The sequence below is a fragment of the Cornus florida genome, unplaced genomic scaffold, assembly GCF_030987335.1.
Source record: "Cornus florida cultivar Cherokee Brave unplaced genomic scaffold, ASM3098733v1 CherokeeBrave_3.0.0_Hap2_Chr01, whole genome shotgun sequence".
In the NCBI taxonomy this organism is placed as follows: domain Eukaryota; kingdom Viridiplantae; phylum Streptophyta; class Magnoliopsida; order Cornales; family Cornaceae; genus Cornus; species Cornus florida.
Genome location: NW_026775571.1, coordinates 42,867,749 through 42,932,289, shown reverse-complemented (window position 1 = coordinate 42,932,289; position 64,541 = coordinate 42,867,749). Strand labels below are relative to the sequence as shown.

The 64,541-nt window shown below is 32.8% G+C and overlaps 1 protein-coding gene and 2 long non-coding RNA genes across 3 annotated transcripts; all 3 read left to right on the top strand.

The window, feature by feature from the left end:
- The first annotated feature begins 5,338 nt into the window (after nt 1-5,338).
- LOC132271341 (17.8 kDa class I heat shock protein-like) lies at nt 5,339-5,704 on the top strand. The gene has a single exon (XM_059772693.1). It carries the CDS (start codon nt 5,339-5,341, stop codon nt 5,702-5,704), a length of 366 nt encoding a protein of 121 aa, XP_059628676.1.
- Nucleotides 5,705-11,298: 5,594 nt separating this feature from the next.
- On the top strand, nt 11,299-13,922 carry LOC132295489 (uncharacterized). The gene is made up of 3 exons (XR_009478501.1): nt 11,299-11,700; nt 11,858-11,904; nt 13,666-13,922. It is a non-coding gene; the product is annotated as an uncharacterized LOC132295489 (long non-coding RNA).
- A 13,371-nt stretch (nt 13,923-27,293) lies between these two features.
- Nucleotides 27,294-30,629, top strand: LOC132295483 (uncharacterized). Its single transcript, XR_009478497.1, has 2 exons — nt 27,294-27,587; nt 27,727-30,629. It is a non-coding gene; the product is annotated as an uncharacterized LOC132295483 (long non-coding RNA).
- The last annotated feature ends 33,912 nt before the right edge of the window (nt 30,630-64,541 follow it).

The window sequence follows — 64,541 nt, the reverse complement described above, 5'->3', positions numbered from 1 at the left end:
TTGTGTGCTCACGAAGGAAACCTGGTCAGACTATACAGCCTGACACTCTCACCCGAAATCAATCTTCAACTCCGGAGTTGGAAAATGAGCACTCTGTAAGTCCTCAGTTAGGTAGTTTACATAATTCTTCTTTGCCTCAATGTGATACGGATTTAGATATTCCTATAGCTATCCGAAAGGGAGTAAGGTCATGTACCACTAAACATCCCATTGCCAATTTTCTATCCTATCACCGAATTAAACCTTCCATTCAGGTTTTTATTTCTCAAATTTCTATCGAAAGTATTCCTGCGAATATTTTTGAGGCACTAAAGGATCTAAAATGGAGAAAAGCAGTTCTTGAGGAAATGAAAGCTCTACAACAGAATGAAACTTGGGAAATTGTTAATCTGCCTAGAGGGAAGAAACCTGTAGGCTGCAAGTGGGTCTTCACTATGAAGTATAAATCAAATGGGTCAATAGAAAGATACAAGGCAAGACTCGTTGCCAAGGGGTTCACCCAAACCTATGGTTTAGACTACCAAGAGACATTTGCTCTGGTTGCCAAAATGAACCCAGTAAGAATTTTGTTTTCTCTTGTTATTAACTTATATTGGCCTTTACATCAATTTGATGTGAAAAATGCTTTTTTGCATGGCAATCTAGAAGAGGGGGTTTATATGGAGTTACCTCCTGGTTTCGGAGATGAAAGTAGTGAGGAAGTTTACAGGTTAAAAAAATCTTTATATAGGCTGAAGCAGTCTCCTAGAGCTTGGTTCGAAAGATTCTCAAAGTTTCTCATGAAATGTGGCTTCTCACAGAGTCAAGGAGATCATACACTATTCTTCAAACATTCCCCTCATCAGAAGATCACTGTTCTTATTGTCTACATTGATGATATTATTATAACCGGAAACAACGTCGAAGAAATTAGAGATATGAAGGCTCAACTGGAAAAAGAGTTCGAGATTAAGGACTTAGGAAATCTTAGATATTTCCTAGGTATGGAAGTGGCAAGATCAAAGGATAGTATGTTTGTTTCTCAAAGAAAATACATTCTTGACTTGCTTTTTTTTTTTTTTTTTTTTCGATAAGTACATTCTTGACTTACTTAAGGAAATGGGATCTTTAGGAAGTAAACCAGCAACAACTCCAATCGATCCAAATATTAGATTGGGACTTGACAGTGAAGATAATCCAATTGATAAGAGGAGATATCAAAGGCTAGTAGGGAAACTGATTTATTTATCCCACACAAGACCAGACATTGCTTATGCTGTAGGGGTGGTAAGTCAATTTATGCACTCTCCCTTGGAGTGTCATATGGAAGTTGTTCAAAGAATTCTGAGGTATCTAAAAGCTACACCAGGAAGAGGTCTTCTATTTAAAAAATCTGAACATCTCCTAATGGAAGTTTACACAAATGCCGATTGGGCTGGTTCAATCATAGATAGGAGATCTACTACTGATTACTGCACTTTCGTGGGAGGCAATCTGGTTACTTGGAGGAGCAAGAAACAGAATTTAGTTGCCAGGTCCAGTGCAGAAGCAGAATATAGAGCTATAGCTTTGGGAATTTGTGAGATTCTATGGATACATAAGTTGCTAAAGGAACTTAAACTAAAGTCAACATCTCCTATAAAAGTATTTTGTGATAATAAAGCAACAATCAGTATAGCCCACAACCCCGTTCAACATGACCGGACCAGGCATGTCGAAGTGGACAGACACTTCATAGAAAAGAAGATTGAAAGTGGACAGATCACTACACCGTTCATAACAACTCGTCAACAATTTGCTGATATTCTCATAAAAGGAGTTACAACGGTACTCTTTGAAGATCTAAGGAGCAAGCTGGGAATGGTTGACATATACTCACCAGCTTGAGGGGGAGTATTGGGATTACAGCAAATTCGTTTCATTAATTAGGCATTACAACTGTATTTCCGTTTATTAGCTGTTTGTATTTGTATTTGAATTTGAATTATTTTTCATATATAGTTTGTGGTAGGTAAGATCTCTAGGAATTAATTCAAATTTGTATAGTTATTAGTGATTTTGTATTGCTGGCAAATTTATTTTTTCTTAGTATAGAGTCTTGTATAAATAGAGGCTAGGTCCTATCCTCCATATGAATCATATAATTCAAATTATTCATCATCTCTTCTTCTTATTCCGCTAGTAGATAGAATTCCTTAAAATGATTTTTTGGTTCAGCATAGCAAATGTATATTTCTTGTAGTTCTACTAATTCAATTTTTACATGTGTACCACTTTGACTGACTTTCATTTCTTTAAAAGTTGAATCATGGTATCGAGTGCCCTTATGTGAAGCAATTAGGAAGCAGAAACAGAGGTATGAGTCTGCTTCGAGGCTTGCCAGGTTCTTGATAGAAAAAGATACCTCATGGGAGGCCACTGAGTCTGCAATTTATGGGAGTAAGCCTAAGACCCACAAATATGGAGGATTCTCTGCTGTTACCAAAAGCCAAGGAGTAGAGGAAGTACAAAAGGCCCAAACAAGTCAGGCAATGAGCACTATAGAGGTTGCTGAAACTCCATTATTTTTGGCGACTAAGGCAAGACATTATAGAGATTGTTGAAGAGAAACTTAAGAGATATCCGCAAGCAGTCGAGCATATTGATGATGAAGGGCATAATAGTGTAATATCATGTTGAGTGAGAACTTATATTGTATGGTTCTAATTCTTTATAGTGGTTAGTATAAAACATTCTGGTTTTATATTGTAACATTTCAGCTTTACTTTAGATCGACACAACTCGAGCCATCATCTACGAGACTAACTGAAAAACAAGTAAAGAAGGTGTTTCAGGTTCAATTCTTTGACTAAAGATTGTCTTTTAACATGTGAAAACTTTGCAAAAATGATTATTTCCCACAGGTGGGCTCTGTTAACAAAAGTATGTCAGTGTTAAAGAGATTTTAGCCGGTGAAACAATTTGAATATGGTAATTGAAAAGTGTGTGATAGAGGGTAGGTCTTGGTATAACGGTAAAGTTGTTTCATTGTTACTTGATCGTTACGAGTTTGTAATAGATGGCGGATCTTGATCAATGGTAAAGTTGTTTCATTATGACTTGATCGTTACGGGTTTGTGATAGAGGATGAATCTTAGTCCGACGGTAAAATTGTTTCATTGTGATTAGATCGTCACTGTTCATACATACAAAGAAAAGAATTGCTTTACTGTATCTTACTTGAAAATACAAGCTGTCGCTTTTCTTTAATTGGGTATCTGTTGTATTCAATGTAATTAAATTAGTCAAGTCTGAAATGCATGACTGGATGAGACGAACATTGTGTGGGTAGCAGTATATTACTTAGTAGCTTGGATTAAAAAATAATAATAATAACTATAAATCGTATGTAAATTTAACATTGGTAATATCACATTGTTTGTCGGTAATGAACAGAACAATATTGTTTGTTTCTCTCAGAGTTTAGTTTGTTATAGAAGTTTATGTACCGTAAAATATTATTTTCTATTAGAGCCTGGAGAAATTCCATGTAAATTCCGAGTTTAAATCATGTTGTAGTGTAAAGGTGTTTTTGGGACTTTGAGTCAAAGTTGGGTCTTATGAACATGTTTATGGATATTCCAAAATTGCTTAATATAGTGAAAGTGGATATGTTTCGATCACATATTATCACAGTCAATTTATTTTATCTGTATTTTATATTCAGGTTCAACCTGAAATTCGAGATAGAATCAGAATTATTTATATCACAATTTAAAATTTTATAATCTAAATAGAATTTGTTGCGTTTGAGCAGTCAAAATTTTCCAAACATAAAAGAATTTCAAATTGTATTTTCTTTATGACAAATCTGATAATTGAATTTTATTTTGTATAAAATAAAATATAAAATATTATTATAATAGAAAAACATTATTAATTTTTCATAATCATTTTCGACCAACAAATTTAGAGAAAGTCAAAAATATAATAACCTACAGCCCTCACCAAAAGGTTAGCCTAATTTTACCCTTTTTAAACCCTGGATTTTATATTTTTCACTCTTTTGACAACACATGCTTACATCGCACTTTCTTCACAAGAGCAATGCACTAGAAATATCTTTTATCTAGGGTTCAATGCGAATAAAGTTTTTCAGTTGGATATGATGATAGTGTAATAATAGCAATATTAAAGAAAGGGTGAATGGTAAAAAAATCCCCACTAACAAAAAAATTTCCTTTATAAATATTTTTAACAAGAATTCCCCCTTCACTATACTGAGGGATATTTTAACTTAACACCGTATAATAATTTTTTGAACCAAATTTTTAGACCAAATTACCCCTCAACATTGTGAATTAGATCATTGTTCAGTCTTCTATTAAATCCGATGAATACGAAATTTCAAACCCAAATTTTTTGACTTTTTTCATCTACCCAAACAATACTAAAATTTTGTGCTTCTTGATTTCTAAACTATTGTAGCAATACAAATAAAAATAACTTGCTAAAAGTTTCTCCAAAAGTATTTTTCAATGTTGGATTTTTTTTTTTTTTTTTGGAAAACATAATTGGATGGACACTTGTGGGGGAGAGCGCAAATCACCTGCTGTGCAATTCCCATGTTATTTCCTACAATGAGCAGTAAGTGACCTTGGTTTGGCCACGTTTTACTCCACTTAATAGACACTAACACTGTGTTTGGCAATTACACCACTATTTATAAGTAACATTTCACTACCATTTTTAAGTAACGTTACAAAAGTCTAAAAGTAATATCATATAGTCTAAAAAGTAACGTCACCACCATTTATAAATATATTTCACCCTCAAAACGTAGTGATGTTACTTTTTAGACTATGTCATATTATTTTTAGACTTCTGTAATGTTACTTATAAATGGTAGTGATGTTACTTTTTATACTATTTTTACATTTCACCACCATTTATAAGTAATATCACAGAGTATAAAAAGTAACATTACCATTTATAAAAGGAAATATCACCACTTTTAATTTCAAATAATAACATAAATGATATGTTAAATTGAGTTATGTTTACATGTGATATTACTTTTTAGATTATGTGATGTTACTTATAAATGGTGGTGAAATGTTATTTATAAATAGTGATGTAATTGGCCAAACACCGCCTTAGTGTCCGTCAACTGAAGAATAATGTGACTAAATATGGATTACTTAAAAGTTACAACAGAAAACTGTATGAGAGCCTCACTGCAGGTGATTCGCACCCTGCGGGGGAGGGAGAAGGGAAAAGTTTATCCAAAAAATGTTTTGCAAAAATATGAGTGTGATCGGACACGGAGCTCACTCTAAAAGTCTCTCCTCTCTCTCTACCAATTTCTGAAATCTCCAATATGTCGTTCATTCCCAATAGCTTCTTCGGTAACCGATGCAGCAACAGTACCTTTGATCCATTCTCTCTCGACCTATGGGATCTTTTCAGGACTTCCCATTTTTCGGCACCCTCTCTCTCCGTCCCAATGAACAAAACCACTATGTTTGCGAACACTCAGATCGACTGGAAGGAGACTCCGGAGGCACACGTGTTCAAGGCGGACCTTCCTGGGCTGAAGGAGGAGGTGAAGGTGGAGGTCGAAGAAGGCAAGGTCCTCCAGATCAGTGGAGAGAGGAGCAACGACAAGAAGGAGAAGGATGACAAGTGGCATCGTGTTGAGTGCAGCACCGGCAACTTACTGACAAACATTTTTAAAAACTTTTAATTTAAATAACTATATATATATATATATATATATGCGCTCTAGCCATATAAAATTGATTATGTTATGAATACGTACCTAATGTAAGTGACAAGGCATTGTGTTATGCCCGCATAAATAAAAGTTTGAAAAATATGTCGACAAACATTTTTGGAGAAACTTTTGCATAAATATGAGTGTGATCGGACACAAGTGGGGGAGGGAGGAAGAAAAACAAAAACACCAGAAAGGATGAAAAAAAGGAGTTTACAGTGGTGGTTTGGCATGTGCATCTCTGATCATTGCACTTCTCATTACCATCACCATCTTTTGTGTTCTTTCTGATCTCATTCCCAAACACCCCCTAATAATAGTTTAGAAATAAAGTAGCACAAAATTTTAGTCTTGTTAGAGATGAAAATCTTTAGAAAATTTGAGTTTGACTGAATTTCATATTCATCAGATTTAATGAAAGATTGAACAATGACCCAATCCACAGCCGTAATTTGCCCCAAAAAATTGTCTCAAAAAATCATACACGGTGTTAAGTTAAAATACCCCCTCAGTATAGTTGAGGGGATTTCTTGCTAAAAGTATTCATAAAGAGGTTTTTTTACAAGTGAGTGATAGTCAAGGGGAGTTTTTGCAATTCGGCCATAAAGAAAACACTAAGAAAAACAACTAATTTACAAAGAAAATATGAAATTTTATAGAATAATAACATGTTTTGTCATGAATCTCCTCATTACTTCAATAATTTTTTTTCATTATAGTAGAACTAGAAAAAAAAAATACTGTGCAACTTATTAAAATAAAACAAAATTAATGAGACAATTTGTGACAAAGAGTCTGAGAAAAATAGATTGAATTTCTAATTTTTAAATAGCATGCATTTAGGGAGATATATAATAATTTAAATTGTAATCTATTAAATTTTTTATGGGTGAAGTGTTGTGCAAATCACAGATTACTTTAAGTTGATTAAGTGGATAAAAAAATAGATATTTTATTTTTCATTTTTTATTTTTTTTAGTCAATGTTTCATTATTTTATATGTTAATAATGTAATTTTTAATTATTTCATTCAAACAAATAGTCAATGTCAACTTTAATATCAAGTCATAAATGTAATTTTCTGACACTTACAAATTTTTTTTAAAGAAAAAAAAATTCTAATTAGTAGTGAGATGTGCGTTCGAGAGGTGAAGAAATTATTATTATTATTATTATTTTAATACTTACTTTTTATTATTATAATTAATTGTATTGGTAAATAATTTGGAAACTAAAAATAGTGATAATAATTTTATATTAAAATGAAAGTATATAGGTGAGTTTAGAATGTAACCAGAGTCGGGATGTGACAACCCGGCTGATTTATTTCAAATTACATAGTGTATTTGAAATTCCTCAATTCAAATACCATTCTGTAATTTTGAACCATTTTTAATTACATTTTAATTTCATATTTATTTTCATCATTTTAATTTTCAAGAACGGTAAATAGATACCAATACATATAAGTAACATATACCGACACACTTCACACAACAGCTCATCATACTAATATAAAATACTATTAAAGATTAAAATATTATTATCGCCTTCATTCAGCTGATTAAAAAATAATAATAAGGAAAAGGACGTAGTGGCGGGGTCCACTAATGGTTATTTGCCTATATATTGAGTGCCTTGCGACTATGGTAAGTATACAAAGGAAGAAAGAAAAATTGAGGAAAGATACTGAGAGCCGAGATGCACAGAGAGAGTGCCGAGACTTGTGGCTTTGAAGTTTTAGTGAGGATAATTCTTTTTCAGGTAAAATTTTTTATACCTTGAATTGTTTGGATAATTTTATCGCAAATATTTTATAACTGTTATTTTACTCAAATTACATATATGTATTTTTATTTAAAAACATATCTATATTTTGTGAAACTAGTTTTTATAAAACCTTCTTAAAATTCTTATAATTTTTTTTACTAGACTTCCCATCTCACCACTCTCCAGTTTTTAAGTGCTGAGAATAAATGTGAATTACTAATTTCAGACTCAGATAAAAAAGTTGGTGTTACAGATTTATTTTATTTATTTAAAAATTTTGTATATTCATTTGAGAAACTCACTGGATCAAAGTCTCCAAGTCTTTGCCTCCTCTGTCCATCTCGACTCCATCCGTGCTCACTCCCCTGTCTTTCGTTTATCTTTCTCTTCTGTATCCACCAAAGTCACAAAACAGATAAATGTATAAAGGCAATTCCATCAACACAATCTACGTTACTGCTCACCCCTCCATCAAACAATATCATCTAATTTTGAAAAAGAAAAATAATAATAAAATAAATAAAAAATCAATTAGATCCCGCCACCCTTTCTTTGCTCTTCCCTATCTTCCATCATCACCTAACAAATAAATATTTATCCAAGACATACCAACCCACGTGAATGTCAAAGCTAAAAGAATTTTTGAATAGTGGCACCCCCACAATCATCACAATTTATCATTATTTCTTTTCTCTTTTCTTTCTACTTTCGGCCAGCCACTCCTTATTCCTTCTTTCCATCATTTTCACGTGGGTTTGTATTTTTTGAATAAATATTTATTTGTTAAGTGATGATAGAAGATAAGGAAGATAACAAAACCAAATCTTATATCTATATCTAACACACTAAAACCCATTATTGAATTTCGCCGCCTAACACCCAATATCTCTGATAATCAATTTTGACAATAAAAAATAGTAAAAATAAATATAAATTAAAATTTTAAAAATTTAGGTTATCACATCCTTCACTACGTAAAAAAAAATTTCATTCCCAAAATTCAAATTCAATTAAAAAAAAGTAATTCTTTATCTGTTTCCTCACCAAAATCACAAATCAGATACAAATATATAAAGGTAATTCCACCGACACAAACAATATCATCTCATTTTTGAACAAAGTATCCACCGGGTTCCGCCACCCTTTCCTTCTTACTCTTCATTTCCTTATCCTCTTCCATCACAACCAAGTACAATATCTCTCTCAAAACATCAAACCACCCCACGTGAATAAGCCCAAAGTTTTTTGGCCATAAAAATATCTCCCAGTGGGACCGCACCATCTTCACAAATTTTCTTTCTTTCACATTTTCCGTCTTTATCTCCATTCATTTGTCCTATATAAACTAACCAACAAGCATATCGAGCTGTGTAAATTGTTTTCTTTTTTTTTTTTCTTTTTTTTTTTCAATCCGTTAAGATACACTACTAAATTACTAATGTATAAAATTATTATATATTTTATATAATTTTTTTACACAACCACAAGTATATTTCTTTTCTCTTCCTCATTTCTCATTCTATTAACAAATCAACTTTAAGTTTATAAAAATTAACATAATAATGGTTACTTGTTATTAAGGTTAAATTTTTATATAAAAGGTATAAAATAACAGTTAAAGTTAAAAATAAATAATTAAATTTATTATGACACATAATATTTATACAAAAATATATATATACACAACTATTAAAAATTTTCTCCCTGTCCATTTATGTTCATTAGGAAATTTTTTGCCAAATTTTTTTTGACTTTACCTATCATGCACGTTAATTTTAAACTTTTGATTTTAATTATTATGCACGTGGGTGATAACGAAAAATTAAAGTAATGAAAAAATGGGTGGCGAATCCATTGATATTTTGTTCAAAATAAAGATAAGGATAAGGAAAAGTCTCTGGGAACTCTCGGTTCTCTCTGTCCTTCTCGATTTTGTGTGTCCTCTATCTATCTCTCTCTCTCTCGCTCTAAATTCTCACTCAGTGCATAAAACACTTACATATATATATATATGTAAATCAGTGGGAAAAATCATAACAAAAAAATGAGGTTTCATAAAAATTAGCTTCACAATATATATATAGATTTTTACCTCATCACTTTTCTTATGACTTCAGTCATCTGATTCTATACGCATTACCTCTTAAATAAATAATAAAGCTACGTGCATAATAGTCAAACTCAAAAGAGTTTTGGCAAAATATCTCTTAATGGGTTCCGCCCTCAATACCTTTTCTCTTCACTTTCGGCAACCTGCTCTCATTCCTTCTTATATCCATCAAACTATATATATATATATATATATATATATATGATATATATGTATATAGGCAACAAAACCAAATCAAACTCCTTAAATATCTCCTAATGGACCTCACAAAAATCCTCACTAATTCTTCTTCTTTTCCCCCTTTCGGCTCGGCTAGCAGCAAACATCACCATCACAAATACTATATATATATATATATATATATATATGAACTATACACATCCACAAAAATTAAATCACCTTCAGTCCAAATTTTCATATGAACTATACACTTCCACAAAAATCAAACCACCTTCGGTCCAAATTTTCATAAAAATAAAGATTTTCAAATCCAACAAATCAAGACCAACATCACTAATGATTAATCTTGACAATTAAAAATGATAAAAATAAATATAAATTAAAATATTAGCTTATTTTAACAAATATATCAACTCCTTAAACTATATATATATATAGTTTAAACTTTTGATGGAGATAAGAAGGAATATGAGCAGGTTGCCCAAAGTGGAGAGAAAAGGTATTGATTGGGCGGGGCCCATTAAGAGATATTTTGCCAAAACTCTTTTGATTTTGGCTATTATGTATGTGACGGTAACGTGTATAGAATCATACGAATAAAGTGATAAGAGAAAAGATAAGGAAAAGGAGATGGTGCTGGTCCACTAATGGTTTATTGTCTTAAAGTATTTTTTTTTTTTTATCATTTTTTGTTTAAAAGTAATTGAAATGTATTTACAACTATTTGTAATCTGGAATAAAATAAAACAAAATTAATAAGAAAGATGAGACAATTTGTGAGAGTTAGAGAAAAATAGATTGAATTTCTAATTTTTAAATAGCATGCATTTAGGGAGGTATATAATAATTTAAATTGTAATCTATTAAATTTTTTATAGGTGAAGTGTTGTACAAATCACATATTACTTTAAGTTGATCAAGTAGATAGAAAAATAGAGATTTAATATTTAATTTTTTTTATTATTTTTTAGTTGATATTTCATTGTTTTGTATGTCAATAGTGTAATTTTTAATTTTTTTTTCACACTCAGATAAATAGGCAATGTCAGCTTTAGTATCAAGTCATAAATGTAATTTTTTAACACTTACAAATTTTTTTAAAAAAGAAAAAAAATTTCAATTAGTAGTGAGACGTGATTTTGAGAGGTAAAGAGATTTCTATTTTTATTTTATTTTTAGTACTTACTTTTTATTGTTATAATTAATTATATTAATAAATATTAAATTTAAAAAATAGAAATATTAATAGTGATTTTGTATTAAAAATATATATATATATATATATATATATATTAATATTTCTATTTTTTAAATTTAATATTTATTAATATAATTAATTATAACAATAAAAAGTAAGTACTAAAAATAAAATAAAAATAGAAATATTAATAGTGATTTTGTATTAAAATATATATATATATATATATATATATATGTAGGTTTAGAATGTGACCACGGTTGGAATGTAACAATCCGGTTGATTTATTTCAAATTTTATAATTTTGAACCATTTTTAATAATATTTTAATTTTATATTTATTTTTATCACACACTTCACACAACAGCTCACCATACTAATATAAAATATGAGAGGTAAAAATATCAATAGTGTACTCGCCACTGTCTTTTTATCGCCTTCATTCATCATTCATCTAATTCAAAAAACCAATAATAATGAAAAGGAGGTAGGTAGCGGCGGGGTCCACTACCGGTTATTGTCTTGAGTAATTGGATTGATGGTTGTTGGGTGTCGTGGAATTGCCTATATATTGAGTGCTTTGTGACTATGGGAAGTATACGGAGAAAGAAGGAAAAATTGAGGAAAGATACAGAGAGCCTTGATGCACGGAGAGAGAAAGAGAGGGCCGAGACTTGTGGTTTTGATGATTCGATAATTCATTTTTAGGTAAGGTTCTTTATGAATTGCTTGGCGTGATTTTATTTTAAATATTTTATTACAGTTATTTTGTTCAAATTGCATTTCATGAAATTTTCTTAAAATTTTTGTTATGATTTTTCTTATTAAAACTTCTTGTCTCATCATTTTTTAGTTTCAATTTTAGGTACCGAAAATGAACGTGGATTGCTAGTTTCGAGCTTAGGTGGAAGAGTAAGTGTTGTAAATTTATTTTATTTATTTAAAAATTTTGTATATTTATTTGAGAAACTCAGTGATCAAAGTCTCCAAGTCTCGGCCTCCTTTGTCCATCTCGACTCCATCTGTGCTCACTCCCATGTGTCTTTCCTCTATTTTTCTCTTTTGTATCCACCAAAGTCACAAAACAGATTAATATATAAAGGGCATTCCACCGACACAACATATCTTATAGCTCACGCCTCCATCAAACAATATCATTTCATTATGAACCAAAAAAAATCAACTCCTTCCACCACCCTTTCTTTACTCTTCCTTATCTTCCATAATCCATCATTATTACTTAATAAATAAATATCTCTCCATATAAACCCAAATGAATGCCAAAGTTAAAAGAATTTTTGACCAAAAATCTTCTAGTGAGTCCCGCCACAATCATCACAATTTATCATTATTTCTACTTTTAGTCAGCCTACTCTTTATTTTTTCTTTTCACCTCTATCTATCATTCCATTAGCATTATATATATATATATATTTATATACATGATGATGGTGGCGGGTCCCACTAGGAGATTTTTGATCAAAACTTCTTTTAACTATATATATATATAATATGTACTGTAACAAAACCAAATTGTATGTAAACTATACTCCCACTGACATATATATGTCTGTGACATATCTATGTCTAACACACTTAAGCCCATATATATATTGTTGTATATATATGCAACAAAACAAAATCAAACTCCTTAAATATTTCTTAATGGACCTCACAAAAATTCTTACTATTTCTTTTTATTTTCCCCTTTTCAGCTGGCAGCAAGCGTCACCATCACAATACTATATATAATATGAACTATGCACTTCCACAAATTTCATATGAACTATACACTTCCACAAAAATTAAACCACCTTCAGTCCAAATTTTCATAAAAATAAAGATTTACAAATTCAGTAAATCAAGATTCAACATCACTAATAATTAATCTTGATAATTGAAAATGATAAAAATAAATATAAATTAAAATCTTGGCTTATTTTAGCAAATACATTATTACTAGGAGATATTTAAGGAGTTTGATTTGGTTTTGTTGCATATATATACATTGTTGTATATATATGCAACAAAATCAAATCAAACTCCTTAAACTATATATATATATATATATATATATATATATATATATATATATCGTCTGATGGAGATAAGAAGGAATGAGAGCAGGTTGCCGAAAGTGAAGAGAAAAGGTATTTGATTGGGCGGGGCCCACTAAGAGATATTTTGCCAAAACTCTTTTGGCTTTGGCTATTATGCACGTGACGGTAATGTGTATAGAATCAAATGAATGAAGTGATAAGGAAAAAAGATAAGGTAAAGGAGGTAGTGGCGGATCCACTAATGGTTTATTGTCTTAAAATAATTGAATTGATATTTGTTGGATGTTGGTGGAATTGTCTATATATTGAGTGTTTTGTGACTTTCGTAATGACACAAATAAGGAAAGATAAAGGAAACATACACAGAAAACCGAGATGAACATAAAGAGGGCCGAGACTTGTGGCTTTGATGACTCAGTGAGGATAATTTTTTTTTTCAGTGTAGGGTTCTTTATACCTTGAATTGCTTGGGATGATTTTATCTCAAATATTTTATAACTGTTATTTTGCTCAAATTGCATATATGTATTTTTGTTTAAAAGCATATCTATATTTTGTGAAGCTAATTTTCATTAAACCTTCTTGAAATTCTTGTTATGGTTTTTCTTATTAGGACTTCCAGTCTCACCACCCTCTAGTTTCAGGTACTAAGGATGAATGTGGATTGTTAGTTTCGAGTTTAAGTGGAAGAGTTGGTGTTGCGGATTTATTTTATTTATTTAGAGATTTTGTATATTTATTTGAGAAAATTGATTTTTGTATCAATAAAAGGGGTATTCCTTTTTATGATCTTGGGAGAACACTGATGTATTTGAAATTTAATGAGATTGAAGAATTTTATTAAAATTTTTGGGTCGTTACTGAATGGTATCATTGCCTGATCTAGCCAGAAGTGTGAGTGTAGTGATGATGTAGACGAGTGTGAGTGGGCGAATGTTTAGTGCCAGCTAGCTATCACTCGTAGCTAGTTGTGTGTGGACAGATATCGTTCACTGGCAGCTACTGGTATGGTTAGTTATAGTGATTGGGCATGTTGCCCGGTTTATTATTGGTTTTATTTTGTGGGTGGGTGAAGGCATCAGCTAGCTACCACAGCGATTACGGAGTGTGTGGGCAGATGACTAGCACTATCTGCTACCAAAACGTTTTGCATGTCGCGGTATCTTACATCGTTTAGGGTAAAGATTTATGGATTTTGTTTTATGATTGTTGATGTTTTCAGGTATGCGAAAACTATTGGATCTGAATTTTGGGACGAAATTTTTTTTATGTGATGAAGAATGTGATAATTCAAATTTTTAAAATTTTAATTTATATTTATTTTATCATTTCTAATTGTTAAAGATTAATTATTATTGATGTTGGGTCTTAATTTGTTGGATTTGTAAATCCTTATTTTAATGGTGTTTAGTTATTATTTTATAAGAAGACAAGTGGTGGAGGTCATTTGTACATCTGATGGAAAGAAGAAAGTAGCAGTAAGGCTGGCCGAAAAAAAAAAATTAAAAAAAAATAAAAAATTGTAATGGTATTAGTGGGACTCACTGGGAGACTGTTTGTGTGATACCCCTCGGATCCGAGACACGGGTTGATCAGGCTCAGGCCCAAACTCGAGGGAATATTAAACAATTAAAGTATTTTAAATGAACACCGATTACAAAAAAAATGATTTAAGAAATAAAAGAATAAGCGGAAAGATACTTTAAAAGAAATCCTCAATATAAAAATCTTAAAATATTAATAACTCCAAATCCTACAATCCAAAATCTCCAATCTTTTAACAACTCGGGAATCCATCTCTAGTGGACCCCTAATATAAAAATCCCAAACTGAATCAAAGTAAAACTGAAGATAAAATCCAAGTCGAACATCTGGAAAGAGATCCTACATCGTCGGAAGAATGAGTAACCGTCTCTGCTCCACACGAACAAGCTCAAGCCTAGAACTGACGTACACCTGTAAAATAGGAGTGGGTCAGGCCCACGAACAAGTTCTATGCTACTGCAATCCAAGCAGAGACCCGATACGCATGTACATACTAAATAGTTCAACAATAGCTAATAGTCCGTACATAAATATATATCCACACTACTGGACTCTCGCTAGACCATGAAGAGGGTCTCAACCTGAATAGAAGGCATCACACAAATCGCACCTGAGTGGGTATGAGTACCTAAGCCTAAACAGGGTATACCTCAATCCCCACAGTCAGCTACACATCCAACTGCATATACGCATCCTAACCATTGACTCTGAGACTCAAGCTCATGTCACGGTACCATAAAATATATTTAAACTCCAATTCCATCCATCCACAAGAAATCCATTAAGTCGTTCGGCGTAGTCAACCGCACCGACTTACATACATATAAGGAGGATTTATTTAATAACCCGTACCCTCATTCCAAATAGGTAGAACTTAGCAACTTGTACTGTCCAAACCTAGTATGTCACCGTCCCATACCGGTACATACAATCCAATCCATCCAACAGTTGATACCATACATAAACAATGCACATAGCAACTGAATCGTAATAAGCATAAATAAAGATATAGACTAGCATGCCTACTCCAGTAATTGACAAACCAAAACCATAAGACATATCAATTAATACCATGATGAACATAAAATAAATATATAAGTTATCATATTCATCCCATATCCCCATTATAAATTATCATATTACTGAGCATGCAGATAATTTATCCTTCTCGTCCACGAATCCATGACAAGTACAATAACCTTAACTATATTAATTACCATGCTTGTCACTATTAATAGCATCATATTAATCCATTTTCCATCCACAGAGAATATAAATTAAATTCAGTAGAAGTATAATTCCTCTGCACTACAATGAACAACTTTCGTCGATGCTTACTAATGTCTAAGCTATAAACACATACTGGTTTATTAAACTTTAATCCACTCTCACAAGTGTTAATTAGACTTAGAACATCTCAAAACACCCAAGTATAGCTTCCTACAGCTTCTGAAAAATCCAAAATCCGAGTTCCGTAGCCAAACAAGTCACAGAATACGTCACACTAGAAGTTCGGGAAAGAGCCTGCTCTTTCAAATGAAAGAGCCTGCTCTTTCTTTGGTTGGAGCCTGCTCTTTGGTTGCAAAGAGCCTGCTCTTTTTGCTTCTATGAGTCGTCTCTTTGAAAACTTAAGCCGTTTCCTCTCTGTTCTTCTGTTTCCAACTCCGGTGAGTTCCTGTTAAACTGTGTTTCAATCCTAAGAGTCTTAGATGTTTAAATTAGATTCCAACTAATTCCAGAGTCCACTAAATTCATTGCTCAGTTACCAAAATTAATTAAAACATAAACTTTGCACAAGAATTTAATACTAGCAGTTTATGCAATCCCAAACTCCAACTGTTTTAACACATCAACCTTGTAACTAAAATTAATTTCATTGATTTCCAACATGATATAGAGTTAATTAAAAATCATTACTCATCAATTTCATTGAACTAAAATAAAAATTTAACATAATGAAGAAATTATAACATGAAAATACATTCAGGACCAAGCAAAATGGAGTGTAGGAAAACTAGTAAAAATCATGGTGCAACCTTTAATACCTTGGAACTTAATCCCACTCCAGACCCTTGTTAAACCATCCATTACAGTAACCATCCCATTTAGATAACTTAGAAAATCAATCTCCATAAAGCCATCTCACTGAAAACTGGAACAAAACCTCACGGAACGTGGAAAACTGGAGATAACCAAATGGAGCAGGCTCTGGAAAACCTTGGAGCCGCCTCCATGGCCTTGGAGCTGGCTCCCAAGTGTCTTGGAGCCGCCTCCAAGCATGTAGAGCCGGCTCCAAACCCTAAAGGAGCCGGCCCTCCCCCTCATTTGCTCTGTGTTCTCTTCTCCGGCTACGTTTACATCCCTCTACAGATCACCGTTTTGATTACCAGAAATTTCTAATTAATTCCCCGTAAATTCTAATGTTGGTTTAAGCCTTGATTATACTTTCTAATATGGATTTAACCAAGCACAATGCAAGATCAGTTCCAAGCTTTAACAATTTATCAAACCAAACCTAGGACTAACAGTTTGCGTCCTAATAACAGATAGCCTATCTATTTTTGTTTTAAAATCATATAATAAACCTGGAACCAATTTAATATGCAAAGAACACGAGTATAAGGGAGAGAGTAAGGTTAGAACTTGCCTTTGAGATCTTTGTTCAAAATCTCTATGCCGTCTCTAAAGCTTTCCGACGATTCCCACTGCAAAACTACTATGTTGCTTCTCTATCTCTAGAGACGTGAATAGGGTTTTGTTTGTTTTCTAAAACCCTATACAGACATCTCACATATATTTATAGGGTTTTACTAAACCCTAGATTAATTCCAAACCTGCTAAAAATCCTCCCCGACCCAAAGAAACCTAATAAAATCTACGTCGGCAACAACTGACTTTTAAAACAAAACCCTATTTAAAAATACAATTAAATTAAAATAATTACCACTTAAATTAAATTAATCAAACCATTTTATTAAATTAGATTAAATCAATTAAACAGTTAAATTAAATCAAGTAAAGCATTTAATCCTAATTAAAAAAAAAATAACTAAATGCAATCAAAACACAACCATGAAAACAATTAAACTAAAACAAGGTATAAACATAAAACCCAATAAACTCATAATGAAATTTAAATAAATTTTCAATTAAAACAAACCAATTCATAATTAAATAAATAAAAATATAATTTAAACAATAAAATAAATTCCAAACCTATCCTTTTTAAATTAGGGGTATTACAGTTTGGCCAGACTTCTTTGGGCTTTGGTTTTATTCACGTGGTTTTGTTTTATGATGTGGATGGATATTTGTGAATAAGGATAAGGAAAGTAAAGAAAACTAATGATGACTTAGTTTTTTATTTTTGTGGAGGTGAATGTGGCAATTCAGATTTTTATTTTTAATTTATATTTAAAATTAAAATCACTTCACTCATCTAATTTTATACACATCACCTCACTTTAGTCATCTAATTCTATCCAAAAAAATCTATGATATCATCATGCAAAAACTCGAAAATTCTAATAAAAATCATCAATTCTTTCAAATTACAAATACATCGATATACTTTTAGGATCATAAAAAAAATATCCTTTATTGATAGAAGGATACAATTCCTCAATTAAATATATAAAATTTCTAAATAAATAAAAATAAATCCACAACACCAACTCTTCCACCTAAGTTCGAAACTAGTAATCCATGTTCATTTTCGGTACCTAAAAACTAGAGGGTGGTGGGACGGAAAGTCCCAGTAAGAAAAACCATAACAAGAATTTCAAGAAGGTTTCATAAAAATTAGCTTTACAAAATATAGATATACTTTTAAACAAAAATACAAGAATTTCAAAATATAGATATGCTTTTAAACAAAAATACAAGAATTTAAATTTCAAGGAGGTTTCATGAAAATTAGCTTTACAAAATATAGATATTTTTTTAAACAAAAATACATATATACATTCTAAGTAAAATAACAATCACAAAATATGTGAGATAAAATCACCCCCAAACAATTCAAGATATAAAGAAAAGAATTATCCTCGCTGAGTCATCAAAGCCACAAATTTCGGCCCTCTATCTGTGCATCTCGGTTATGTGTATGTGTTTCTTTTTATCTTTCCTTCTCTGTGTCATTACCAAAGTCACAAAGCACTCAATATATAGGCAATTCCACCATATCCAACAAATTTCAATTCAATTATTTTAAGACAATAAACCATTAGTGGACCCCGCCACTACCTCCTTTACCTTATCTTTTCCCTAATCACTTCATTCATCTGATTCTATACACATTACCTCTCAAATAAACAATAAACCTATGTGAATATGCCAAAGTCAAACAGAGTTTTGGCAAAATATCTCTTAGTGAGCCCCGCCCAATCAATACCTTTTCTCTCCATTTTCAGCAACTTGCTTTCATTCCTTCTTATCTCTATCAGACAATATATATATATATATATATATATATATATATATATATATATGTAACAAAATTAAATCAAACTCCTTAAATATGTCTTAGTAGACCCCACAAAAATCCTTACCATTTCTTTTTTTTTTCCCCCTTCGGCTGGCAACAAGCATCACCATCAGCATACTATATATGTGTATATATATATACACACACAATAACAATAATATCCATATATATATATATATATATATATATATATATATATATGTTGTCCAATAATGGACTCTAGAGGGGGGGGGGGGTGAATAGAGTCCTAGCCTAACTATGCTAAAATCAAAATTTTCTTGCAATTTCAATGAATGTCTTAAGCAAATTAGCAATTATCTAATGACTAACTTATGCAAGTGAATCAGTAAATAAACACAGGTATAAACTGAAATGTAAAGAGGAGAGTTAATTAATTTGCAAACATAGATACAGCGATTTTAGCGAGGTTCAGAAACTCCTACTCCTCGGCTCAAGACCCCTCTTGAGACTTCCCAATCCAATATGACTCATCCTTACTGGTAGAGAGCAAACCTTGAAAGAAACAGTTCCTTCCTTCTTATAGCTGAGAGACACCCTCTCTTAGTCTTAGGGCCAAACCAGCCCTTACAATAGCTTGTCTAAGAGAATTCCTTCTCTTAGTCTAACAAAGAAATAATTAAGTGTATTACAAAGATCTCTCTCTCTCTCACAACTTGAGATTACAGTTCACACTCTCTAGAGAATCAAATGATATAAATGAAGCTCACTATCTCTAAATGATGTAAGTGTGTGAGAGATAAAATATCTGAAGCTCAGTTTAGAGAATCAATAAATGAAGGATGGCCAAACTTTTATACTCAGTAAGATGATATGAAAAGCTCGTTGTAAACTTAGGCTCAAGCGCACCAGCAGCAAGGCTTAACACCTCATATATATAAAGCTCTTCTATGATCAATAGCTGTTGTAAACCCTTCACTTTGCCGTTGAGAACCTTTCTCTTGATTAAGACAGAACATAACAACATTTGGCAGAGAAGTTTCTTTTGACAGAGATGCCATATTTGACAGAGGTGTTCAGTGCATAGGGCAGGTATCAGATTTGGAATCATGTGTATGGCTTTTTTATGGATACTAAAGTTGTTAACCTCAAAACAAGAACATTAATACTATTAGAAGACAGTTAATATGCCAGTATACACATGTGAATCAAACTGTAGAGTCATAGCATGAGTCACGGGTTGAAAGATGAAGAATATATGTATCAGATCTATTTGACCAACAAAGAAGTCGACTTAGTTGAGAACTGAGTCGGCTAGGTTCAAAATTGAATCGGCTAAGTTGAGTATCTTCAAGATTCTGAAAGTAAAGAGCCTCGGTCTGACTTAGTCGGCTGGGTTGAGAAAGGAGTTGGCTCAATTGTGACTTAAGTCGGCTGGATTATAAAATGAGCCGCTGAGTTTGTATTTTGATTTTGATGAGCCTCGGCCTAACTGAGTCGGCTGGATTACAGACTGAGTCGGCTGAGTTGTCTCAGTCTATTTTCTTGATGTTCTGTGATGCCTCAGAATGTGTATGCTATGGTTTGAAGTGTGTAAATGATGTATGACCTTAGAGTGAGCTTCAAATGATCTCATAGACTCTTTACATTTTGCTCCTAAGCCATTCACCAACCTGTCTACCCCATAGGTAAGTTCTGCTGATCTTTTAGGTTGCATGGACTTCCTTGTACCGATTGTATTTTGCCTTGATGATATGTTCCAGTGTGATTTCAGTTTCAATGAATTGAACACTTCCTTCCTTTCCTCACAATGTTTCTTTTGATCTGGAATTGAACTTTAATGTAAACATTAGTACATTGAACATCATTAATGGTTTGTTATCATCAAAAGTACCGGATTGCCCTTAGGAGAAATCTGCAGGATCAACAACATATACACACACAATCCATATCAATATATATATATATATATATATATATATATATATATATATATATAACCAATACTCATGGGTCGTAATTCTTACCCATCTAGGCTTCATATCCAAGTAATCTATGTTACACATTTGGTTGGTCTATTATAACTATCCAAATCCATTCCTTTTACAATAAAATAAATATCACTAATCACATAATTACAAACAACTACATAATTAAGTCACATAGATTACATCACACAAATACACATCAACCAATTAAATCATTTAAGTACATAACACATAAACACATAGCCACATAATTAAAATAAAAGGAGCACATAACCACATAATTAAAATAAAATACAAATAAAATAATTTAAATAAATCCTAATTATTTCCTTTTGAAATTTAGGTGTGACAATGGTTTTAACTCTCCCATCCCTTTTTACCGGTTGTCACAGCACTCTACTTTCAGCCAGAGGTTAAAAAAATTCAATATTTCTTGTAATATTTAAGATAAAACTAATCAAAAAAAAAAAAAAAAATAGAAAGGGAAAGAAAATGAGCAATACTTAGGTCCTCACTAGTGAAAATCTACCCCATATTTACTAGTGATATGAGTCCATAATAAATAGACATGCTATCTTAATTACTAAATTTAATATTGTGGGTAAATACACACTTACTAAATCACAACCAAATCATAGAAATTGTGATTTATTATTGATCCACATCGCTGGTGAATGGTGTAAATCCTCACTAGTGAGGACCTAAGTATCGTTCAAAAAAAATTGAAAGAAGTCACCAACAAAAAACAAGAAAAAGAAAGGAATAAAAATATGACAGTTGTAGATTGCAACAAACATGGTCCAGAAATCATATATATATATTGGCAAACCAAAACAAAGATAAATTTGGAAAAAAATAATCAAAACAAAGATAATATAAATATTTTATAATTTTCTTCCCAAGTGTTTCAGCTTTGAAAAAAATAATCAAAACAAAGATAATTCGAATATTTAATAATTTTTTTTAATAGATTGAAAAATAGATTGAATTTTTAATTTTTAAATAGCATGCATTTAGTGAGGTATATAATAATTTAAATTGTAATCTATTAATTTATTTATGGGTGAAGTGTTGTGCAAATCACAGATTACTTTAAGTTGATAAAGTGGATAAAAAAAAAGAGATTTTGCTTTTAATTTTTTATTATTTTTTAGTCGATGTATCATTGTTTTATATGTCAATAGTGTAATTTTTAATTACTTTTTCACACCTAAACAAATAGACAATGTTAACTTTAGTATTAAGTCCAATTTTCTAACACATATAATTTTTTTCTAAAGATTTTTTTTTTTTTTTCAATTAGTAATGAGACATGATTTGGAGAGGTGAAGAGATTTCTATTTTTATTTTTTTTTAGTACTTATCTTTTATTATTATAATTAATTGTTTGAAAATTAAAAATAGTAAGAGTGATTTTGTATTAAAAGAAAAATATATAGGCGAGTTTAGAATATGATCAGAGTCAGGATGTGACAACCCGGCTGATTTATTTCAAATTGCAAATGTATTTGAAATTCCTCAATTTAAATACCATTATGTAATTTTGAACCATTTTTAATTATATTTTAATTTTATATTTATTTTCATTATTTTTAATTGTCAAGAGCACCGCACTGAAACCAATACATATAGGTAATATCTACCCACACACTCCACACAAAATATTAATAATGGACCCGCCACTTTCTTCTTATCCCCGCCCCACCGGCATTCATCTGATGCAAAAATATAATAAGGAAAAGGGTAATGGCGGGGTCCACTAATAGTTATTGTCTTAAGTAATTGAATTGATAATTGTTGGTTGATATTTGTTGGGTGTAGGTGGAGTTGCCTATGTATCGAGTGCGTTGTGACTATAGCATACAAAGAAAAATTGAGGAAAAATATGGAGAGCCGAGATGCACAGAAAGAGGGCCGAGACTTGTCGCTTTGATGTTTCAGCGAGGATAATTTTTTTTCAGGTAGGATTTTTTATACTTAGTCGTTTGGGGTGATTTTATTTTAAATATTTTATTATTTTTATTTTATTTAAATTGTATATATGTATTTTTGTTTAAAAACATATTTATATTTTGTGAAATTAATTTTTATGAAACCTTCTTAAAATTCTTGTTGTTATGATTTTTCTTATTAGACTTCCCGTCTCACCAGATTGCTAGTTTCGGGTTTAGGAATTGGTGTTGCATATTTATTTTATTTATTTAGAAATTTTGTATATTTATTCAAGGAACTCACTTGATCAAAGTCTCCAAGTCTCCGCCTCCTTTGTCCATCTCGAGTCTATCTTTGCTCACTCCTCTGTTTCATTCCTCTATTTTTCTCATCTGTATCCACCAAAGTCACAAAACAGATAAACATATAAAGACAATTCCACCTGCACAATATATCTTACTGCTCATGCCTCCATCAGACAGTAGCATCTCATTTTGAACGAACGAACGAACAAAAAAAAAAAAAAAAAAAAAAATTTAATTAATTGGGTCCCGCCCTTTCTTTAATCTTCCTTATCTTCTATCATCACCTAACAAATGAATATCTCACACAAACATACCTATCATCACCTAACAAATGAATATCTCACACAAACATACAAACATACCAACTCACGTGAATGCCAAAGTCAAAAGAATTTTTGTCCAAAAATCTTTTAATAGACCCACCACAATCCTCACAATTTATTATTATTTCTTTTCTCTTTTCTTTCTACTTTGAGCCAGCACACTCCTTATTCCTTCTTTACATCCATCATTCCATTAGCATAATGAATTGTGTAATCAGGTAATTTTTAATTAATTATTTATATTAAATATAGGATTTTATTTTTTTATTTGTTGTATAATTAGTTAATTAAAAAAAATAAGTCTAATAATGGACTATATAGCGATCATCCTTATTCCTTCTTTCCAGCATTTCATATTATATATATTATAATGAGCATTATATATATTGTGATGACGATGACGGATTTCACTATAAGATTTTTGACTCAAATTTTTTTTTAGCTTTGATATTCACGTGGGTTTTTATATTTTGAATAGATATTTATTTGTTAGGTAATGATGGAAGATAAGAAAGATAACAAAACCAAATCTTATATAAACTATACACCCACTGACATATCTATATCTAACACACTTAAGCCGATTATTGAATTTCGCCACCTAACAGTCCAATATCTCCTATAATCAATTTTGACAATAAAAAATAGTAAAAATAGATATAAATTAAAATTTTAAAAATTTAGGTTATTACATCCTACCCCACATTAAAAAAATTTTGTCCTTAAAATTTAAATCCAATTAAATAATTCTTTATTTGCTTCCTCACCAAAATTACAAATCAGATACAAATATATAAAGGCAATTCCACGTGAATAAGCCTAAGTTTTTTGGCCAAAAATATATCTCCCAGCGGACTCGCACCATCTTCACATATCGAGCGCTAGGTTAAAATATATTTTTTGTGTAAAATATACTTTTTTTTATTTTTTATTTCTATTTGTTAAGATACACTATTAAATTATCAATGTGTAAATTTATTGTATATTTTATACAATTTTTTTACACGACTACTTCAGTATATTTTCTTTTCTCCTCCTTGTTTCTCATTCCATTAATAAATTAACCTTAGGTTTGTAGAAATTAACAAAATAATAATTAGTTGTTATTAGGGTTATATTTTTACACAAAATATAAAACAATAGCTGGAATTTAAAATAAATAATTAAATTTATTATAACACATAATATTTATATTAAAAAAAAATATACATAACGGTTAAAAATAATTCTCTTAATATCATACGACATCATCTCATTTTAGACATAATATCATCTCTTACTGTATGGCATCTCATTTTGTTCAAAATGGATCTCTCTGTCCATTTCGGCTCATTAGGAAATTTTTTGTCAAATTTTTTTTGACTTTGGCTGTGATGCACGTTAGTTTTGAAAGGTATTGTATATGAAATCAGATGAATAAAGATATGGATAATGTAGAATGAAGAATGGATAAGTAGAGTAAAGTAAAGTAAGAATGGATGGCCGACCCATTGATATTGAAAAGTCTCTGGGAACTCTCGGTTCTCTCTGTTCTTCTCGATTTTGCGTGCGTCCTCTATTTATCTCTCTCTGAGTATTCACTCCAGTTCACAAAACACTTAATATATAAATGCAAATCAGTTAGAAAAATCATAACAAAAAAAAGAGGTTTCATAAAAAAGAGATTTTTACCTTATTGTTTTTTTAGTCATCTAATTCTATACACATTATCTCTCAAATAAATAATAAAGTTTCATGCTTAATAGTCAAAGTTAAAAAATTTTAACAAAATATTTCTTAATGGGTCCCGCCCAATTAATACTTTATCTCTCACTCAAAGCAACCAGCTCTCATTCCTTCTTATATCCATCATAATACATATACACACACACACACACACAACAAAACCAAATCAAATTCTTTAAATATTTTTTTAATGAATCTCACAAAAATCCTTACTATTTCTTTCTTCTTTGTTTTTTTTCCTCCTTCCGTTGGCAGCAAGCATCACCATCACAATACTATATATATATATATATATATATATATATAATATGAACTATACACTTTCACAAAAATCAAATCACCTTCTGTCCAAATTTTCATATGAACTATACACTTCCACAAAAAATCAAACCACTTTCGGTCCAAATTTTCATATGAGCTATATACTTCCACAAAAATCAAACCACTTTCGGACCAAATTTTCATAAAAATAAAGATTTACAAATCCAACAAATCAAGACCCAACATCACTAATAAATAATCTTGACAATTAAAAATGATAAAAATAAATATAAATTAAAATCTTAGCTTATTTTAACAAATACATCATTATTAAGAAATATTTAAGGAGTTTGATTTAGTTATATATACAAAAACTAAATCAAACTCCTTAAACTATATAAATCTTCTAATGGAGCTAAGAAGGAATGAGAGCATGTTGTCGAAAGTGTAGGGAAAAGGTATTGATTGGGCGAGCTCTTTATATATATATATATTTATATACAACAAAACTAAATCAAATTTCTTAAACTATATATATCTTCTAATGGAGCTAAGAAGGAATGACAGCAGGCTGTCAAAAGTATAGAGAAAAGGTATTGATTGGGCAGGTCCATTAAGAGATATTTTATCAAAACTCTTTTAACTTTGACTATTGCGCATGTGGTGCTAATGTGTATAGAATCAAATGAATAAAGTGATAAGGGAAAAGATAAGGTAAAGGAGGTAGTGGCAGGTCCACTAATAGTTTATTGTCTTAAAGTAATTAGAATGTATTTATAATTAGTTAGAATTTAAAATAAAATAAAATAAAATAAATAAAAAAGATAGAGACAATTTGTGAGAGTTAGAGGAAAATAGATTGAATTTTTAATTTTTAAATAGCATGAATTTAGGGAGATATACAATAATTTAAATAGTAATTTATTAAATTTTTGATAAGTGAAGTGTTGTGCAAATCACAAATTACTTTAAGTTGATCAAGTGGATAGAAAAATAGAGATTTAATTTTTAATTTTTTATTATTTTTTAGTCGATGTTTCATTGTTTTGTATGCAATAGGGTAATTTTTAATTTCTTTTTCACACTCAAATAAATGAGCAATATTAATTTTAATATCAAGTCATGAATACAATTTTCTAACACTTATAATTTTTTTTTAATTTCTTTTTCACACTCAAACAAATGGGCAATGTCAGCTTTAGTATCAAGTCATGAATGCAATTTTCTAACACTTATAAAAAAAATTTAAAGAAAAAAATTTCCAATTAGTAGTGAGACGTGATTTCGAGAAGTGAAGAGAATTCTATTTTTATTTATTTTTAGCAGTTACCTTTTATTGTTATAATTAATTGTATTGATAAATATTAAATTTAAAAAATAGAAATACTGATAGTGATTTTATAAAAAAAAGTATATATGTGGGTTTAGAATGTGATCAGAGTCGAAATGTGACAACCCGACTGATTTATTTCAAATTAGAGAATGTATTTAAAATTCCTCAATTCAAATACCATTATGTAATTTTGAACCATTTTTAATAACATTTTAATTTTATATTTATTTTCATCATTTTTGAATACCAAGAACGCCAAACAGATACCAATACATATAGATAATATGCACGGGCACACTTCACACAATAGTTCACCATACTAATATAAAATATGAAAGATCAAAATATCAATAGTGGACCCCATACTAATATAAAATATGAAAGATCAAAATATCAATAATGGACCCGGTCATTTTTTTCTTAACGCCTTCAATCATAATTCAAAAAAATAATGAGGAGGAGGAAGGTAGTGGCGGGGTCCGCTTATTGTCTTAAGTAATTGAATTGATAATTGTTGGTTGATTTTTGTGGAATTGCCTATATATTGAGTGCTTTGTAAGTATGGCAAGAATACAAAGAAAGAAAGAAAAATTGAGGAAAGATACAGAGAGTCTTGATGCATAGAGAGAGGATCGAGACTTGTGGCTTTGATGATTAAGCGAGGATAATTCTTTTTCAGGTAGGGTTCTTTATACTAAGTTGCTTGGAGTGATTTTATCTCAAATATTTTATTATAGTTATTTTGTTCAAATTGCATTTTATGAAATCTTCTTGAAATTTTTGTTATGATTTTTCTTACTAGACTTCTCACCCATCAGTTTCAGGTACCCGAGAATGAATATAGATTGTTAGTTTCGAGCTTAAGTGGAAGAGTTGGTGTTACGAATTTATTTTATTTATTTAGAGATTTTGTATATATTTATTTGAAAAACTCACTGTATAAAGTTTCCAAGTCTCGGCCTCCTCTGTCCATCTCGGCTCTATCTGTGCTCACTCCTCTGTATCTTTCCTCTAATTTTCTCTTCTGTATCCACCAAAGTCACAAAACAGATGAATATATAAAGGGAATTCCATCCACACAATATATCTTATAGCTCACGCCTCCATCAAACAATATCATCTCATTTTGAACCAAAAAAACAATCAACTGGTTCTGACACCCTTTCTTTACTCTTCATTATCTTCCATAATCCATCATCACCTAACAAATAAATCTTTCTCCATATAAGCCCAAATGAATGTCAAAAAAAAATTTTGGCCAAAAATCTTCTAGTGGGTCCCGCCACAATCATCACAATTTATCATTATTTCTACTTTGGACCAGCCCACTCATTATTTCTTCTTTTCACCTCTGTCTATCATTCCATTAGCATTACACACACGATGATGGTGGCGGGTCCCACTAGGAGATTTTTGACCAAATTTTTTTTGACTATATATATATATATATATATATATATATATATATAAAACAAAGCCAAATTGTATATAAACTATACTCCCACTAACACATCTATGTCTCTCACATATTTATGCCTAACACACTTAAGCCCATTATTGAATTTCGCCACCGAATAGCCCAATATTTCCGATAATCAATTTTGACAATAAAAAATAGTAAAAATAAATATAAATTAAAATTTTAAAAATTTAAATTATAACATCCTCCATCACATTAAAAAAAATTTGGTCCATAAAATTCAGATCCAATTTAATAATTCTTTATCAGATACAAATATATAAAGGCAATCCCACTGACACAAAATATCTACTGAGTCGTGCCACCCTTTCCTTCTTTGGCATTTGAGAGGTATTGTATATGTGAACCCTTTCCTTCTTTGGCATTTGAGAGGTATTGTATATGTGAACCCTTTCCTTCTTTGGCATTTAAAGAGATAAATCAGATGATTGAAGGCTAGGATAAGGAATAGTAATGTAAAGAAAGAATGGGTGGTGGGACCAGTTGATGTTTTGTTCAAAAAGAAGATAAAGGATAAGGAAAAGTATATGTGAACTCTCGGTCCTGTGTGTCCTCTATTTATCTCTTTCTTTGTGCACAAAACACTCAATATATAAATGCAAATTAGTATGAAATCAGTAGATTTCATGAAAATTAACTTCACAAAATATATATATATAAATTTTTATTTTATTTGGTAAAATATATCTTAGTAAGTCTCGCCAATCAATACTTTTTCTCTCCACATCTTCAACAACTTGCTCTCATTCTTTCTTATCTTCATCATAAATTTTTATTTTATTTGGTAAAATATATCTTAGTAAGTCTCGCCAATCAATACTTTTTCTCTCCACATCTTCAACAACTTGCTCTCATTCTTTCTTATCTTCATCACACTATATATATATATATATATATATATATATATAATATAACAAAATCAAATCAAACTCTTTAAATATTTCTTAATAGACCCCACTAAAATCCTTACCATTCCTTTTTCTTTTTGCCCTTTTAGCTGGTAGCAAGCATCACCATCAACATGCTATATATATATATATATATATATATATATATAATATGAACTATGCACTTCCACAAAAATCAAATCGCCTTCCGTCCAAATTTTCTTATGAACTATACACTTATACAAAAATCAAACCATCTACCGTCCAAATTTTCATAAAAATAAAGATTTACAAATCTAACAAATCTAACATCACTAATAATTAATCTCGACAATTAAAAATAAATATAAATTAAAATCTTAGCTTATTTTAATAAATACATAATTACTAAAAGATATTTAAGGAGTTTGATTTGATGTTAGTAATGATCATAAATATATATATTTCCTGATAAAGATAAGAAGGAATGAGAGCACCTGAAAGTGAAGAGAAAAGGTATTGATTAGGCGGGCCGAGATATCTTGTCAAAACTCTTTTGACTTTAACTATTATGCATGTGGCGATAATATGTATTTGATTTATTTCAAATTACAGAATGTATTTGAAATTCCTCAATTCAAATACCATTATGTAATTTGGACCATTTTTAATTATATTTTAATTTTATATTTATTTTCATCATTTTTAATCGTCAAGAACACCAAACAGATACCAATACATATAAGGTAATATTCACCGACACACTTCACATGACAGCTCAGCATATAAAATATTAAAGATCAAAATATTAATAGTAGACCCCGTCACCTTCTTCTTGGCACCTTCATCCTTCAGATTCAAAAAAACATAATAAGGAAAAGGGGGTAATGGTGGATCCACTAATGGTTATTGTCTTGAGTAATTGAATTGATAATTGTTGGTTGGTATTTGTTGGGTGTTAGTTGCCTATATATTGAGTGCTTTGTGACTATGGTTAAGTATACAAAGAAAGAAAGAAAAATTTAGGAAAGACTCAGAGCCGAGATGCAGAGAGAGAGAGAGTGCCGAGATTTGTGACTTTGATGATTCAGTAAGGATAATTCTTTTTTAGAGTAAGATTCTTTATAATTTGAATGAATTGCGTGATTTTATCTCAAATATTTTAGGATTGTTATTTTGCTCAAATTGCATATGTATTTTGTTTAAATACATATCTATATTTTGTAAACCTGCTTGAAATTTTTGTTATGATTTTTCTTATTTTTTTTTACAGAGAGTTGTCATCTCACCACCCTCTAGTTTCAGGTATTAAGAATGAACGTGAATTGTTAGTTTTGAATTTAAGTGGAAGAGTTGGTGTTACGAATTTATTTTATTTATTTAGAAATTTTGTATATTTATTTGAGAAACTCACTGGATCAAAGTCTCCAAGTCTCGGATCTGTCCATCTCGGCTCTATCTGTGCTCACTCCTCGGTGTCTCTCCTCTATTTTTCTCTTCTGTATTCACCAAAGTCACAAAATAGATAAATATATAAAGGCAATTCCACTGACACAATATATCTTAATGCTCACGCGTCCATCCGACAATATCATCTCATTTTGAAAAAAACAAAAAAAAAAAAAAAAAAAAAAAATTAACCGGTTCCGCCTCCCTTTCTTTACTCTTCCTTATCTTCCATCATTACCTAACAAATAAATATCTCTCCAAAACATACAAACCCCAGGTGAATACCAGAGCCAAAAAATTTTGTGTCCAAAAATCTTCTAGTGGGACTTCCTACCAACATAACAATTTATCATTATTTCTTTTCTCTTTTGTTTCTACTTTCGGCCAGCCCACTCCTTATTCTTATTAATTCTTTCCATCATTCCATCAGCATTTTATATATATATATATATATATATATATATATGTAATATATACACACAATGGTTGCAGGTCTTACTAGAAGATTTTTGATAAAAATTCTTTTGGCTATATATATATATATAATATGTACTTTAACAAAACCCAATCTTATATAAGCTATGCTCCCACTGACATATCTATATCTAACACACTTAAGCCCATTGTTGAATTTCGCCACCTAACAGCCCAGTATCTCCCATAATCAATTTTGATAATAAAAAATAGTAGAAACAAATATAAATTAAAATTTTACAAATTTCGGTTATCACATCCTCCATCACATAAAAAGAATTCTGTCCCCAAAATTCAGGTCCAATTAAATGCTAGTAATTCTTTATTTGCTTCCTCACCAAAACCACAAATCAGATACAAATATAAAGGTAATCCCACCGACAAAAACAATATCATCTCAATTTTGAACAAAAAATCCACCGGGTCCAGCCACCCTTTCCTTCTAAGCCTTCATTTCCTTACCTTCTTCAATCACAACCAAATACAATCTCTCTCTCAAAACGTCAGACAACCCACGTGAATAAGCCAAGATTTTTGGGTAGGCAACCCATGTGAATAAGCCCAAAGAATAAAGAGTGGGCTGGCTGAAAGTAGAAGGAGAAAAAAAAAATAATGATAAATTGTGATGATGATGGCGGGTTCTCCCAGTTGAACCCGCACCATCATCACAAATTTTCTTTCTTTCTTCCCCCACTAATTTCAGCCAACCTGCTCACATTTCACATTTCCTTCTTATCTCCATTCTTTTGTCCTATATAAACTAACCAACGAGCATCTCCAACGTTAAAATATTTTTTTTTGTGTAAAATATATATTACTACTTATAACGTATTATGTTCAACAGTCTATTAAGATACGTTATCAAGTTATCAATGTGTAAAATTATTGTGCATTTTACACAACTTTTTTACACGGCCATATCAGTATATTTCCTTTCTTCTCCTCCTTTCTCATTCCATTAACAAATTAATCTTATATTAAGTAGATTTGTAAAAATTATGTAGGGTCTCGACATAATAATGGTTAATTGTTATTAGGGTTATATTTTTATACAATGTATAAAATAACCGTTTGAGTTAAAAATAAATAATTTAAAATTTATGTAAATCTATTATGACACATCATATTTATACAAAAAAATATAAACAATGGTTAAAAATTCTCTTAATATCATACAATATCATTTCATTTTGAACAAAATATCATCTCTTATTGTAAGACATTTCATTTTGTTCAAAATGGATCTTGCTCACTAGGAGATTTTTTGTCAAAAAGCTTTTGACTTTGGTTTTTATGCACGTGGCTTTTGAGAGGTATTGTATATGGAATGGGAAGAATGGGTGGCGAGACTCAGTTGATATTTTGTTCAAAATGAAGATAAGGATAAGGAAAAGTCTATGTGAACTCTCGGTTCTCTCTGTCCATATCAGCTCTGTGTGTCTTCTATTTATCTCTTTCTCGAATACTCACTCAGTGCACAAAACACTCAATATATAAATGCAAATATAGATTTTTACCTTATATTTTCTCTTATCACTCCATTCATCTGATTCAATACATATTACCTCTCAAATAAACAATAAAGCCACATGCATAATAGCCAAAGCCAAAAGAGTTTTGGCAAAATATCTCTTAGTGGGCCCCGTTCAATTAATACCTTCTCCCTCCACTTTCGGCAACCTGCTCTCATTCCTTCTTATCTCCATTAGACTATATATATATATATATATATATATATATATGCAACAAAATCAAATCAAACTCCTTAAATATCTCTTAGTGGACCCCACAAAAATTCTTACCATTTCTTTTTCTTTTCCCACCTTCAGCTGGCAGCAAGCATCACCATCCACATACTATATATATATAATATGAACTGAACACTTCCACAAAAATCAAATCACCTTCGGTCCAAATTTTCTTATGAATTATACACTTTCACAAAAATCAAACCACCTTCGGTCCAAATTTTTATAAAAATAAAGATTTATAAATCCAACAAATCAAGAACCAGCATCACTAATAATTAATCTTGATAATTAAAAATTAAAAAAAATATATAAATTAAAATCTTAACTTATTTTAGCAAATACATCATTACTAGGAGAAATTTTAAGGAGTTTGATTTGGTTTTGTTGCATATATATATATATATATATATATATATAAATATAACAAAACATCCAATTTCAAGTCAGCCCTAGTTAATCCCCCACCAGATCCATTCCAAACCTAAGGCCTAGTTAAACAAACTTCCTGTCCAATTCCAAAAAAGTCAGCCAGTGATTATTTTGAGAAACCTTATGTACCCCTTTTTTTATATTGAACCATACCTTAGTCACATAAAGGATTCCATCACCTTAATGAGATCCTATTTCCCAGGTAACCTTCATTTTTGCCCAAATCATCCACACAAGACACTAGCCTTCTATAGAGACATTCTCTACCATACCAATTCCATTTTTATCAAGTCAATCCCAGATTGCAATGATCCAACCAAAGTCATTTATCATTCCCTATACATCCAACGGATCATTTCCACGGAAGAATGGGGTATTCATCCCTCTTTATTTCAACCCCTGCCTAATCATGAAATTCATTTAAATTACTATGATTATATGGCAGCATGGTCAACAATCTTGTTACACCAAAATGAGTCATTCACTCATTCTTGGTTTATCAATTTTGACAACAAATTCGAAAGTCAAATCCCAATTTGGTTTTTGAAATGGTGGTCACAACATGGAGCCATTCTAGAAATCCTTCCCCTTACTCTTGCAGAACAGGTTAAATATTTTCATACAGTTCACAAAGTCAACAAACATAATTCTCAATTCCCGATTCTTCTCATCTTTTCTTGTAAGTACAAGGTCCATGGATATTCAAATGGCAATATGATATCTAGAATAATGTAGCCATTCGACGACACTATGTCAAATGGTGGGACACTTTCAAGTTTGACAGAATTATAGGCTATGTCGAAGTTGAATACCCAAGACATATCCCTTCCCAAGTTATTCTAGTTACTCAAGCACAAGATCAAGTCATGAAACAAAGTAAGCCAGAAAAGTACTTTTCTATGAACACATCTTGATCTAGAAGGCCTCCTAGTTCAAAAATAGTAGAACTTAAAGAATTAGCAACATCCATCATTAACTGCATACAAGATCTCTTCCAAGGGGAAGAAAATGATAATGAAGTTGATGATGCATCTTCCGCTGCTGAATCAAGTCACCCAAGAGATCCGCATTCTGATCCTTTGTTCCAAGATAGCCAAGATCCATTTCAAATCTAAGGTTATCTCCAAAGAACAAGTCAAAGTTACTATTTGCTACAGTAAGTCAAAGTTACTATTTGCTACAGTACCTGTCGGCAGAAACACTATTTCTACAGTTCCCCGACAAAGTACTATTCATCTACAGTAACCGTCGGCACAAACGACAGGAACAGTAAATCACTATTCATCTGACTATAGATGAATAGTGATTTACTGTTCCTGTCGTTTGTGCCGACGGTTACTGTAGATGAATAGTACTTTGTCGGGGAACTGTAGAAATAGTGTTTCTGCCGACAGGTACTGTAGCAAATAGTAACTTTGACTTACTGTAGCAAATAGTAACTTTGACTTGTTCTTTGGAGATAACCTTAGATTTGAAATGGATCTTGGCTATCTTGGAACAAAGGATCAGAATGCGGATCTCTTGGGTGACTTGATTTAGCAGCGGAAGATGCATCATTAACTTTATTATCATCTTCTTCCTCTTCAGAGACATCTTGTATACGGTCAATGATGGATGCTGCTAATTCCTTAAGTTCTGCTATTTCTGAATTGGGAGGCCTTCTGGATCGAGATGTGTTCACAGAAGAGGACTTTTCTGGCTTACTTTGTTTCATGACTTGATCTTGTGCTGGAATGATAATAACTTAGGAAGGGATGTGTCTTGGGTATTCATCTTTGATATAGCCTATAATTCTGTCAAACTTGAAAGTGTCCCACCATTTGACATAGTGTCGTCGAATGGTTACACTATTTTGGATATCATATTCCCATTTGAATATCCATGGGACCTTGTACTTACAAAAGAAGAGGAGAAGAATCGGGAATTGAGAATTATGTTTGTTGACTTTGTAAACTGTATGAAAATATTTAACTTGTTTTGCAAGAGTGAGGGGAAGGATTTCTGGAATGGCTCCATGTTGTGACCACCATTTCAGAAACCAAGTTGGGATTTGACTTTTGAATTTGTTGTCAAAATTGATAAATTAAGAATGAGTGAATGACTTATTTTGGTGTAACAATATTGTTGACCATGCTGCCATATAATCATAGTAATTAAAATGAATTTCATGATTAGGCAGGGGTTGAAGCAAAGAGGGATGAATACCCTATTCTTCCATGGAAATGATCCGTTGGATGTATAGGGAATGATAAATGACTTTGGTTGGATTATTGCGATCTGGGATTGACTTGATAAGAATGGAATTGGTATGGTATAGAATGTCTCTGTAGAAGGCTAGTGTCTTGTGGGGATGATTTGGGCAAAAATGAAGGTTAACTGGGAAATAGGATCTCATTAAGGTGATGAGATCCTTTATGTGACTAAGGTGTGGTTCAATATAAAAAAGGGGTACATAAGGTTTCTCAAAATAATCACTGGCTAACTTTTTTGGAATTAGACGGAAAGTTTGTTTAACTGGGGTTTGGGTTTGGAATGGATCTGGTGGGGGATTAACTAAGGCTGACTTGAAATTGGATGTTGATGTAAGGGGTTGGAATATATTAACCAGGGCAAGAGCAGAGGATGACTGTTCTTGTTTAACTGGGAGGCCACGAGGGGCACCTGGGCATATATCAAATGGCCTGACTGGTTGTTTCCCTTGGGGAGGCTGTCTAGGAGGTTGGTTGTTTGCCATTGGGTTTCTGCAAGAATTCTCTAGTGAGAAAATCTGAAATCCTTTGATATATTCTATATCAAAATCAAAGATACTTAAAATAGCTTGCCAGTGGGCAAAAATTTGTTTAGAAGCAATATTTTGAACATCTTTTTCTAAAACATATTTTGCACTTTGACAATCAACATGAACCAAAAATTTTTGATTTAAAATATCATCCTAAAATTTACTGATATATAAAACAATAGATAATATTTTTTTTTCTTAATAATACTATAGTTACTTTGTGCATTTGTCCAAACACCAGAATGAAAACGAACTAATTGTTCGGGAGTATTTAGACTGACTTTTTGTTTGAGGTTGCCGCCATAACCAATTTCGGAGGCATCTATTTTAGTAATTTTAAAGGAGTCAGGAGTAGGAATGCCAAGGCATGGCAAAGTCTTGACATAACGCTTTATGGATTTGACTATATTAGTATAAATGGAAGTCCATGGAGGAGGATTACTTTGAAGACGGTCAAATAGTTGTTTACATTGCTTTCTGAGGTCTTTATAGAAATCAACAATGTAATTAAGAAATCCTAAGAATCGTTGTGTTTTTATAAAGAATTTTATCAGGGAATTTATCAGCAAACTGGATGGATCTGTCAATAGGACGAATCTGTCCCTGATGGATGTGGTAACCAAGTAATCTAACTTTGGTTTGGAATAGTTTGATTTTCGCGGCAGAGACTACAAGTCCATTTTTCTCGATAGTAGCTAGAAATGATGTCAAATGTTTCCAATGTTCATCGAATGACTTGGAAAAAAGTAGGATATCATTAATGTAGACAAACGAAAAATGACTGTAAGGATTAAAGATGTCATTCATGATATTTTGAAATTCATTTGGAGCATTTTTTTATTCTAAAGGGCATAACTTTCCACTCATAATGTCCAAATGGAGCGGTGAAGGCAGTTTTGTACCTATCTTTCTTCCTTAGTCTAATTTACCAAAAACCTGATTTCATATCAAACTTAGAGAAGATGATTTGTGACGGCGCAAGTTTTGTAAACCCGGTGCGTCAGTGATGACCAAAAGATGACCCGATAACGGATCCAAAATGCGGAAGTGAAAGGTGAAACAACGGTCTCTAGAGATACAATGCGTCTCTAAGGCACCAATGTGACCCTCAATGAGGTCACGGAACCCAAAGGAAAACACATGCAGAAGTGTCGTTTCAAAAACGGACAAAAAAGAACCTAAGGACAAAATGGTCATTTTGCAAAAAAGTGGATTCAGATGCTATAGAGCACACCGATGGGAAGATAATGAAAAACTAATCATGATGGACTCAAGAATTGCATTATTCAGAGTTTGGACGAAGTAGAAAGGTCAAAAACAAAAATCATGTCGTGGCGGCCCGACAAGGACAGCCCACTACATTTGTACTAAAAATCTGTAAAACCTGGCAGCAAGGATTTTTCGGACAAATATGGATTTTTGAGGGCCAAGATGACATTTTCTGGAAAAACATAATGAAGAAACACCCCCCCCCCCCGAAATCGAGTTTTCTACTCAGCAACGCGGGCGAAAATAAAGAAAACGCATTTTGAAAAACTCGAAATGCCCCTGATATAGAATATAGTAAAAACTCAAAAAATGTAACCTTAAGTTTTTGTTTCATCAAGAAGGGTATTGTTTGCCAAAGTGAGCATGCTAGTGTATGTAATATGATAAAATAGATGTGCTACAATGGTCTATGACCTCATTACAATATATTTACAAGTTTTGGCATACTAAGCCTCAAATTCTCACAATAAGTTATAATGGCAATACTTTAGTTTTAAAGGAAACATACTTGTAACCTTTCAAGTTAATGGCCCTTTGCCTCATGTCATACATGTAAAATGAACACTTCCAAATGTACTTAGATACATATTACAAAAAGGAAGTCATCTTAACTTCTAAAATACCATACATCCATGGCATACAAAATATAACATCCAAAAGATAAAACATGCTAAACAAGTGCATGTCCATATACAAAAATGCTTCAAGTACTCATGAGCCCTTATGGATGATGAGCATCCACAAATATTGTCTCCTTACCTGTAAAATAACCCACACAACTAGGGTGAGTAATCATGTTACTCGTAGAATGTGGTGTATGCGCATACCCTATAGTTTCAAGTATGATGTGAACCAAACATAGATCATCACAAGGGTGCATTCCACCTAACGTTTATGTTTTCAAGGTACTCTAAGGGATCATCTGAAGTTATACAAATATTTGAAATGACAACTACATAGCATCCAAGTATACATGAACAAGTAAACTAACCGCATTGAAACTAAAATCACCAAATCACAAGCTACAAGAAATCCATGATTTACAACTTGGAATATAATGCGAAATCAAATAATGGAAAGACTAGGATATGTGGCCATGAGACCATACAAGTTATTATGGGTAATTACGACCCACAAGGTACTACCTAGTGCGCACTATGACTTAGGAGAATTCCTATCCTCCGTACTAGAGCCAAACCCTGCCATCAACATCTCATATCCTTACAAGCTTCCAAAAATCAACAAGTTCATGACATTTATGCAATCTCAATGCATGAAACTACCTACCAAGCACAAGTAGGGTAAAATCACATAACCCATGTCTTAAGGTTACACGTCTAAAGTGACAAGTTAATGATATTACACATCATGTTATATCAATTTACTATCAATATGGGCCATAATTACAAATCATGAAATATAGTAATCTACCTACAAGTAATTATAAGTGCCACACACAAGATTTTCATACTAAGCTTTCAATGAAATTTATATTACTTAACATCATAAATGTAATCATATATCCATAATAAAACCTCAATGGAATCATAAGTATTAGGCAATTTATTAGACAATAGCCTACCTATACAATTTAATAGTCATATACATGCTTTAATCCACAAATCCTAAGTCAAGCATATAAAATCTTTATTTACATGCTAGTACAAGAATTTAAAAAGGCATGTAATCAATATATATTAAGCTTCAATATATATAAAACCCAAAAAGGATAAATATACAACCACCCCTGCCTCAATAGAGAATTGAATCTCTATAATCCAAAATGGAAAACAAGTTTAGGGTTAATGAAGAGGAGAGTGAGAGGAAACTTTTGTGTTCCAAGGTTTTAAGTTTAGGGTGAATGGAAGGAAGCCAAAAATGAAGTCAAAGCTATTAACCAAGCTTTTCTCCAATGGTGGCTAGGTTAAGGTTCTTGAAGATAAGTGAAAATGAAAATGATAAAGTGTAAAATGGTGAGTGGAAGGGCTAGAAATCCTCCACTCACTATGTACTCTTACACTACCTCTCAGACACACACAATGCAAGACTAAATGGTGAACCTACACTTGTCATGAATCTATGGTTCTTTCCTAGGCTTAATCTCAAGCCTATACTTGTCACCAATTTATGTAAACTTCCAAGACTTAATATTGAACCTACATTTGTCAACCATCCATGCCAACAAGTGCACCAATCCTAGGCCAACAAGTGGATGAATCTCCACCCTCCACATGTCATCATCCAAGGCATCAAAGTGTTTCCACACAAATGTCAACAAGTGGACCAATGAGAGTGTGACACTTGTCACACTTTCTGAAAATTGCAAACAAGTCCTTTTTGAAAATATCTTTCAAATTAAATTACAAAATGGTCCCTAAGACGAAAAATAATTACTTTGCATAATTACACTAAAACCCCTCAAGTTTAGGTTAATTACCAAAAAGTTATGATTTCATACACTTTACAAAAAAAGTAAACATCCAATATGTTTTTCTACAAAAGTGAAAACGTAGATATTATAGAAATGAAATATCATGGATATATGCCAAACCGGAATCAAATCTGAGTACAAAAAGTGAGGTTAAGCAAGGAAAAATGAAAAACGATTAAAGGACGAAAAAAGGAAAAGACGAAAAAAAAGAATTTCTGAGAAAAGAAAGGAAGGAAAATGACCGGGTCATTACATGACTGCTTGACTTAACCTGCTGATGAGGTCCTTTTTGTTAGGAATAGGGTACTTAATCCATTTTAAAACCTTATTACGAGGTTTATATGTAATAACTAGACGGGGAACACCTCTTTCTATTTTTGAGTTTTTCTGAACGTAAAAAGCTGGGCATGACCATGATGATTTGCTTTTCCGGATGATCTTCTTTTGAAGAAGATCAGAAATTTCTTTTTTGCAGGATTCTATGACTTCGGGATTCATTTGGATTGGTCTTACTTTAGTGGGGATTTGTCGTTCTCAAAATCCTTTAATGTAAGGTAATTTAATTGAGTGCTTTTTTAGGTGCCAAAAGGCAGTTGGGATATTAGAACAGACTTTGTCTTTGATTTATTGTTCAAAATGTTGGATTTTTTGTTGAAGTATCGGGTCAGCTAATTGTGAATCAATTTGCTTAAAATTTATTTCTTCTTTTAAAAATTGTAATTGTTGGGTTTTGCTGTGAAGTAGATTGATTCATTTGGAAACAAAGGAGTCAATGACTGATTTTAATTCTTTTCGGGAAGGATGACTTAAAAACTTAAATTGGACTTCTTGTCCAAAAGGTCGAGTGACTAGTCCTTCAGTATCAGTTGTGAATGGATATAGGAGGTAAATAAATGGTACTCCTAAAATTAATTTGTCAGTCATATTTTTAACTAAGATGAATGATGTTTTAAAGCATACATTGTTTTGACAAATATGAGCCTTAGATAACTTGTATTTCATATCCATTTTACTTCCGTTGGTGGAACTTAATTGTTTAGTAGTTTTTTCATAACATTTGGTTGGTATAAGACCTTCTTGAATGCAATTGAGATCAGCTCCTATGTCAATCAAAGCAATGACTTTAAGTTTGAAATCTTTGTTGATGATCAAAGTAACCTTAGCATACCATTTTTTAAATGATATTTTATTCAAGGTCTGAAGGTGATGTGAAGGAGTTGAGTGGGCATATCCTTCCTCATCAGTTGACGAATCTTTCTCTTTGAAGGAGAAAGCATGATTTGTGTTAAGTTTTTGTATGTCATTGGTTAGAACTTGGTTTTCTAACTTAAGATTTTTTTATATCAGTCTTTATTATATTAATTTCTGTTTGTAAGTCTTGGATGGTGACTTCTCTGGGTTGATTATTAAATCTTTCAAGAGTTTTATATAGGCTAAAATTTGGCTTAATTACTTTTGGAACTTTAGCTTATTTGTTTCCTAACAATATCTTAAGTTTTTTAAGATAGGAGGATTTTAATTCAGGGTCTTCTACTTTACTTATAAGGTCAATAAGAAGATATTCTTGTTCTTTAGTTTTGGTGAGAACATTGAGTGATTTAGGATTACAACAGCTATCTTTACATCCTATTGTAATATCAGGAGAACTAGGGGGGTCTTTAGAGGATTGGAAAGAAGAAGAACTAACTTCTAGGTCACTTTCATTACTTTCATCTGTATCTCTTAATTGGAGGATTTGGTAAAGAGATTCTTTATTTTCTTCAGAAATTTGTAACTGATTGATCTTATCTTCTTCTTCCTTTTTTTTTTTTTTTTTTTTTTTTTTGTTAACATAACAATCTTTTGCAAAATAGTGTAGTGCGGCCAAGTTTATAAGATAATTTCTATTGTGTAATTTCCATTTCAGTATTGTAATTTGATTTCAGTAAAATAATTTGATTTCAGTTATTTCTATTTTGTTATACTTTGGAAGGTTGTACACCTCCTACTATATTATATTATTTGTTTAAGATTAATTTCTTGTTTTAAGTTAATGTGCTATATATATATATATATATATATATATATATATATATATATATATGCAACAAAACCAAATCAAACTCCTTAAACTATATATATATAGTCTGATGGAGATAATAAGGAATGAGAGCAAGTCGCCGAAAGTGGAGAGAAAATGTATTGATTGGGCGGGGCCCATTAAGAGATATTTTGCCAAAACTCTTTTGACTTTGGCTATTATGCTTATGGCAGTAATGTGTATAGAATCAGATGAATGAAGTGATAAGGAAAAATATAAGGTAAAGGAGGTAGTGGCGGGGTCCACTAATGGATTATTGTCTTAAAGTAATTGAATTGATATTTGTTGGATGTCAGTGGAATTGCCTATAGATTGAGTGCTTTGTGACATTGGTAATAACACAGATAAGGAAAGATAAAGCAAACACACAAACACAGAACCGAGATGCACATAGAGAGGGCCGAGACTTGTGGCTTTGATGACTCAGGGAGGATAATTCTTTTTAAGTGTAGGGTTCTTTATACGTTTATAAATTGAATTGCTTGGGGTGATTTTATCTCAAATATTTTATGACTGTTACTTTGCTCAAATTGTATATATGTATTTTTGTTTAAAAGCATATCTATATTTTATGAAGATAATTTTCATGAAACTTCCTTGAAATTCTTGTTATGGTTTTTTCTACTGGGACTTCCCATCTCACCACCCTCCAGTTTCAGGTATCAAGGATAAACGTAGATTACTAGTTTCAGGCTTAGGTGAAAGAGTTGGTGTTGCGGATTTATTTTATTTATTTAGAGATTTTGTATATTTATTTGAGAAATTTGATTTTTGTATCACTAAAGGGGGTATTTCTTTTTATGATCATGGGAGAACATTGATGTATTTGAAATTTAATGAGATTGAGGAAATTTTATTAGAATTTTTGGGTTGTTACAGAATGGTATCAGAGCCTGACTTAGCCAGAAGTGTGAGTATAGTGATGATGTAGACGGGTGTCAGTGGGCGATTGTTTAGTACCGGCTAGTTACCACTCATAGCTGGTTGTGTGTGGGCGGATGTCGTTCACTGGCAGCTACTGGTATGGTTAGTTATTGTGATTGGGCATGTTGCCCAGTTTATTATTGGTTTTATTTTATAGGCGGGTGACGACATCGGCTAGCTATCATAACGGTTGCGGAGTGGTGTGTCCGTATACCAAAGTACAAAATAATGTAGTGTGGCCAAGTTTAAATTTAGAGATTGCCACTACCACTTCTAACTATAAATATAGCTAGGGTGAGTAGCGATCATCCCAAGGAAAATGGAGTTTATTTAGCTTGGAAATTGATGTTGAATTAGTAGGTCGAGTGATCAAAGATGTTTTGATTGGTTAATTAAACTACAATGTTAACTAAATGGATGCAAGGTAAAGCAATTGAAGTAGAATGAAATGTAGAGAATATAAGAGAAGGATTTTGGGACTTAAAGGCCACCACTAAACATCACCTTCCTAGACACTCAATGTGTAATGGATGAGGGGGATTGTATGTTGCAATACTAGTTTGTGTCATTGATTGAATCAACAAGCATGTATGAATAGCACAATATATCAAGTTAAGCCATTATTCCTTCCTTTAAGTCCACAATCAATACATATCATCAAATTAGAGAAATATACTAGTTGCATTCATAAGCATGGAACATCAAACAACAAGTATGGATTGTCCTCCCATCTAAGAAAGTAAGACAACTACACTACAACTAAGCTAGGGACATGAAAATTAAACTAATTAAACTAAGGAGGAGGCACAATCCATCAAGAAATGAGTATGAACCATTAAATAAGCATCAAGAGTATTCCATTTAAGCACCATGCCTTAACTATCATTAGATTTATAGCATCAACACACATAGACATGCATCATGTCACAAAACCTAGAGATAAACACATGAACGTCTATTATAGCATACATAGACATATGAATAGAATGAAATGATCAATTGGAAGTATTAAACTACACAAATCATTGTAGAAACAAGATTTATATATATATATATATATATCAAATGCCAAGACAAGAACTATAACACAAATCCCCTCAAATTACAAAACATAAAAGTCTAGTAGGCATGTTTAGGGCTATCTCTAGCCCCAAGAGAATGGTTTAGCCACTCATTGATGTAGTTATCCAACCCTCAAGGGCTATCTCCATGGTAGAAATGATTTTCTTTTCCTTGATGGAAACCCTAGATGAGTAGAAGAACTCCCAAATGGTATGGGTTTTTCTCTAATCTCTAGACTCCTCCAACCTTTCTTGTGTATGGTTCCTCCCTAAGATTGTATATATGTATCAATGGCCCAAAATCCTTATATAGGTACTCAAATGTCACACCCAATGGTCAGACCTCGTGCACTAGGACCTCCAAATGATTGTACCATGAGCACACCTTTTAATTGGTTGGAACTCTGTTTTTCTCGCACTTGGGGAGGTTCGATTGATCACAAGGGTGGTCAGATCGATCGAATTATGGCAGCGCCTTTTTGGAATAATGTTAAATCCGAGATATTTTCGGATATTTTGGGAAAAGCACAAAAGTGGTAGGTGGGAATAAGATAAAAAATGTTCGATCGATAAAAGGAATGTTGGATCGATTGAAGAGGGAAATTTCCTAAGGATAAGGATAAGAGGCTCGATCCATTTTGGCATGGTTACAACGATCATTGTGAGATCGATCGGAGTTTGGTTCGATCGATCGAAGAATACTGTTTTTCACCACTTTGCTTCCATTTTGCTCATTTCTTCCACTAAGCTTGAGATTGCATCTTTTATGCTCTAATTCAGCTGAATTGACTTATTTTGGGATTAAATGCCTGAAAAGGGAAATAACATGAAATTAGACTAAAATGGGAAAATAAGATAGAATAAGGCCCTAGAATGTTCAAGCTTAAGGGGTTTAAATGCATACTTTTCAGTGCTTATTACGGAGTATGTAGGTGGGTGAGTAGCACTGTCAGCTACAACAATGTTTTGTATGTCACGGTATCTCACATCACTTGGGGTATGGATTTATGGATTTTGTTTTGTGATTATTGATGGTTTTGGGTATGCAAAACTATTAGATTTAAATTTCGGGGCAAAATTCTTTCTATGTGATGGAGAATGTAACAATTCAGATTTTTAAGATTTTAATTTATATTTATTTCATCATTTTTAATTATTAAAATTGATTATTATTGATGTTGGGTCTTGATTTGTTAGATTTGTAAATTCTTATTTTAATGGTGTTTGGTTATTATTTTACAATAAGACAAGTGGTGGAGGTTGTAGACATTAAAATTTTAGTGGGCTTTGGTTTTGACAAATGGACCCATGAAATATGGGTTTAATTTTTAATTAAGTTATTTAATTGGCCCAAGCTTGGTCCACTTAAATTATTCAATTAGCCCAGCCCAGATGATTAAATAAAAAGATAATTATTCCTAAAAAAATATATTTGGAATAATTATATTTAAGGATAATTATCATAATATAACCAGCCCGGCCCAGTTATGATTTTATCCTTATCAGGAGATGACACGTGTCATCATCCTATTAATCCAAGAAGCCTATAAATAGAGGCCTGGAGGAAGAAGGAAGGGTACACAAATTAAAAGTCCAGAAATCTAGAGACTCGAAAATCTAAAGGGCCAAAAATCCCGAGGGCAAACCTGAAGGTGAAAAACACTAAGCACATCTAAAGTTGTGCCGTTTTTCACCAAATTTAACAAATTCTTTCATCTCTGAAGACGAAGAACAAGAAGCACGTCTAAAGACGTGCTGTTCTTCCTCAAATTCAACAAAGGACACAAATTCAGAATTCAGAAGTCCAGAAATTCAGACACAAATTTAGAATTCAGAAGTCTAGAAATTCAAATATAAATTCAGAATTCAGAAGTCCAGAAATTAAGACATAAAATTCAGAATTCAAAAATCCAGAATTCTAAAGAGAAATACAAAAACTCTCATTCCTAACATCCAAACCCAAAGACGAACACCAAGCACATCAAATCGTGCCGTTCTTCATCAAATTCCACGGTGATCAACAATAAGCATATTCAAAGACGTGCCATTCTTCATCCAAATTCCACGGTGATTCAAGATCAAGCTCGAATCAGAGGACTTTTCTTTTTGTAAAGAATATGACAAAGGATTGTACTCCATCATTATCAATTAATAAATATTCTATTTGCAAGACTACAAAATTTGTGTACAAATTTCTGGCACGCCCGGTGGGACCTCCTTTGCCTCTCATCTCTTTCTCCTACCATCAAGTTTCTCCTCTATCAGATTCTTGGCTCTCCTTAAGACTCAGACAGACAAGAAAGCCCAAAAGAACATCGCTACTGCAAAGGTCGACGCCAAAGCCACCATGAAAAGTGGCACGAAAGCCAAATCAAGTGATAGAAGTACCTTGGCGGGCCCTGTGACACGTAACAAATCCCAGGCTATCGCGTTATCCAAACATCAGCAAGACTTGGTGAAAATCACTCTTGCAAAGTCGGTGAACGTGAAAACCCAACATGTCAAGAACCCTAACGTTGTTCTAGAGGAGATGTCCCCACCAGATTTACCTCATTCCGTCTACGATGCTCACTCTAGCGTCAGTTCACCCCAGAGTCACCACGTCAGACTTCGGAGCAATCAATCACTTCAAGGAACGTTGACTCTCAAGGCCTATCATACTCAGATGTGGTTATTGGTATGATGATTGGAGCTGCCACGATGGAGGAACAACTAGCAACTATGTCTCGTGCTATTGAGAATCTCACAAAGACTGTTGAAGAGAAAGACTTGCAAATCACTACACTGATGAACAAATTGGAAGTTCAGACCTTCGGTGAATCACCAATACAATCTAGGCATCCTATAGCTTCCACAGCACTGCTAACTGGGAATCGTGCAACTTTTACACCACTACCGTCTGGGAATCCTACATCTTCCACAGCAATGCCGATGGAGAATCCTAATTCTACTGCACAAGGTACTCACATGAACGACCCCAAACAGATGTTGGTGATAAAACAGGCAGCTAGTCAAAACCAGATACCGGTGACAGAATAGGCAGCTAGTCAAACTAATCATGCTTCTTCAGTTTCTTCATGATCTGTCGAACAATTACAAAATATGATAACAAATATAATCCGAGCCCAATACGGAGGTGTCTCACAAAGTACTCTCATGTACTCAAAGCCTTATACAAAGAGAATCGACAGTATGAGGATGCATGTAGGATACCAACCTCCGAAGATTCAGCAATTTGATGGAAAAGGCAACCCCAAGCAACACATTGCCCATTTTGTAGAGACTTGCAACAATGCCAGAACTGATGGGGACTTACTAGTTAAACAATTTGTCTGCTTTCTTAAAAGAAACGCGTTCGAGTGGTACATCGACCTAAAGTCAGAATCAATTGATAGTTGGGACTAAATGGAACGAGAATTCTTGAACAGGTTCTATAGCACTCGTCGTACTGTTATTATGATAGAATTGACTAACACGAAGCAATGGAAGGATGAGCCTGTAATCGACTACATTAATCGGTGGCGAGCACTCATTCTTGACTGTAAGGACCGATTGTCAGAATATCTGCTATGGAGATGTGTATGCAGGGAATGCATTGGGGCCTTCTTTACATTCTGTAAGGCATAAAACCTCACACATTTGAAGAATTGGCTACGCGTGCCTATGATATGGAAATCAGTATGAAATCCCATGACGGCAAAGGTCCGGTGACCATAGAACCACGCAAAGATAAGAAGGACTGGAAGAAGGGCGATAAGTCGTCAAAGACCGCTGCTAAAGATTCCATGGCTATCTCAACCACCCCAATCAAGATATCTGTTAAAGATGACAAGAATGATGATAAAAAGCCTCGCCAGTTTCAAAAGAGGGAAATACAGCGTCCTACGCTAAAGAAGTTAGAGAAGAAATAATACCCCTTCCCCGATTCCGATGTCCCTAGCATATTGGAATGTTTACTCAAAAGTAAAGTTATAGAACTCCCTGAATGCAAACGTCCTCAAGAGATGGGACGTGTTAACGACCCGAAATACTGCAAATATCATCGTATCGTTAGTGATCCAATTGAGAAGTGTTTTATCTTCATGGAGGTGGTGATGAATCTGGCAAAACAAGGAACAATCTTGTTAGATATAAATGAAGTTGAAACTTCAAATCATACTACTACTACTTTGACAACCTTTGTCGTGGGGAGTGCTCTTTCTCAACCTTCAACTTCTGAGGTATATTGCACAACCATCCAGTTTGGCTCATTGGTACCAATCCTCATCTATCTTGGCTAAGGGAGTGTACCAGATGTTTCAACATTTGGAAGGGTCTTTCCTTAGGATGATGAAGAAGGATGGACTCTGGTGACAAGAAAGAAACCACGGAAGCAACGAAATAACATTTTTCAGACTAGTTATTCTAACAGGGGGCAAATGAAGAAGAAATCTCAATATCACCATAAGCAGTTTGGCTATAACAGAAAATGGGTCAAGAAGACACAGTCATCCAAACATGCCTCTATGAGCAAAGGGATCCAAAAGCCTATTACTTTGCAAGGGTTCTTTCCAGAAGGATATCTAGATGATGAAGTTGTGACAGCTTACATGGTTTCAACTGAGAAAACGAGCCCTAATGATGAGAATAGCAAGGATCAAAATGAAGCCTAGACTATAGAGAACCATGCAAAGGATGAAACCATCATTAAAAAGTCTGATGATGATGAAGTAGTAGGAGGTACGCTTGATTTAAGTTACGCACCAATTGTTTTCACTAACGAGGATCTTCAGTTGGGTTCGAAGTCGCATAATTGTCCTTTCTTTGTTTCCGGTTACATAAAAGAATAAAAAGTTACTTGAATTCTTGTTGATGGTGGATCAGCGGTGAATCTCATGCCAAAATTTACGATAAAAAATCTCGGCATCACAGTTGACGACTTATCTCGTAGTCGTCTTATTATTCAAGGTTTTAACCAAGGAGGACAAAGAGCTATTGGCATGATTCAGGTGAAACTAACTATTGGCGAGCTCCAAGCTGAAACTTTAGTCCACGTTATTGATGCAAAGACATCCTACAATTTGTCGTTGGGAAGGCCTTGGATACATAGTAATGGCATTATTCCATCGACTCTTCATCAGTGCTTCAAATTCTATAAGAATGGTGTACAAATGGTTGTGGCGGACCATAAACTATTTACAGAAGCAGAATCTCATTTTGCCGATGCCAAGTTTTATTTTAATCCTGATACACCTTCGAAAGTGCCCATCCCAAGCCATCCGTCTACATAAGAGATTCAATCTACAAAAACAAAAGAAACATTAAGTGATCCATTAGATGTTTCAGTGACAGACATTGTAAAGGTAGCTAAAATGTGAGGGGTCTCAATAAAAGCACATCGGACGAAACCTATTTTAAAGTATGTTTCAAAATCTCAACGACAAGAAGGGCAGTCACCTGTCATTGAGATAATTGAAACCAAGGAATTTAAATTGAAGATGTCACAAACCAAGGAAAAAGAAGATATGTAAAAACTTAAAGGAGAGTTAACTCTTCCTCTCACTAAGATTCAAAAGTCTTCGCTGTCCAAGTCTCCGTTAAAATGGTTCGTGTGGCCTTCTCAATCTCTGGTCGGATATGGATCACTTCCAAAACAAAAGACTGATGAAGGATTCGATCCTAAGGCATACCAACTCTTGGCTAAGTTGGGGTATGAATTTGCTAATCCTGTAAGCCTTGAAAAACTTAATTCTGAGGTTACCGGTGAGAAAGTGCATGGCCTTAATGAGACACAAAAAAAGTTGAAAGATCAAGGGAATAAAATCATTCCACCCAAGTCTGGTATCAGTTTCGTAGCTTCTGAGCCACTTCGAATTCAAATCACAAAAAAGGATAAGAAGTCAAACACCTTATACATTGGGTTTGAAGAAGTTAAGGATGAACAAGATCATCAGACTATGCATCAAAGATCATTCTTCAACCATATAGGAGCTCCATGTGATCGAATATATGTATTCAATAGGTTGTCGAGCCAAGAATCAAATGTCTCAAGTTCTCATGTCAGCAGTTTGCCTCGTGCTTATGTTTTTAACAGAATGAGCTTTCGTGACCAAGGAACAAAATCTCCACAACCTCAATCTCGAAAGTCAATATTTTCTCAAATTCGTACTATTAATGATGTGCCGCTAAGAAGCAGCAAGAGCGGAAAGTCAAAGAAAGCTAACATCGACGTGGTGAATAATAGTGAAGTTCAAAGCCTAGTGCCCTTATGAATGAAATGTAAGACAGAGATAGATGTCACCAATGATGTTACACTAAAAGCTCGAAGGCGAACCATTATATTCACTAAACAATCAAAAGAAGAGGATAGAACAGAAGACACTGGCGAATCATTTTGTGTTACTTCATACCACATCACTGTTGAAGAAAAACCTGACTCTGAACAACTAGATGACATCGAGAAAACTCCACCAACACTAAAAGACGGGGGGCAGGCTACCGTTGATCAACTCAAAGAAATCAACTTAGGGATTGATGATCAACCCAGACCAGCTTTCGTTAGTGCATTCCTAAGCTCCTCAGAAGAAAATGATTACTTTCAATTATTGTTTGAGTACAAGGATGTCTTTGCTTGGACATACAAAGAGATGCTCGGTCTTGATCCTAAAATTGTAATGCACAATCTCGCTGTCAAACATGGGACACGTCTGATTAAGTAGTCTCAACGTTTTTTCTATCCAGAGCTAGTTCCAAGGATAAAGAAGAACTCAACAAATTGATTGAAGTAGGGTTCATTTGTGAGGTCAAATATCCTACATGGATTTCGAGCATTGTTCCAGTGAAAAAGAAAAATGGACAGATTCGAATTTGTGTGGACTTTCGTGATTTGAATGAGGCATGCCCAAAAGATGATTTTCCTCTTCCCATCCCTGAGCTCACTGTAGATGCAACCATGGGGCATGAAGCTCTCTTTTTCATGGATTGTTACTCCGGGTACAATCAGATAAGAATGACTTCGAAAGATGAGGAACTAATTGCCTTTCGCACTCCTAAAGGCATACATTGCTACAAAGTTATGCCCTTCGGACTCAAAAATGCGGGAGCAACATACCAGCACGCCATGCAAAGGATCGTCGACGAAATACTCCACATGATTATTGAATGTTTTGTTGATGACTTGGTGGTTAAGACGAAAGAAGGAAGAAATCATTTACAAGATCTATGTACAGTTTTTAATCACCTCCGAAAATTTCAACTCAAGATGAATCCCTTTAAATGTGCATTTGGTATGACTTTAAGGAAATTCCTGGGATACGTTGTACGGCATTGTGGTATCGAGATTGATCCTAATAAATTTGAGTCCATTCAAAAGATGCCGCCACCAAAGAATTTACGTAAGCTTTGATGAACGCTGAAAAATGCACTTTTAAAACCATTAAGCTTGAGTGTTCTAGGACCTTTATCTATCTTATTTTTCCATTTTATTACTTATTTGTGTTTTTGTCTATTTCAGGTTAATAATGTTAAAATGGGCTAAAAATGGTTTCTTAAGGCCTTTTTGGAGTCAAACTAAGTCTCAGTGATGATCTGGAGCAAAATGAGGCTGATTTGGAGCAAAAAGAGGCTGATGCTGAAAATCTGCCAAGTTGGATCGATCCAACTCTCAAGTTGGATCGATCCAACTTTCCGAGATCGATCGAAGAAAAAGTGAGATCGATCGAACTTTTCTCAGATCGATCGAAAAGTTGGATCGATCAAACTTTTGCCGGCAGCGAGTTGTTTTATTCCCGTGCACGCCCAAAAGTCCACCTACCATATAGTACGGGATTAGATATTTTTGGGGCTATATTCCTGACTTAGTGACTAAGAAAATAACCTTTTATATAAAGGGAAGTGACCCATTTGTAAATGAGCTTTTTATCTTTTTATTTTTTACATTGTATTTTTTATTTCTCTCTCTAGCAAAGTTAGAGATTAGGGTTAGAAGAAAAGGGGGAAGTGGAGGCACATCTTAAGATCCATCTCTAGACCACTCTCTTTCTCCATCTCTAGAGCTTCAAAGAAGAAGAAAAAGAAGAGGAAGAAGAATATGGAGCCATGTTTGGAGCTTGATTCCATGACGACATCCACCTCCTTTAAGATTGGCTAGATCTACACTTAGGGCTTAGATGAGCCATAAGTCTTGTGTAATCTAAACCCTTGTATTTCTATTTTTGGGGATTTATATATATTGTTGTGATTAGTGCTCTAGTCTTGTGAATTTAATGAATCTTGGCCAATTTCTATGATTTCTATGGTTTAATTCTTCCTATTAATTCTCTAATTTATTTACATGTCTATGTTTTATTAAATTAGGAATTATGTCTCACATGATTCATATGATTTAATTATTCCTATTGATTCTCTTTGTAATTACATGTTGTCTTATGTGTAATTATTTGGGAATTGATCTCTACATTAGTTTTTCTATATTAATTACATGTCTATATGTGGTTGATTGAAAATCTAGTGATGGCTAAGCATGGGTTTTCATTGAATGGGTTTATCAATTAATTTGATGGTTTATACTTATGCTTGATGGTTGTTCTACAATTTAATTCATGTTTATCGGTAAGTAGACAATCTATGTTTGCTCAGATATTCCATAGCTTATTATTGCAAATTCTATGATTCTCTAGATTGATATGTGCTACAATTATTGCTACTTAGATGGGTCATGCTTAAAATTGATGGGTTGTGCTACATTTAGTTTAGGTAGACAATTCATACATAAATTAGATGGTCCATGCTTAATATTGCAATTGGTAGTCGCATTTTGTTCACAATAATGTATTCCTCATCAATGGAAATCAAATGGTTAATTACATGAGCTTAGTGGTTATTCCAACACCCTAAGACCACTCTTCATATTTCTTAAATCCCTATCTCTAACTTAGTTTACTTTTCTTGCATTTTAATTAATTGAATTTTAGTTTAATTCAAACAGTCAATCTCTCTCTTTGCAATCTTGTGATACATTAGAGTCAAAGTTAATTTCCAACACGTATAATCCCTTGGAACGATCCCTACTCACTCTTGCTACGTTAGTAGTAGTGTTGGTAGTAGTTTTTATAAATTTAAATTTGACTTAAAAGGCTTTTCTTGAACCACACATTCACTACATTATTTTGGCGTATATCAAGCGGCTTCTATCGTCAAATTTTGGCGCTGTTGCCGGGGATTAGTGGTTTTGTTGGAATTAAACTAGACAATAGTGTTCATTTGATTGCTTCTATTTTTAGTTTATTTTCCATTGTATATTCTTTTCTCTTATTCTCAGTATTATTTGTTCAATTAGGTACTTGACTACAAGGAAGGCAAACTTTGGAACTTGAAGCAATAATTGGAGCTTAAAGCTAATATTAAAATTTGAAGTTGCTTAAGGACCGTTGTGAGTAATTCTTGGAACTCTTGTATTTTAATTGTTTCACTTCTTTGCGTGCTTGTGATAGCCCTTGTTGAGGCTTATTATATTGCTTTATCTTTGTCCAAGCATAGGCCCTTGTTGAGGCCATTATTTGTTGCATTTGGGTTTTAATTGTGAATTGAGGAATTGTTTGATCCAAGTTTGGAGGGGAATTACATCCCTCCACCTTATGCCCCTCTATCATATTTTAATCCTTATGAGATTGAGTCCAATTCATTTCATGCATCATCTTATTATGGACTTGATCACTCATTTAATTTTTCTTATGACTATTACCCTTCCCCACCATTTTATGAAGAACCAACTCCACTACCTTCTAGGTACTCACCCGGATTTGAAGAAAATGTATTAGCTTTACTTGATGTGCATATTTCACAAACTCCATTTATTAATTCTCATTCTCAAACTTTAGCCAATCTTGAAACTCAAGTTAAGCAAATTACAAGTACTCTTTCTCATCAAGAGGAGGAGGAAGAGACAAATGAAAAAATGGCAAGAATTTCAATGTATATAGATGAGGATGATGAAAGTGAAGAGAAAAATGAAATAAGTGAGCTAATGCCTAGCACTCTATCTTGTATAGAGGAGGAAGTGGCAAGTGAGTTAGTGGCTAATCCAATAGAACATAACATGATTAATGAGGATTTTCCTTGTTTTGATTATGATTTTATCTCGGACATTGCTACTCTAGAGAGTGAGGAGACGTTGACCACACTTGAGGTAGGAGAGAAGGAGGAGGAACTTGTTGAAGAGGGCCTTCCTTCTGTTATCTCCAAAGACCCTCTTGAGACAAGCCTTTTTGAAATATATAAAAATTGTGGTTTTGACTTTGAAAGCTCCAAAAATGAAGTGAACTCTCTAATGGACTCCTTAGCTAATTTGGAAGGTGCGGAGATGGTGATTTTTGAGGAGGAGAAAAATGATGAAGAGAATGGAATGAGTCTTTGAAAGACATTGACTTGCCAATTCACAAAGAAAGTGATTCTTTGAACACGCTTCAAGAGCACAAAATTGAGGCAAGGCTAACCATGATTGATTTTGTTTTCAAGACCGTGGATGAAAGGAACAAAGTCATCTCTTTCATTTCTTTTCAAGTTATTATTTTGGAGGATGATTTCATTGTTGTAAGTAGGACATTAAATGAGAAAAGTGAAAAGAGGATCAATAAGGATGTTTCATATCCAGTTTTTGATTCTTTTGATTAGTGAGTTGACCCAACGTCTTGGTAGAGACGTTAAACACTAGTATTCGTAGAGTTTCAAACTCTATTCCTCCCTCATTTCTTTTTCTTTTTATTTTTCATTTTTGTGTACATTCTTCTATCCATTTTTCAATCTCTATTTTTGTTACTATCATTGGGGCTTAGCATAGGGTTTTTTGCACTTTCATGTTGAAAATTGAGCATTTTGCATAAGTTCGATCGATCTAAAATGAGAGTTTGATCGATCGAACTTCATACCTGCATCAAACCTGTATCCAAATCACTCTCTGTCTCATCGATCCAAGAAAATCTTTAGATCTCAGTTCTTAGTTAGATCGATCAGAAGACTTTCGATCGATTCAAACATCAAGTTCGATCGATCTGTAGTTTTAACACTTAGAAACATTTTAAGCCTGCATCAACTTGCATATTTTAGCTTTCTGTCAGATCGATCGAAAACATTCCTAGATCGATCTAAAGTTCTTCGATCGATCCAACTTCATTATTGGATCGATCGAGATTCCATACTTAGAAAACTTTTCAAAGCACTGCAAATTTCATACTCTCTATCCCACCATGTGAGCATAGATCGATCACAGCTTTGCCCATTTGAATTTTTGACTTTTTCTTCTTTTTATTTTTATTTTATTTTATTTTTCGTCTTCTTTGACTTTTGTTATTTCTTTTATTTTATTTACTCTCTTTTCTCTTTAAAAAAAAAAAAAAAAAGTTTTAAAATTTGTTAAAAATACAAAAATATTTTTGTTTATTTTATTTTATTTTCGAAAACTCCAAAAAGATTTTTATTTTATTTTCATTTTTACTTTCAAGATTTATTTTTATTTCAAACTTTTTTAAAAAAAATCCTAAAAATATTTTTCTTTTCTTTTCTTTTATTTTATTTCCTTTTATCTTATTTCCAAAAAAATCCAAAAATATTTTGTTTAACTTTAATTTTTAATTTTTAATTAAAAAAAAAAAAACGTTTTTCAATGTAGCATTCCGTCTTGCTAGAGACGTTAAACTTAGCACCCACATGACACATTGTGTCTTTTATCTCTTGTATAGTTCATGTTCATTTGCATTTTTATTTTTTTTATTTTTCTTGCATGTTTCATTGTACATACTTTTATAAAATATAAAAAATGATAATAATAAAAAAAAATGTTCCATTCTTTATTTTCTTGCATTTTCATTTCTTTTATGTTTATTTGTTTTATTTTTGTGTGTGTGTACATACTTGTTATGTCATAAAAAAAAATAATAATAATAAAAAATAATAAAAAACAAAAAGTAAGAAAATTTTGTATATACTTCCATTGTACATATTGTTTTTCATTTCTTACATTATACATATTGTTTTTCATTTCTTACATTGTATATATTCTTTCATTACATTTTACCTTCTTTATTTTTATTTTTTTTTGTATTTTGATCATACATTTTATTCTTTGTTTTCCTTGTATTTTGTATATACTTGTTTTCATTAAATGAAAAATATAAAAAGATTCACCATTGTGCCCTTATGTGTAGTCATGCACACTTTATGCTTTAATTTGGGCTTGATCTCATATATCTCTTTCATCTTATGTCATATTGCCTTAGAATGCATGATTTGATTATTCCTATCCCATTTGATATTTGATGAGAGTTTGCTAGTGTGGTTAATCAAGTAGGTTGCTGATTCCAAGTTTGGGGGAGATGTCTTTCGAATTGGATCATTGCAGAACTTCATGTCTTTGGTACCACGGTATACTCTTTCCATCTCTTCCATTGTTCTCATTGCACATTGAGGACAATGTGAAGTTTAAGTTTGGGAGTAAGGTGTCTTGTTGCATTCTACTTAAAGTTGAACTTTAAATGCATGATTGAGATTTGAGATCCATGTTAGCGATGATTTTAATCTTTTGAGGACTATATTACTTAAAATTTAAAAATTGCTTGACTTGAGAGTTCAATACTCCTTGAATGCTTTGTGAATGCCATTTAGGAGTAAATTTTTCGAAAGATTGATATCTTGCTTGCATTTGTGGTCCACATCATCATGATTTTGTGATTACTTTGAGATTCACTCTAGTATTCTACACTAGCACAGGCGCACACTAGCATTCATTTGTGGGGTACATGCTTTGTTGATTATTGAATTGGTTATATCCCAATTGAGCTAGTAGTGCATTGAAAGCTTTTATTCTTGATAAAGGTGGATAACAACCCCTTTTCACTAAGTAGTCGGGATTCCAGCCTCATCAAGTACTGAACTTCTTACGCCGAAAGGTGGAGGGCCCAAACTCTAGGTTAATAATTGAACTTGCTTACAACAACAACAACAACAACAACAAAAAAAAAAAAAAAAAAAAAAAAAAAATGAAGAAGAAGAAGTTGCAAAAGTAATAAAAAGTGAGAACTTCTCCCAAAAGGTGAGAAGTGGGAAATGATTAGATGGAGGTTGTTTTGATTTGTAGCCTAGTTGATTTGAGCTTGTAAGTCCGTAGGGGTGTTTGAACGCCTAATGCCCTAAAGCCGTCTGGTTTGGGAGTAATTGACCTAACGCTCTACCTCATGAATTGTTAGAATGCTTAATAGATCAATACATTGCACCATGCTTCCATCTTTGATCCTAAAAAAAAAAAAAAAAAATCGAGTGAAAAGAATAAGTGCACCTAGATGAATAAAGCTTTAATAAAAGGTTCACTTTTTGTCTTGATAATCGGTACTAGATTTGTGTGCTAGTTTGAGGGTAAAGATGTGATCATTTCTTTAGTTGGCTTAGATAGCAACATATTTGATGTCGGTCCACTCAAAAAGGATTCTAGAGTTGTTTTGATTTGCATGATCATTTTCTTGATGTGTGGAGGACCACATTTGCTTGCTTGATGTTGAGATTTTGGGAGACTGCTTAGAAATGTTTGAAAAATTGTATACTTGAGGTAGTTTTCTCCCAATACTTGTTTGCAATATTGGTGCCTCTTTAGAAAGAATGAGCTTAATGTTTGTGGGTATCATTTCTAAAAACCCTCACGAGACTTCACTCGTCCACTAGGAGTAACCTAGGGGTTTAAAAGGCTTGTTACATGTGCTACGTGCAATCGTGTTCCCTACGAAAGTGGTGCTATCATTTATTGCTTTCTAGTTCGTAGTTGTTTAGTTGTTCATTTCATTTTTTTACCTCGTAGTTCATTGCTAGGGACTAGCAATATTTAAGTTTGGGGGTGTGATGAGCGCTGAAAAGTGCACTTTTAAACCCCTTAAGCTTGAGTGTTCTAGGACCTTTATCTATCTTATTTTCCCATTTAGTACTTATTTGTGTTTTTGTCTATTTCAGCTCAATAATGTTAAAATGTGCTAAAAATGGTTTCTTAAGGGCTTTTTGGAGTCAAACTAAGTCTTAGTGATGATCCGGAGCAAAAGGAGGCTGGTTTGGAGCAAAAAGAGGCTGATGCTGAAAATCTGCCAAGTTGGATCCATCCAACTCTCAAGTTGGATCGATCCAACTTTCTGAGATCGATCTCAAGCTTCGAAGTTTACAAGGTTAACTTGCGTTCATTCATCGGTTCATCTCAAATTTAGCTGGTCGTTGCCAGCCTTTTAACCGACTCCTAAAGAAAGATGTTCCATTTAATTGGGACCAATCATGCCAAAATGCTTTTGATAGCATCAAAAAGTACCTTCTCAATTCTCCGGTATTGGGAGCACCTGTACTTGGAAAACCACTCATACTTTACATTGCTGCGTAAGAAGAATCGCTGGGTGCCTTACTTACTCAGAATAATGAAGAACATAAAGAAAAGGCATTGTATTACTTAAGTCGCAGACTCACCCCGACGGAGCGAAATTGTCCACCAAGTAAAAAAAAGGCCTCGCACTTGTCGTCACCTCTAAGAAATTGAGGCATTATTTCTTGGCTCATAAGATACATTTTGTTGCAAGAACTGATCCTCTCAAATATGTCATGTCTAAACCGGTCCTTTTCGGACGCTTGGCAAGGTGGTCAATTTTGTTCAACGAATTTGAAATTGTTTATGTGCCACGAAAAGTAGTGAAACGACAAATCCTAGCAGATTTCTTAGCTGACAATCCTATTCCAGCCAATTGGGAAATTTCTAAAGATTTTCCTAATGAAGAAGTTTTTCTTGTGGATATCCTCCATCCATGGATGATGTTTTTCGATGGGGCAGCATGATTAGATGGGGCTAGAGCAGGCGTAGTTTTTGTTTCTGGAAAAAGACATGTTATGCCATACTCTTTTGTACTCGTTGAAAACTGTTCAAATAATGTAGCTGAATATCAAGCCCTGATCGTCGGCCTTCAAATGACGAATGAGACGAAGGTCATGGATCTCGAAATATATGGAGACTCTAAGTTAGTGATCAACCAACTTCTTAAAGAATATGAGGTTAAGAAAGATGATCTAGTGCTGTACCATCGTTATACCTCTTATTTGTTGGAATGGTTTGATAGCTTCATGCTAGAACACATTCCGAGGAAAGAAAATCGGATAGCTGATGCTTTGGCAAATTTAGCTACAACATTGGCGTTAACTGATAAGGACCTGGTTGATGATCCTGTATGTCAACGATGGGTCTTGCCACAAGTCTTAGAATATAAATTTGAAGAAAGTAATTTGGTTTCTTGTTGGACACAAGAGGAAGAAGACTGAAGGCTCCCTATCATTGATTATCTGGAACATGGAAAGCTTCCCGAAAACCTACGCCACAAGATTGAAATACGAAGACGAGTACCTCGTTTCATCTATTACAATGATACGTCGTATAGGCGTTCATATAAGAGTCTTTTCTTCGCTGCCTTGGAAATGACGAAGCAACCCATGCAATGAAGGAGGCACATTCTAGGATTTATGGAGCCCATCAATCTGGTCGAAAGCTTCACTTTTGCGTCAAAAGAATGGGTTATTATTGGCCCACCATGGTCAAGGATTGCTGGGAGTATGCGAAAAGGTGTCAAGCCTGTCAATTCTATGCTAACTTCATATACCAACCACCGGAGCCGTTGCACCCTACTGTGACGTCATGGCCATTCAATGCATGGGGATTAGATGTAGTTGGTCCTCTAGAAAAGTCTTCAAAGGGCTACTTGTATATCTTGGCTGCCACTGATTATTTTTCTAAATGGGCAGAAGCTGTACCTTATAAACATGTGAAAAAGGAAACAATGGTTGATTTCATCAAGTCTAACCTTATTTATTGATATGGTGTCCCTTGATATATCAACATTAATAATGGGGCAAATTTCAAAACTAGTTAGGTAACTGACCTTTGTGAGAAGTTTGGCTTCAAACAACGTAAATCGTCCATATACAATGCCCCCTACAAATGGTCTCACAGAAGCATTCAATAAAACTCTTTGTGAGTTATTGAAGAAAGTAGTCAACCAGACAAAGAGAGATTGGCATGAGTGAATGGAAGAAACATTGTGGGCGTACCACACTATGCATCGTACACTTACTTAAGCAACTCTGTATTATCTTGTCTATGGCGTAGAAGCGGTTCTTCCATTGGAACAACAGATCCTTTCGTTAAGGATAGCTATACAAGAAGGTCTTATAAGTTAAGAGAATACAATATTACGTCTTCAAAAAATAGAAGCATTGGATGGGAAGAGATTAGAAGCTCAACAACAGCTAGAGTGTTATCAAGCTCGACTTTCTAAAGCGTTCAATAAGAAAGTTCGACCTCGGTCATTTCAAGTTCGAGACTTAGTATTAGCTATTCGTAGACCAATTATCATGAATCGCAAGGGAAATACATTTATTTGCAAATAGGATGGACCATATGTTGTTTGCGAAGTTTATACTAACGGCGCATATCTCATTATTGATGAAGACGGAGTAAGAGTGGGGCCCATTAATAGCAAATTCCTGAAGCACTACTACCCATGAAGGCTATGCTCCTGATCTCCTGGCCCGCATGAGCTAAAACTGTGTACGGCCCTAAGAATAAAAATATATATATAATAAATAAATAAAAGGTTATTTTCTACCGAACTACGTCATTGACTTTATCCCTGTAAGGGTACATAGGCAACTTGGAGGTTTGTTCCAAGTTCAGTTGTCCATAAAAAAAAAATAATAATAAATAAATAAATTTCTTCGTATACTCCTGGCCCGCAAGAGTATAAATTGTGAACGGCGAAACCGATAAACAATGATAACATCTTTGTTAAAAAATAGAGATAATAAATCATTTGTTTTATTGCTGGGATTCAAAGTTACAACTTTTGGAGTTGCATAAAATAATAATAATAAAAAAGATGATGTTCAATATTAAAATTCCATAGCTATGATTTCGTCACATTCTTGCCGTAATATCTCTTCTAGTTGCTTCATTACTTTAAGATCGTGATTGGAGATGACGTTAGCTTCTTCCACTGATTTTTGATCTTCCCAAAGTTTGGTGATGGCTTCCTTTTTCTGAGATAACTGTGCATCCGCCATCGTTACGAGGACTTTAAGTCCTTGAGTCTCTTCCCTGGCTTGTATGCGCTTAACACCATCATCTTCTATAGCCCTAGCATTGGTGAGCTATGTATTAATACTGGCCAATCGTTGGGATTGAGAGTTCGAAGTCATCATATAAGCATAGGAAGAAGATGTAACAACATAATTGGCTGCATTAGTTGTATACGAGTCAATTCACCTCTTCAAATCCGAATGATCTCCAGGGAGTTTTTCGGGTCCCTAATAAAGTGTTTGAAGCTTAGGTGCTCGAGACGACATTTTGTCGGTAGGAGTATCATGTATGATATCCTTTATGAAATCAATAAAGAGTAAAGCAGCACGGCGATAAACATCAAGAACGATCTCTTCCGCATTGAAAATGGACATTTCAGAGGGGGCAACATGATGCAAGGGTGGACCCTGTTCTCTTATAGGCAAGTCAAGGATAGCCATACGATCTATATCAATATTTTCAACCGGCTCCATAGTTTGACTAGTCACTTCAGCAACCCCCAAAACATCCAAAAGTTGAATAGTTCTGCTTCTTTGTAGTGAAATCTCTGTACCTTTTCCTATCGCAGTTGCTAAAGCTACGGCAGACGGTACATAAATAGATTCTTCACTACATGTCGGGTTAGCAACAAAGACGACATCTTCCCCGAGAAATCCCTCGTTACCTTTTGTCTAGTAAAAAAAAAATCAAAAATTAAAAAAAAAAATTAAAAAATGTGGATTGGCATGCATGGAAGATTTTTGTTCCAATTGAACAATGGATTCTTACGGATTAGTTGCGTTCCAAAGGAATAATGGGTCCTTACGGACTAATAATGGATCGTTACGGACTAGATGCGTTCCAAAGGAACAATGGGTCCTTACGGACTAGTTGTGTTCCAATGGAACAATGGGTCCTTACAAACTAGTTGCGTTCCAACGGAACAATAGGTCCTGACGGACTAAATGGGTTCCAACAGAACAATGAGTCCTAGAGGGACTAAAAATCATGAAAAAAAAAAAAAAATCATGCAAAAAGAAAAAATGAAAAAAAAAAGAAACGTGATTTAGAAAAAAAAAGAAAAGAAATGTGATTTGAAAAAAATAAAATATAAAAAAATAAAAATAAAAAGAAGAAGAAGAAGAAGAAAGAAAAAAAAAAAGAAGAAAAACAAAGACATACCAATTATTTGTGTTCAAGCAGAGGCCGTAATCCAACATAGTCTTCAGAAGTTGTAAACTGACAAGTCTTCAGAGATTATTAGAATTGATGTCAAATCCTACAATGTTGAGGGTATATATAGGTAACAAGATACCTCCAAGTTGTATTGGGATTGGGATAATTCAGTTCAAATAGGAAAGTCAAATTCCAATCCAAGGTTGGATAGAAAAGCAAAAGAGAAAAGCTTACAATCCAAAGTTAGATAGGAAAGTGAAAAAAAAAAAAGGAAAGTTGGATACTTCAAGTCCTACTTGAAAAAGGAGATAAGTCTTGTCAATCTTGGTACTCAAAGTGGGGGTAATTTGTAGACACTAAAATTTTAATGGGCTTTGGTTTTGACAAATGGACCCACGAAATATGGGTTTAATGTTTAATTAAGTTATTTAATTGGTCCAAGCTTGGTCCACTTAAATTATTCAATTAGCTCAGCCCAGATGATTAAATAAAAAGATAATTATTCCTAATAAAATATATTTGGAATAATTATATTTAAGGATAATTATCATAATATAATCGGCCCGGCCCAATTATGATTTTATCCTTATCAGGAGATGACACGTGTCATTATCTTATTAATCCAAGAAGCCTATAAATAGAGGCCAGGAGGAAGGAGGAAGAAGGAAGGGTACACAAATTTAAAGTCCAGAAATCCAGAGACTCAGCAATCTAGAGGGCTAGAAATCCCGAGGGTAAACCTAAAGGCGAAAAATATTAAGCACATCTAAAGTCATGCCTTTCTTCACCAAATTCAACAAATTCTCTCATCTCTAAAGACGAAGAATAACAAGCACATCCAAAGACATGCCGTTCTTCCTCAAATTCAACAAAGGACACAAATTCAGAATTCAGAAGTCCAGAAATTCAAATTCAAATTCAGAATTTAGAAGTCTAGAAATTAAGACACAAAATTTAGAATTCAGAAATCTAGAATTCTAGAGAGAAATACATAAACTCTCATCCTTAACATCCAAACCCAAAGACGAAGAACACCAAGCACATCAAATCGTGCCGTTCTTCATCAAATTCCACAGTGATCAACAATAAGCACATTCAAAGACGTGCCGTTCTTCATCCAAATTCCACTGTGATTCAAGGTCAAGCTTGTGCAGCTCTTGGATCCAACCAACCAAAAAGGAGATCGAATCATAGGACCTTTCTTTTTGTAAAGAATATTACAAAGGATTGTACTCCATCATTATCAATTAATAAATATTATATTTGCCCCTATTTTATTTCTATTTATAGGACTATAAAATTTGTGTGTACAGAGGTCATTTGTATATGTGATATACACAGGAACGGAGACAGAAAATGTTGTGAGAGGGGGCGATAGTGTAATTTTTTAAATAATTTTAGTGGGGCCGATTGTATAATTTTATAAGTATATATATCAAAATAAATAAATAAGTAAGATATTTTACTAAAAATAAAAAAATTCCCCTACTCACTTACATATATATATATATATATATATATATATATATATATATATACTATTAAAAGACACGTGCGATGCAAGTGATAAATGTTTTGTAACTTATCGAATTTTCTTTTCATATATTTTTTAATTATTTTATGAAAATTATTTTATTTTATTTATATATATCCTTGTCTAATTAGATTTTCTTCTATTAAAAAACTCATAATAAATAGGTAAATACAGAGGTTATATGTGATAAAGTTATATTTTAAAATCAATTAATAAATATTTTTTTATATTAAAAAATAAATACTGAAATGCTACAACTCTTTACACATTTATATTGTATTTATATTGTATTATTATATTATTATATATTTTTTGTAAATATATCATTGTCTAGTGTGATAAAGTTTTATAGAAAATAAAATAGGTAATTTGCGGTAGAGTTTTATAAAATAATTTGTCATTTGTGGTAAAATTTTATAGAAATTAATTTATTTTCTTTAAATATATCCTTGTCTAATTTCCTTTTATTAAAAAACTCATAATAAATAGATAAAAACAGGTTATATGTGATAGAGTTTTTTTTTTTAAAAAAAATAGTTAATTTGTGGTAGAGTTTAGGTAATTTGTGTTAGTGTTTTACAGAAACTCTTTTAATATATCCTTATTTAATGTGATAGAGTTTTATTCAAAATAAAATAGGTAATTTGTGATAGAATTTTATAGAAATTATTTATTTTCTTTAAATATATCTATCCTTGTCTAATTAGATTTTCTTTTATTAAAAAATTGTAATTTGTGATAAAGTTTTAGAAAAATTATTTTATTTTTAATATCAATTAATAAATATTTTTTATATTAATAATTCTTTTCTAATTAGATTTCTTTAATTAAAAAACTC

Bases quoted from the DNA above. Each gene is read 5' to 3' on its own strand.
- LOC132271341 (XM_059772693.1), top strand. From the start codon at position 5,339: ATGTCGTTCATTCCCAATAGCTTCTTCGGTAACCGATGCAGCAACAGT.